Consider the following 72,089-nt stretch of genomic DNA (forward strand, 5'->3'; position numbering starts at 1 on the left):
CAGGGGTGCTGGTACCCATCCCCTGTAGATACTGAGGGCAACTGTATATGTATGTATATATATGTATACACATACATGCATACTTATATATATGTGTGTGTGTTCATTACTTGCAGTCAGTAACATATTTAGATAGCGCTATAGAAAAGTAGGCAAAAAAATTGTGTAGACACTTTGTAAAAGAAAATAAATTTAAGAAAATAATCTAAACATCATTCAACAAGGAATATTTAAAATCTCACAAGAATGGCTAACATTAAAAAGACAAACAGTAAATATCAAGTGCTGAGGATGGTGGGAAAAAATAGAACTCATGGTATTGATAAATTGTTACCACTACTTTAGAAAACTGTTTGGCAGTATCTATTAAAGCTAAACATGCGTATTATCCATTACCTAGTAGTCTCACTCTGGTGATTATTCCAACAGAAATGCCTTCACATAATTCACCAACAGACAAAGTAACATTATTTTGTAATAGCTAAAACTGTCAAATGTCCATCATTCTTAAAATGGATAAATGTAGTGTGTGTATAGCAGGTGAAGCCAACAGTTCTCTGATACCAAAACTAAACAAATCAGTACGAAAAAGGGAAATAATAGACCATTATCTCTCATGAAATTAAGTGTAAAAATCCCCAACAAAATATTAGCAAATTGCATCCAGCAATGCATACAAATAATTGCAAACATGGTCAAGTTGGGTTTATTCCAGGTATGTAATATTGGTTCAGTATCTAAAAATGAATCGATTATCAGTTTTTTGAGGAGCCTCCATACAGTTTTCTATAGTGGCTGTACCAATTTAGAGTCCCACCAACAATTTACTAGGGTTCCCTTTTCTCCACATCCTCAACAACATTTGGTATTTGTAAACTTTTTGATGACAGCCATCTTGACAGGTGTGAGGTGATATCCTGGTTTTGATTTGCATTTCTCTGACAATAATGTTGAGTATTCTTCTTTGAAAAACTATCTATTCAGATCTTCTGCCCATTTTTTAATTGGATTGTTTGGGTTTTTTTGATATTGAGTTGTATGAGCTGTTTATATATTTTGAATATTAACTCCTTATTTGTCATATCATTTGAAAATATTTTATCCCATTCAGCAGGTTGTCTTTTCATTTTGACTTTTTTTTTTTTTTTTTTTTTGCTGTGTGAGAGCTTTTAAGTTAAATTAGGTCCCATTTATCTATTTTTGCTTTTGTTTCTTTTGCCTTAGGAGACATGTCAAAAAAATACTGCTATGATTTGTGAAAGAGTGTTCTGCCTATGTTCTCTTCTAGAAGTTTTATGGTTTCAGGTCTTGCATTTAGGTCTTTATCCATTTTGAGCTTATTTTTGTATATGGTGTGAGGTAATATTTTAATCTCATTATTTTACATGTACCTGTCTAGTTTTCCCAGCACCACTTATTGAAGAGATTGTCTTTTCCCCATTGTATATTCTTGCCTCCTTTGTCATACATTAATTGACCATGAACACATGGGTTTATTTCTGGGCTATCTCTTCTGTTCCATTGATTTATAGGTCTTTTTTGTGCCAGTATCATACTGTTTTTTTTTTTTTTTTTTGTCGTATGTGGGCCTCTCACTGTTGTGGCCTCTCCCGCTGCGGAGCACAGGCTCCGGACGCGCAGGCTCAGCGGCCATGGCCCACGGGCCCAGCCGCTCCGCGGCATGTGGGATCCCCCCTGACCGGGGCACGAACCCGCGTCCCCTGCATCGGCAGGCGGACTCCCAACAACTGCGCCACCAGGGAAGCCCTATCATACTGTTTTGATTACTGTAACTTTGTAATATAGTCTGAAGTCAGGGAACATGATGCCTCTAATCGTTTTTTTCAAGATTGCTTCGACAATTGCTTTTGTGGTATCATATCAATATTAGGATTATTTGTTCTAGTTCTGTGAAAATGTTATGGATATTTTGATAGGGGTTGCATTAAATGTGTATATTGCTTTGGGTACTATAGACATTTTAACAATATTAATTCTTGTTACAATATTCATTAATTCTTACAGTCCAAGAACACATGATATCTCTCCATTTCTTTGTATCATTTTCAAATTCCTTCATCAATGTTTTACAGTTTTCAAGGTATAGGTCTTTCATTTCCCTGGTTAAGTTATTCCTAGGTATTTTATTCCTTGTTGAAATTGTTTCCTTGATTTCAATTTCTGATACTTCATTACTAGTATATAGAAAAGCAACAGATTTCTCTATACTAATCTTGTATCCTGAAACTTTACTGAATTCATTCATTAGTTCTAATTGTTTTTTTGATGCAGACTTTTGAATTTTCTATATATAGTATCAAGTTATCTGCAGAGTGATAGGTTTATTTTTTCCCTTCCAATTTGGATGCCTTTTGTTTCTTTTTCTTGTCTGATTTCTGTGGCTAGAACTTCCAATACTATGTTAAATAGAAGTAGCAAGAGTGGCCTTCCTTGTCTTTTTCCTGATTTTAGAGGAAAGGCTTTCAGGTTTTCATCATTGAGTATATTGTTAGCTGTGGGTTTGTCATAAAAGGCCTTTATCATGTTGAGATATGTTCCCTCTGTACCAACTTTGGTAAGGGTTTTTGTCATGAATGAATATTGAATTTTGTCAAAAGCCTTTTCTGTGTTTATTGAGATGATCATGTGATTTTTAAAAATTTCTCCTCTTGTTAATGTGGTGTATCTCATTGATTGATTTGCAAATATTGAACCATCCTTGCATCCCTGGAATAAATCAAACTAGATCATTGTGTATTATTATTTTTATATATTGTTGAATTTGGTTTGTTAATATTGTGTTGAGGATATTTGCATCTATATTAATTAGAAATATCAACCCATAATTTTTTTGTAGTGGCTTTGTCTGGTTATGGTGTCAGAGTAATGGTGGCCTCATAAAATGAACTTGGGAATGTTCCCTCCTCCTCAATTTTTTGGAAAAGTTTGAGAAGAATATATATTAATTCTTTGTATGTTTGCTAGAATTCTCCTGTGAAGCCACCCAGTCCTGGACTTTTGTTCGATAGGATAATTTTTATTACAGATTCAATCTTAGTACTAGCGATGGTCTATTCAGATTGTCTATTTCTGCCTGATTGAGTTTTGGAAGGTTGTATGTTTATAGAAATTTATCCATTTCTTCTATGTTGTTCAATTTATTGGCATGTAACTGTTCATAGTGTTCTCATGATTTTTTTCGATCTCTGTGGTATCAGTTGTATATATACAATGGATTATTATTCACCAATAGAAAGGAATGAAATTCTGTAATTTGAAATAATGTGGATGGACCTAGAGAGTATTATGCTTAGTGAAATATGTCAGGCAAAGCAAATACTCTATGTTATCACTTATATGTGGAACCTAAAAAAATAAAACAAGTGAATGCATATAGCAAAACAGAAACATACACAGATATAGAGAACAAACTGGTGGTTGCCAGGGGATTAACAGACAGAAACTACCATGTACAAACTAAATAAGCAACAAGGATACGTTGTACAGCACAGGGAAATATATCCATTATTTTGTAATAAATTTAAATGAGGTACTATGAAGTATACCTGAAACTAGTATAGTAAATTAACTATACTTCAATCTAAAATATATGAATCAATGTAATCTACCCTATCAGTTGACTAAGGAAGAAACATCATGTGTCCATATTCATTGATATGGAAAACACAACACTCATTCTTGATAGTAATAAAGGAGAACTAACCCCAACTTGTTCAGAAGACCTGGGGGGAAAACCCCTAAAAATACTATCATACTTAATGTTGAGAGACTAGGCAATTTTTCTTTAGGATTCATAAAAAATGCCTGTTTTCCTTTTTTTATTTTATATTTTTTATATTTTTATTTTTCCCTTTTTTTAAAACATCTTTATTGGAGTATAATTACTCTACAATGGTGTGTTAGTTTCTGCTTTATAACAAAGTGCATCAGTTATACATATACCTATGTTCCCGTATCTCTTCCCTCTTGCATCTTCCTCCCTCCCACCCTCCCTATCCCACACCTCTAGGTGGTCACAAACCACCGAGCTGATCTCCCTGTGCTATGAGGCTGCTTCCTACTAGCTATCTATTTTACGTTTGGTAGTGTATATATGTCCATGCCATTCACATTGTCACAGCTTACCCTTGCCCCTCCCCATACCCTCAAGTCCGTACTCTAGTAGGTCTGTGTCTTTATTCCCATCTTGCCCCTAGTTTCTTCATGACCTTTTTATTTCTTTTTCTTCTTAGATACCATATATATATGTGTTAGCATATGGTATTTGTTTTTCTCTTTCTGACTTTTTTCACTCTATATGACAGACTCTAGATCCATCCACCTCACTACAAATAACTCAATTTCGTTTCTTTTTATGGCTGAGTAACATTCCTTGTATATATGTGCCACATCTTCTTTATCCATTCATCTGTTGATGGACACCTAGGTTGCTTCCATGTCCTGGCTATTGTAAATAGAGCTGCAAAGAACATTTTGGTACATAGCTCTTTTTGAATTATGGTTTTCTCAGGGTATATGCCCAGTAGTGGGATTGCTGGGTCATATGGTAGTTCTATTTGTAGTTTTTTAAGGAACCTCCATACTGTTCTCCATAGTGGCTGTATCAATTTACATTCCCACCAACAGTGCAAGAGTGTTCCCTTTTCTCCACACCCTCTCCAGCATTTATTGTTTGTAGATTTTTTGATGATGGCCATTCTGCCTGGTGTGAGGTGATATCTCTCTGTAGTTTTGATTTGCATTTCTCTAATGATTAATGATGTTGAGCATTCTTTCATGTGTTTGTTGGCAATCTGTATATCTTCTTTGGAGAAATGTCTATTTAGGTCTTCTGCCCATTTTTTGATTGGGTTTTTTCTTTTTTGATATTGAGCTACATGAACTGCTTGTAAATTTTGGAGATTAATCCTTTGTCAGTTGCTTCATTTGTAAATATTTTCTCCCATTCTGAGGGTTGTCTTTTGGTCTTGTTTATGGTTTCCTTTGCTGTGCAAAAGCTTTGAAGTTTCATTAGGTCCCATTTGTTTATTTTTGTTTTTATTTCCATTTCTCTATGAGGTGGGTGAAAAAGTATCTTACTGTGACTTATGTCATAGAGTGTTCTGCCTATGTTTTGCTCTAAGAGTTTGATAGTGTCTGGCCTTACATTTAGGTCTTTAATCCATTTTGAGTTTATTTTTGTGTATGGTATTAGGGAGTGTTCTAATTTCGTACTTTTACCTGTACCTGTCCAGTTTTCCCAGCACCACTTATTGAAGAGGCTTTCTTTTCTCTGCTGTATATTCTTGCCTCCTTTATCAAAGGTAAGGTGACCATGTGTGTGTGCATTTATCTCTGTGCTTTCTATCCTGTTCCATTGATCTATGTTTCTGTTTTTGTGCCAGTACCATACTGTCTTGTTTACTGTAGCTTTGTAGTATAGTCTGAAGTGAGGGTGCCTTATTCCTCCAGCTCCGTTTTTCTTTCTCAAGATTGCTTTGGCTATATTTTGGAAGAGTTTGAGAAGGATAGGTGTTAGCTCTTATCTAAATGTTTGATAGAATTCACCTGTGAAGCCACCTGGTCATGGGCTTTTTATTTGTTGGAAGATTTTTAATCACAGTTTCAATTTCAGTGCTTGTGATTGGTCTGTTCATATTTTCTATTCCTTCCTGCTTCAGTCTCAGAAGGTTGTGAATTTGTCCATTTCTTCCAGGTTGTCCATTTTATTGGCATATAGTTGCTTGTAGGAATCTCTCATGATCATTTGTATTTCTGCAGTGTCAGTTGTTAGTTCTTTTTCATTTCTAGTTCTACTGTTTTGAGTCATCTCCCTTTTTTTCTTGATGAGTCTGGCTAATGGTTTATCTTTTTTCTTTTTATCTTCTCAAAGAACCAGCTTTTAGCTTTATTGATCTTTGCTATTGTTTCCTTCATTTCTTTTTCATTTATTTCTGATCTGATCTTTATGATTTCTTTCCTTCTGCTAACTTTGGGGTTTTTTTGTTCTTCTTTCTCTAATTGCTTTACGTGTATGGTTAGGTTGTTTATTTGAGATGTTTCCTGTTTCTTAAGGTAGGACTGTATTGCTATAAACTTCCCTTTTAGAACTGCTTTTGCTGCATCCTGTAGGTTTTGGGTCATCGTGTTTTCACTGTCATTTGTTTCTAGGTATTTTTTGATTTCGTCTTTGATTCCTTCAGTGATCTCTTGGTTATTAAGTAGTGTATTGTTTAGCCTCCATGTGTTTGTATTTTTTACAGATTTTTTTCCTGTAATTGATATCTAGTCTCATAGTGTTGTGGTCAGAAAAGATACTTGATATGATTTCAGTTTTCTTAAATTTACCAAGGCTTGATTTGTGACACAAGACATGATCTATCCTGGAGAATGTTCCATGAGCACTTGAGAAGAATGTGTATTCTGCTATTTTTGGATGGAATGTCCTATGAATATCAATTAAGTCTATCTTGTTTAATGTATAATTTAAAGCTCGTGTTTCCTTTTTTATTTTCATTTTGGATGATCTGTCCATTCGTGATGGTGGGGTGTTAGAGTCCTGTACTATGATTGTGGTACTGTCGATTTCCCCTTTTATGGATGTTACTATTTGCCTTATGTATTGAGGTGTTCCTATGTTAGGTGCATAAATATTTACAATTGCTATATCTTCTTCTTGGATCGATCCCTTGATCATTATGTAGTGTCCTTCTTTGTCTCTTGTAATAGTCTTTGTTTTAAAGTCTATTTTGTCTGATATGAGAATTGCTACTCCAGCTTTCTTTTGATTTCCATTTGCATGGAATATCGTTTTCCATCCCATCACTTTCAGTCTGTATGTGTCCTTAGGTCTGAAGTGGGTCACTTGTAGACCGCATATATATGGGTCCTGTTTTTGTATCCATTCAGCCCGTCTATGTCTTTGGTTGGAGCCTTTAAGCCATTTACATTTAAGGTAATTATCGATATGTATGTTCCTATTACCATTTTCTTAACTGTTTTGGATTTGTTACTGTAGGTCTTTTCCTCCTCTTGTGTTTCCTGCCTAGAAACTTCCTTTAGCCATTGTTGTAAAGCTGGTTTGGTGGTGCTGAATTCTCTTAGCTTTTGCTTGTCTGTAAAGGTTTTAATTTCTCCATTAAATCTGAATGAGACTGTTGCTGGGTAGAGTAATCTTGGTTGTAAATTTTTCTCCTTCATCACTTTAAATATGTCCTGCCACTCCCTTCTGACTTTCAGAGTTTCTGCTGAGAGATCAGCTGTTAACCTTATGGGGATTCCCTTGTGTGTTATTTGTTGTTTTTCCCTTGCTGCTTTTAGTATTTTTTCTTTGTATTTAACTTTTGATAGTTTGATTAGTATGTGTCTTGGTGTGCTTCTCCTTGGATTTATCCTGTGTGGGACCCTCTGTGCTTCCTGGACTTGATTAACTATTTCCTTTCCCATATTGGGGAAGTTTTCAACTATAATCTCTTCAAATATTTTCTCAGTCCCTTTCTTTTTCTCTTCTTCTTCTGGAACCCCTGTAATTCAAATGTTGGTGCATTTAATGTTGTTCCAGAGGTCTCTGAGACTGTCCTCAGCTCTTTTCATTCTTTTTTCTTTATTCAGCTCTGCAGTATTTATTTCCACTCTTTTATCTTCCAGGTCACTTATCCGTTCTTCTGCCTCAGTTATTCTGCTATTGATGCCTTGTAGAGAATTTTTACTTTCATTTATTGTGTTGTTCATCATTGTTTGTTTTCTCTTTAGTTCTTCTAGTTCCTTGTTAAACGTTTCTTGTATTTTGTCCATTCTATTTCCAAGATTTTGGCTCATCTTTACTGTCATTACTCTGAATTCTTTTTCAGGTAGACTGCCTGTTTCTTCTTCAGTTGTTAGGTCTGGTGGGTTTTTGCCTTGCTGCTTCATCTGCTGTGTGTTTTCTCTGTCTTCTCATTTTGCTTAGCTTACTGTGTTTGGGGTCTCCTTTTTGCAGGCTGCAGGTTCGTAATTCCCGTTGTTTTGTGTGTCTGTTCCCAGTGGCTACCGTTGGTTCAGTGGTTTGTGTATGCTTCCTGGTTGAGGGGACAAGTGCCTGTGTTCTGGTATATGAGGCTGGATCTTGTCTTTCTGGTGGCAAGGTCCACGTCTGGTGGTGTGTTTTGGGGTGTCTATTGCCTTATTAAGATTTTAGGCAGCTTCTCTTCTAACGCGTGGGGTTGTGTTCCTGTTTTACTCATTGTTGGAATTGGGTGTCCAGCACTGTAGCTTGCTTCTCATTGAGTGGTGCTGGGTCTTGGCATTGAGAATGGAATTGTCTGGGAGGTTTTCACCATTTGATATTACGTGGAGCTGGAGGTGTCTTGTAGACCAGTGTCCTGAACTTGGCTCTCCAACCTCAGAGGCACAGCCCTTACACCTGGCTGGAGCACCAATAGCCTGTCACCCACACGGCTCAGATTAACAGTGAGAAAAAAAAGAGAGAAAGAAAGAAGATAAAATAAAGTTACTAAAATAAAAAATAATTATTAATTTTTTAAAAAAATAATTTAAAAAAAGAACAAAGAAAAAAGAGAGCAACCAAACCGAAAAAACAAATCCACCAATGATAACAAGTGCTAACAACTATACTAAAAAAACAAAAAAACCCAAAAAACGGATAGACAGAACTCTAGGACAAATGGTAAAAGCAAAGCTATACAGACAAAATCAGACAGAGAAGCATACACATACACACTCACGCAAAGAGAAAAAGGGAAAATATATATATATATTGTTGCTCCCAAAGTCCACCTCCTCAATTTGTGATTATTTATTTTCTATTCAGTTATTCCACAGATTCAGGGTACATCAAGTTGATTGTGGAGATTTAATCCACTGCTCTGGCGGCAGCTGGGAGAGATTTCTCTTTCTCTTCTTTGTTCGCATAACTCCTGGGTTTCAGCTTTGGATTTGGACACACCTCTGCCTGTAGGTCGCCTGAGGGTGTCTGTTCTTTGCTCAGACAGAACAGGGTTAAAGGAGCAGCTGATTAGGAGGCTCTGGCTCACTGAGGCCAGGGAGAGGGAGGGGTATGGATGCCGGGTGAGTCTGTGGCGGCAGAGGTGGTGTGACGTTGCACCAGCCTGAGGCACGCCATGTGTTCTCCCAGGGAAGTTGTCCCTGGATCACGGGATGCTGGCAGTGGCGGGCTGCACAGGCTCCCAGGAGGAGAGGTGTCAATAGTGACCTGTGCTCGCACACAGGCTTCTTGGTGGCTGCAGCAGCAGCCTTAGCATCTCATGCCCGTCTCTGGGGTCCGCGCTGATAGCCGCGGCTCACACCCCTCTCTGGAACTCCTTTATGTGGTGCTCTTTATCCCCTCACCTCATGCAGCAGGAAACAAAGAGCCAAGAAAAAGTCTCTTGCCTCTTCGGTAGCTCCAGACTTGTTCCTGGACTCCCTCTGGGGTAGCTGTGGTGCACTAACCCCCTTCAGGTTGTGTTCACACAGCCAACCCCAGTCCTCTCCCTGGGATCTGACCTCTGAAGCCCAAGCCTCATCTCCCAGCCCCCGCCCACCCTGGTGGGTGAGCAGATAAGCCTCTTGGGCTGGTGAGTGCTGGTCAGCACCGATCCTCTGTGCGGGAATCTCCCCGCTTTGCCATCTGCACCCCATTGCTGCACTCTCCTCTGTGGCTCCGAATCTCCCCCCTCTGCCCCCCGCAGTCTCGGCCTGTGAAGGGGCCTCCTGGTGTGTGGAAACCTTTCCTCCTTCACAGCTCCCTCCCACTGGTGCAGGTCCTGTCCCTATTCTTTTGTCTCTGTTTTTTTTTTTTTTTCTTTTGCCCTACCCAGTTACGTGGGGAGTTTCTTGCATTTTGGGAAGTCTGAGGTCTTCTGCCAGCATTCAGTAGGTGTTCTGTAGGAGTTGTTCCACTTGTAGAGGTATTTCTGATATATTTGTGGGGGGGAAGGTGATCACGTCTTACTCTTCCGCCATCTTGTAGCTCCTCTCCAGTCCATTGACATTTTAAGGGATTATTTATAGGTATGTATTGGGTTGGCCAAAAACTGCCTTCAGTTTTTAAGTAAAAATAAAAGACACAGTTTTCATTTTCACCAAGAACTTTATTGAACAACGTATTCACCCTTTTGTTCCACTGTCTTCTGCTGTTTTTCAGGCAACTTCATAATTCCATCTTCCTACAACTTTTTATCTTTTTGAGTAAAGAACTGTTCCAGGTGCCTTTTGCAGTCTTCCAGGGAGTTGAAATTTTTTCCATTAAGATAATTTTGTAAAGATCTAAATAAATGGAAATCTGAAGATGCAATGTCTGGCAAATATGGTGGATGAATCAGAACTTCCTAGCCAAGCTCTAATGGTTTTTGCCTGGTCATCAGAGAAACATGTGGTCTTGCATTATCCTGATAGAAGATTATGCATTTTCTCTTGACTAAGTCTGGACACTTTTTATAGAGTGCTGCTTTCAGTTGCTCTAATTCAGAGAACAGTACTTGTTGGAATTAATTGTTTGGTTTTACAGAAGGAGCTCATAATAGATGACTCTCTTCCAATCCCACCATATACACAACATCACCTTCTTTGGATGAAGAGTGGCCTTTGGTGTGATTGATGGTGGTTCATTTCACTGGCCCCACTATGCCTTCCATTCCACATTATTGTATCCGTTTTTCATTGCCCATCACAATTTGTCTTAAAAAACGGAATGTTTTCCTTATTTTTAAGTAGAGAATCACATGTGGAAATATGGTCAAGAAGGATTTTTTTTTTTTTTGCTTAACTTATTTGGAACCCAAACATCAAAGTGATTAACATAACCAAGCTGGTGCAAATGATTTTCAACACTTGATTTGGATATTTTCAGTATGTTGGCTATCTTCTGTGTGATAAAACATTGATTGTTTTAAATTAATGTCTCAATTTGGTCACTATCAACTTAAACTGGTCTACCCAACCATGGAGCATTGTCCAGCAAGAAATCTCCAGCACGAAGCTTCGCAGACCATTTTGGACACATTCGATCAGTCACAACACTTTCTCCATACACTGCATAAATGTGCTTTTTTTTTTTTCTTTTCAGTTGCGTTTTTACCTTTCTTGAAGTAATAAAGCATAATATGCTGAAAATGTTCCTTTTTTTCTTCCATCTTCACTATTAAAATGGCTACACAAAAATTCACCAATTTTGATGTATTTTTTTTAATGCACACTGATATGACAGCTGTCACATACAGTGTAACAAAATTGTTTTGAATGAAGTTAAAGACAACTAAGTGCTACGACAGCCATCTTATGGGAAAAAAAACAAATGAATCTTTTGGCCAACCCAATACTTATTGCCATTTTCTTACCTTTTTTGCTGGTTGCTTTTGTAGTTCCTTTCTGGCGTTTTCTTCTTTCAGTTTTTTCCCTTGTGATTTGATAATTTTCTTTAGTGGTGTGCTTGTATTCCTTTCTCTTTAGTTTTTGTGTATCTGTAGGTTTTTTATTTGTGCTTACCATGGGGTTCATGCATGTTGACCTATAACTTTGTCAGCTGTTTTAAACAGGTAGTCATTTAGGTTCAACACATTTTTTAAATCTTCATTTTTTACTCCTCTCCTTAACATTTTGTGTTTTTGATGTCATATTTTAGACTTTTATGGTGTCCCTTTAATGATTATTGTTATAGTTGATTTTACAATTTTTTTCTTTTAATCTTTTTGCTAGCCAATTTAAGTGGTTGATCCTCAGCCTTTACTATATTTTTGCTTTTACTGGTGGGACTTTTCTTTCCTATAGCTACTTACTTAAGAAAGCCCCAGTAATGGCTTTCCCCTGTCCTGCTCAGATTCTTCTCTGGCTCTGAGCTGCTTTTGTCCCAAAGATGAGCTCTTCCATTGGCTGTGGAAGCCCTCATTCTAGTGTGCAGCTTGGTTGTAAAGGAATTGCAGCTGGAGTGGGTTCTTAGGCTGGGGCATGTACCAGGGCAGTTGTGGGAAACTGGCCAATATCTTCTGCAGTTTCAATCTGAACTTTCTGCCCCATTTCAGGAGTTAGCAAGTGTGTATGTGCTCCTCATGAGCAGAGTCCAGGCTTCCCACAGCTCTCATGTTAGTTCCACTGTCCCTCAAACCAGCTAAGGGGACTCCTCTTCCTGATGTCAGATCCCAGGGCTGGACGCCAAATCTGTAGCTCAAAAGGCTCACTCCCAAGGGACGGTCTCCACCATATAATCTTCTTCTTCATCTGAGTCCCCTCCCAGAGGCAGAGGTCCTGCCCTGATTGCTTCTTCACTTCCCTACCTGATTTTGTGTGGATCTTTCTTACAACCCTGGTTGTACAGGGGTCTTGTACAGTCTGTACAGTTTCTGCCAGTCTTCAATTAGTTTTCAGTGAGTATTTTTCAACATGTAGGTGTATTTTTGATGTGTTCATGGGAGAAATTGTGTTCTGTATTCTCCTTCTCTGCCATCTTGATCTCCATTTTGACAAATTTTATTTTATTTTTTGTTAAATTCTATTTGTTATAGCATGTTACAGGGCTAGCACAGATTTTAGGATGTAGAAGAAGACTCTGCACTTTTTAGAAGGAGCTGAAAAATTGAATAAAATGTATGATACATAAATGAGATGTATTATTGTGGCCACCTTTGCAAATAATCTACCACAGTTGAAGAATTTCAACTGATGGATTAAGTGGTATTATGTATTTTATCCTCTGATTCCTAAAAACCAAAAATGTTTTCTTTATAATGCTAGAATTTAAAATTTACAAGGATTTCAAGTGCTTTATGAAAAATAATTGTCTGGGCTAACTCTAAGTACAAGGTAGCTTCTTGTCCTATCGAAAAGCTAGTTATATTTGTTAACTTTAAAAAATAATGAAAAGTATTCTGTAACACTTAAAAATGTTTGTTATTCAGCTGGTTGAAATAATCTCTGAAAAATATTTTTTATTACAAAGTACAACCAGAAAATATAAGAGATACTATCCCCACAGTTTTCTATTGTAACTTTTGTGTGGTCCAAATGTAGAGTGTATTATTACATGTATAAATGTTTACAGGGAACAAACTATCTTAGTCATTTACATTTTGTAAAATGATTTACTGTTTTGATAGGTTCCTTTAGCTTTGTATTAGCATTTGCAAGAACTCGTCCAATAAAATTATGGATAAAATAAAGTTAATCTTTTTATTCTTTTATTGAAGTATCATTACTTCATATGGTCAACTATAAAATATTGATATGCCTCTTCTTGTTTGTTTTCTAAATATTCTCTTTGTTCTAGATTGTGACATTATTGTCTCTGCTAAAAATATCAATAGTATAGATTTATTTCAAAATTTCTCTAGAAAAAACTAAACTAACATTGAAAAAATTTTAAACTAATAACTAAAATCTGGTGAATCTCACACATATGTTAAGAATGTTTATGTAAAAATAAAATAGACCAACAGTCATAAATAATATTTGTATTTTCATAAATAGTATTTTCCATGCAACTTTCTCTGGATTGAATTGTCTTCCTCCTAAATTCATATGTTGAACCCCAACCCAAAATATGACTGTGTTTGGAGACAGGGCTTTTAAAAAGTAATTAAGGTAAACTGAAACCATAAAACAGTAGTCTTAATCCTATAGAATTAGTGGCCTTAGAAGAACAGGAAGAGAGAGCAATGTCTGTCTCCACTCTCACACCAAGGAAAGGCCATGTGAGCACACAGTGAGAAGGCAGCCATCTATAAGCCAGGAAAAGAGTACACCCCAGAATCTGAACCTATTGGCACCCTGCCCTCAGACTTCCAGCCTCCAAGAATGTAAGAGAATAACTTACACTGGGCTTACTTAAACTTTCTGTAGTTTGTCACACAGTATATGGCATGTTTTTTTATGACAGCCCAAGCTGACAAACATAGTGCTTTTAGTTTTTGTTCTGTCTGGATTTTAATTAAATGAGTCCAAATTTTGAAGCTATATTACCCTATCTGACTCTTCAAACATTATTTCACAAAATTCTCCTGGAGAAATGGTTTTGTGATTAAATAAATTGGGACAGGCTGCATAATATAGTCCCCTCTTGGAGACTCACAGTATATGTTCATTTACTACAGACTGCTATAATTCTACTGTTTAATGTCATGTAACTCAAATAAATATAGAATTTCTTGAGATTAAGGTTTTAATTTAAATTTCATTTCAGAATGAAGCAAGAAGAAAAATATCCTCACTCAAAACCTTGAAAAGTAGTATGTGCTTTCAGTGAAAATTTATTGAAGACATGAGGGAAAGGGTTACAGACTCATTACACTGTAAGACTTTCTAAAATCTCCTTTAGCAATATAAATCTCCAAATTCTATACCACATGGAGTTATCATCCTTATCTCATTTCCCCCTCTAAAATTCCTTGAAAAGTCATTATTTCCAAACCGGTTCTGATTTTATTCTCTTCTTCCTTACTTATATCTCATTGTGGTGAGATTGCTTATTTATTATATAGAGCATTCTAAACCTTTTCTGACTTCCACATACATCTCATTCCTTTATCTGCCTACATTAATAAATACAAGAAAAATAATTGCTTATAGGATTATATTTTGATGTTTTGTTGCTTCACATTTGTTTACTCAATATTTCATGAACTTTGTTATAATTCATCTATCAGTAACATAAGGAATGAGTAGTTTATAGGATACAAACTTGGAATATGTGTTATAAGCATAGTTTTGTGTTTACAGGGTTTGAAATTTCAGTTATTACTCTCACAGATGAGGTGAAGCCAAAAGGGAGAACCACCAGAAATCAGTAGGCTGAAAAATCCCATGGTTCATGCAGAGCTAGAAGTAGCTTATTCTCCCCAACCATAGATAAGAGTTCCCATATCTTCTAGGTTGTTTTATTGGTGTAAAATTTTTCATAGTAATTTCTTGTGATCCTTTGTATTTCTGTGGTGTCAGTTGTAACTTCTCTTCTTCATTTCTGATTTTATTGATTTGGGTCCTTTTTTTTTTTCCTGATGACTCTGGCTAAAGGTTTATCAGTTGTACTTATCTTTTCAAAGAACTGGCTTTTAGTTTTATTGATCTTTTAAATCATTTTTTAGTCTGTATTTCATTTCTTTTTTTCTATGGTACAGTTGGCCATGAGTCCAGGGGTCACAGGATTGGTGCTGAACCACACTGGTGGGCAGGTAAGCACCTGGGCCCTGGTGCTAATAGGCTAGAAGGAGCACTGCAAAATGATGCTCGCTAACACTAATGTCTTCATGGTAGAATGAGCTTCTACAAATGAGTGCTGCCATCATCTGTGTCCCCAAGGGGAGTCCCAACTGCCTCCTGCCTCTCTGGCAAGATTAGCAAGTGGGTCTGACCCAGGCTCCGTTCACATGACTCCCTGTGTGTTGTATCTTGGAGCATGGACCCTTGAATAGTGGAGTCTCTTTTTCCTGCAGCCTTCTGGCTCTCCCATATGCAAGCTCCACTCGCCTTTAAAGCCAGACTTTCTGGGGACTTGTCCTCCTAGTGCTAGACATGCAGGCTGGGGTGCCCAATGTGGAGAGAACCTCTTCAGTTGTGATTATCCTTCTATTTGTGTGTTGCCTACCCAGGCGTGTGGTTCTTGACTATACTGCATCTCTGCCCCTCCTACCCATTTCATTGTGGTTGCTCCTTTAAATCTTTGGTTAAGAAATATCTTTTCTGCTAGTCTTCAGATCATTCTCACTGATAGTTGCTCTGTAAATATTTGTAATTTTGGTGTGCTTATGGAAGGAGGAGAGCTCAGGATCCTCCTACTCTGCCATCTTGTTCACCCTAAGTCTTTTAAATGATATTCACACTTTTTCTTTTCCCCTAGAATATAAGCTCCATGAAAGATGGAACTGTTTTTTGGTTTGATGATGTGTCTCAGTCATGTAGTCTGGCACATATTAGATGCTCAATATGTTTGTTTCTTTCCAATCTGTATTTCTTAAAATAAATAGTATATACACATTTTTATTCTAAGTAAAATATCAATTTCAGTAACGTGACATCTTATAAATTTAATGTCATAAGAAAATAGAGGCTTGAGATTCAAGATAACTTCTGTATATATTTTTAATATGTTTTTAGGTTATACTGTCTATTTCTATTTAAACTTTAAGACATTACACCTGTTTTAGTAAATATTTTTGATAGGAAAAGATAATATAATATCTTGGAAAAGAATATCATGAAAAGGAAGTTTTAGTTCTCTTAGAAATTTTGACATGAAAAGTAACCTCTACCCTTGCCCAGAAAGGGAGAAAATCTATTTTAATAATATTTTGTTTGTAATATAGGTGGCAAAATGGTATTTATTATCAATACATGCTTAATAATTGTCAATTAGTTCAAATATAGAGAAATTGAAATTAAGAAATCAACTATCTGGAACATTTATTTAAATTGGATTTCTAAAAAGGACATACCAGAAGAATGAATGAATATCTAAACTTTTTGCAAACCAGGGTAGTTTTAATTTAGAAGACATGATTTTAATACATAAAAAAATGATGTATTAAGTGTAATCAAATGCATCTTAATGTTACCAAAGGCATATAAGCATCAGCCTTTTGAATATGTTTTCATACTTCTGAAGCTTTTAGGAATACTTCATGACAAGGCAAACTTTATTACATCTGTATGATGGGACTTAAGTTTTAATTTGCATTTTAGTCTTCTCTCTTGATAAATTGCTTTTAGCAAATGTAAAGTTAATAAACACTGATTTCTGAGCTTTTTATTAATTCCTCTGTGTAGCAGATTATTTATAAATTTAAAGTAGCTTAAATTACTTTTTTTTTTTTTGGCAGTACGTGGGCCTCTCACTATTGTGGCCTCTCCCGTTGCGGAGCACAGGCTCCAGGTGCTCAGGCTCAGCGGGCCTAGCTGCTCCGCGGCATGTGGGATGTTCCCGGACCGGGTCACGAACCCGTGTCCCCTGCATCGGCAGGCGGACTCTCAACCACTGCGCCACCAGGGAAGCCCTTAAATTACTTTTAGATAACCTATTAATGAGCTGTGAGAGTTGAAAGCCTTACAAATATTTTACAAGATCAGTTATCATTTTAGTAGGAAAATATGGTCTAATAATTATTAGACTTAGCAAGGTCATATTCAGTTATCCTTATGTATGCTTACATTGATCTCATAGGTTATCATTTGTGATTCTATTATTTTGTTAGAAGAGGATAATTAAAATTATAAATTAACAACAAAAAAAGGAAACAATATTTTATGGTCTAATTTAAAAGGTACCCAACTCATGTTTGTTTTTGGTGTTTTCTTTATAATTTAACATAATAAATAAATTTTTATTGTTAAATTATTTTAATTGTAGGTATATCTAGTAATGTGGAGTTTAGAGGTGAGAGACCAATATATCTGCAGTGTTGAATGTCCAGTTAAAAGTTTCAAGTCCCTAATTACACACACCATTCTAATGGCAAACCTGACCAAAACTGAGCTCCTGAATGAGAAAAAATAAATCCTCAGTGCTACACAAAATTAGGTAATACGTTTTGCATATGACTTGAAGATTTTCCCTATATAACAATATATCTGATTGCATTGCCTTTAAAAGAGCACCCTCAATTTATTCTGAATGTAACATAAATAATGTATTTTTTATTTTAATGTGGATATATTTTCTTTTTTAATGAAAACTTTTATTTTTGAGACAAATGTAGTTTCATCTGCAGTTGTAAGAAATAATGCAGAGTTACCATGTTACCCTTTACCCAGTTTCCCCCAATGGTAACATCTTGAAAAACTATAGCACAATGTCACAATCAGGAGATTGACACCGATACAGTCAAGATACAGAACATTTCCATTACCATAAGAATCCCTCATATTGCCCTTTTATAGACACATCCACTTCTATTCTTTCCCAACCTCTGGAAACTGTTAATCTGTTCTCTATTTCTATAATTAGGTCATCTCAAAAAAATGTTATATAAATGTAATCTTTAGACAATGGCTATTTTTCAGCCAGAATATTTCCCCAGTGATTCTTTCAAGTTGTTGTATGTATTGGTAGTACATTCCTTTATATTGCTGAATAATGTTGTATAGTATGGATATATTACTGTTTGTTTAACAATTCTCCTGTTTAGGAAAACCTACATTTTTTTTTCCAGTTTTGGGCTATTACAAATAAGGCTACTATAAACATTTGTATATAGGTTTTTGTGTGAACATAATTTTTGTTTGTTTTTTGTGACCTTGCTGTACTTGCTTATTAGCTCTAGGGTTTTTGTTTGTTTGTTTTTGTTTCTGCTTGTTTAATCATAGATACCTTGGGATTTTCTAAGTAGTCACGTCATCTTCAAATAAGGATAGTTTTATATCTTCATTTCTGATTTTATGCCTTTTCTTATTGCACCAGGTAGAACTTTCACTTTTATGTTGATTAAGAATGTTGAGAGTGCTCCTCATCTTAGGGGAAAAGTAATGCAGTCCAAAAATAGGTGTCGTGTTATCTGTAGGTTATATGTAGGTTGGGGAAGTTCTCTGGGCTTTTTTTTTTTTTTTTTTTTTTCAGGAGTTTCTATAGTGAATAAGTAATGAACTTTGTCAAAGCTTTTTTTGCATTGACTGATATAATCATGTGACATTTTTTCCCCCTTAGCCTGTTATTATGGTGGATTCATTGCCTGGTTTTTAAATATTGAACCAGCTTTGCCGCCTTAGAATAAACTTCACTTGGTCATGACGTAGAACTCTTTTCTATATAATTATGAATCCATTTGTTAATATTTAGTTCAAAGTTTTTGTATCTATATTCATTGGAGATATTGGTTTATAATTTTCTTTTTTTTGTACTGTATTTGTTTGATATCAGAGTAAAAGTATTTATTTGATATCAGGGTAAAACTAGCTTCATAAAGTTAATTGGGAAATGTTCCCCCTTCTTTTGTTTTCTGGAAGAGTTTGTACAGTTTGAGTGTTGATTCTTCTTTAAATGTTTGGTTGAATTTCCCAGTGAAACTAGCTGTGTTACCAAACCAAACTTGGGTCCACTTGCCCACACACAGTAAAACTAATCTACTGACACTAGGTTGTGGTGAAGGAAAGTGCAGCATTTATTGCAGGGCACCAAGCAAGTAGTCTAGGTAGATGGTGCTTAAAAGGCCCAAACTCCCCAAAGGCTTTCAGGGAAAAGTTTGTGAAGACAGGGAGAGGGAGGGGGAGTATGGGGTAGGTAGTCAGCTCGTGGACATACTTCTGATTGGCTGGTGGTGAGCTAATCAGGAGTCAACATCCTCGACCTTCTGGTTTCAACTTGTCTGGGGTCTACATGCTTGCAGGCAGAATACAGTTAACTTCTTCCACTTGGTGGGGGTTCCAGTATCTGCAAAGCAACTCAAAGTACATAGCTCAGGATATTACCTGTAGCCCTTGAGGAGAAACTAAAGGTCCTTGACTTTTTTTTTTTTAATTAATTAATTTATTTACTTTTGGCTGTGAGAGGGCTTTCTCTAGTTGCGGCAAGCAGGGGCCACCCTTCATCGCGGTGTGCAGACCTCTCACTTTCATGGCCTCTCTTGCTGTGGAGCACAGACTCCAGATGCACAGGCTCAGTAGTCGTGGCTCACGGGCCCAGTTGCTCCACAGAATGTGGGATCTTCCCAGACCAGGGCTCGAGCCCATGTCCCCTGCATTGGCAGGCAGATTCTCAACCACTGCACCACCAGGGAAGCCCAGTCCTTGACTTTTTTAAATAACTAAAGAATTATTATTTTGTCCTGCTTGACTATTTTCCTTTCTTTCTTCATTTTTTCACTTCTCTGATTAAATTTATTCTTTGTAACTTGGCAAAGGCCTAAGAGACTAATGTTCTTCTATAGGCAAGAGGCAGGTGGAGGCCATGGGCATGGGGGCTCTGTTGTGGGAAGGCCTCAGAGGGTCTGGCTTGGTTACAGCAGGTCAGATAGGGGTAGTCATATTACCTATTTCATGTTGTGTGACTTGTGGTAATTTGCATTTTTTGAGGAATTAGTCCACTGTGTCTAAGTTGTCAAATTTATGTATGTAGAACAGTTCATGGTAGTCTGTCATTATCCTTTTCACATCTATAAGGTCTGTAGTGTTAGCCCATTTTCATTCCAGATATTGATCATTTGTATCTACTCTCTTTTCTAATTTGTCAGTCTTGATAGAAGTTTGTGAATTTTATTGATCTTTTCTAGAAACTGCTCTTTGTTTCATTGATTTTTTTCTATTGTTTTACTTGTTTCATTTTCATTGAGTTCTGCTCTTATCTCTATTGTTTCTACTGCCTGCTTTGGTTTCAATTTGTTCTTTTGCTAGTTTCTTGTGGAAGTTTGGATTATTGATTTGAGATTTTCCCTCCTTTCTAAAATATGCATTGTGTTAGAAATTTCCCCCTCAGTCCTGCTTTAGCTGTGTCCAACAAGTTTTCATGTTTTATTTTCATTTAATTCAGTTCAGTGTATTTTTCTAATTTCCCTTGAAACTTCCTTTTTGACCATGGATTACTTCAAAGCACATGGTTTCACTTTCCAAGTGTTTGGAGAATTTTCTATTATCTTTCTGCCATTGATTTCCATCATGGTTGGAGAATAGCTGCATATGATTTCAATACTTTTAAATTTGTTTTAGGTTTGCTTTATGACCCAGGATATGGTCTTCATCTGTATATGTTCCATGAACTCTCAAAAAGAAGTTGTATTCTGCTGTTGTTTGGTATATTGGCTGGAAATAAATTATCTTAATTTTTCTTCATCTGAGAACGTTCTGATTCTTCCTCTGTACCCAAAAGATATTTTCAGTGGGTATAGGAGTATGGGTTGACCACTCTTTTCTTTTAGCAATTGAAAAATATGGTGCCACCTCTTTTTGTTCCCCATGGTTTCTTATGAGGAAACTGTTTTCATTCTAATTATTTTCCCCTATAGTTATAGTGCTATTTCTCTGGCTACTTCAAGATTTTTGTCTTTCGTTTTCTGAAGTTTAATTATGTTGTATCTTGCCATGTATTTAGGGGGCGATTTTTATGTTTGGGGCTTGCTTATCTTATCAAATCTGTAGGTTTGTGTCTTTTGACAGATTTGAATGATAAATTCAGTGCTACAATTCAGTGGTAATTTCTTCATGCACTTTTCTGGTCCTTCTCTTTTCCCTTCTCCTTCCAGGACTCTGATGGCATGAATATTAGATCTTTTGTTATATTTCCATAAATGCCCTAGGCCCTATTCATGGTTTTCCAGCCTATTTTTCTCTCTCTTCTTCAGATTTAGTAATTTTCATTGTTCTATGTTTAAGTTCACTGATACTTTTCTGTATCCTCTTCAGTCTGCTGGGTTTCCCATCTATTGAGCTTTTTATTTGTTACTGTATTTTTCAGTTATAAAATTTTCATTTAATTCTTAGTCTCACCAAAGAAACAAAGTATCAGCAAATAAATAGAAGATATAACTATTTTTTTTCATTTGTGTCAATTGTGTGTGTCACTGCTGAAACATTTTTTTGAGGGCACTTTAAAATCTTTGTCTAATAATTCTAACATCTCTGTCATTTGGGCATTGTCATTTGTTATTCATTTTTTTATCCAATTTGAGATCTTTCTGGTTCTTGGTATGACAAGTAGTTTTCTGTTGAAATGTGGATATTTTGAGTATTATATTAAAAGTGTCTGGACTTTATTTAAACCTTCTCTTTTAGTTGGCTTCCTGTGATGCCACTCTGATAGCAGCACTGCCTCATTATTGCCAAGTAAGGATAAAAATTCAGTTTCCTCACTCAGCCTTCATTGACACTTGGTGGGGAAAGCTCCTAGTTACTGTTGGGTGAGTGTGAGAGTGTCAGCTTCTTATGTGGCCTCCACTCATACCTCTCTGGTTGAGAGAAATAAAAATGTGTCATTATTGCTCCCTGAATGGCTTCACCTGATGCCATGGGGAAAATATGATAGCTGTGTTCACACTTGGTGGAGGTTAAAGTCCTGACTCTCCACTGGATCTCCTCTTAATCCACTCTAGGGCAAGGGGTAGGAGCCCTCATTATTGCTGAGTGGGAATAGAAATACAGGCTTTCTTTGTAGTCTCCACTGACTTCTCAGGCAGAAGAGGGCATCATTACTCCACAGCAGAGATGAAAGTCTACCTCCCTATTTCAGCCTTCTCTGATGCCACTCCAGTGGAAGTTGGGGTGACTTGTCCCAGCCCTGGAAGGGTGGAAATCTAGGCTCTCTGCTCAGCATTTTCTGGTAGGGATGCATGTGGGGCCACTTGTTTTTCTGTGCTGTTCTATGGAGTAGAACAGTTAATGTTGAAGTTTTCTGTATTGTTATGTGTCCCCTTTCCTAGTTTCCAGCTAAAGAGTCCAGCCTTTTCTTATGGCTTTTGATTAGTCTACATTTTTTGGCGTTTCCAAGTTGATGGTTTCTTCAGCTCTAAGCCTGGGTTATATGAGGCAAAAAGAAAACCCAGTGAATTCACCTCAGTGATGTTCCCAGGAATTTGAAGTTTCTAGCCAATCTGCCACCTTCTCTACCTTTTAGAACTTCCTTGTATTTGTTTTATATATGATGAGTAATGTGTTAGTCATATTTAGGAGGAACAATAGAGAAACATCTTCCTAGAAACAAAAGTGATGAACGTTTTGTAATATTAAATATATGTATATATTTTCCCACAAATAATGCTTTCCTAAAAATATTCTATTAAAGCCTATGACCATTGTAAGGCTTACTGCCAAATTAAAGAGCAGATAGCTAATGGCTATAAGAATGGATCCATTGGTTGATTTACTGTGTAAATTGTAAGATTAAAAATAAAACAGTATTGATTTTTTTGCACAGATAGAAGTTATTTATTTCCCATTCTAAATTATAATTTCTCTATTTTTATAGTATGTGTGCTTTGGAGACTTGGATCTTGATGCTTAATTATAAACCTTTGGTATAAAGAACTTAACGTGGGTTCTTCCCTTATAAGATATAAAAAAAGTTCTTAATACCAAGGGAAGTAGAAGAACCTTTGGAGGAATGAGACAGAAGTGAGGTTAGAGGTCTTTTAGATATGTTCTTGTTTTATCTCCTACCACAATTCATGTTGAAAGGAAAACTTAAAACATAGGGGAATAGTGCCCTGTTCCTTTTTCAGGACTCCGATAGAGACTGTGCCACAGGAAGTCTCATACAAATAACAGTAGCCACTGCAAAGTAGGTATAGAGAGAGCTAGAAGTAGCTCCGTTGTGCTGTACTGAGGTTCTGAAATTCCTTTTTCCTCCCAACTGGAAAGGTAAATGAGTTGACAGGCACTGAGGTTGCAGTGGGGCAGCAGCAGGCAAGGGGTTAGAGATGAGATAATGCTGTGGCAGAGGTCAGGGACTGAGAGCTAATCCACAAACCAGATGGAGAATGTGAATGAGACTCAGAGGCTCTGCAGAGAGAGCTAGAGTTGAGGTGGAGCTTAGTTAGTGGAGAGAAGAGGTACACTTGACTCCTACTGTGTGGAGGGATTACAATGTGGATTCTACTAGCTTTGTACTTGAGTGAAATCTAGAAGCACATCATCCAGTCTATGTGAAAAATTTCATCTCCATGAAGGACGGTGAGAAAGCAGAGGAAAGAAAAGAAATTTCTCAGCTTGGGCATAATATCCCATGGTGTTTCCTTACATTCCAACTCCAATTTGGAGGGAAAAAAAATTACAGGGACAAACAATTGTAACAAGAAAATTAGTACTTAAGTAGAATTTTTACCTTGCAATTGAATATTTATCCAAACAAGGCTAAAATAAACCAACTTAAATGAGAAGAGACTGTTATAACTTTTAATGGCAAGTTTTTTTGTTTTCATTTTCATTTTTTGTTTTTGTATCCTGTGGGTTAGGGCCTTGAGATGGATTAACTACAAAAATAAAGAACATAGTAGTTGAACAGTAGTTGTACAACACCAGTGTACATTTTTGCACACCAGTATTCCTCTCCCCATCCTCATATCCAATGGAAGATGCACTCAGTTAACATAAATGCTTTACCTGGACTGGATGTAAGAAAATATGTGCTAAGCTTCTTATACTGCATCTTAGTATACAACCACTATTTAGATTGTCTTGTAAAATACTGTACAGATACGCAATACAGCCCAACAAGTTGTCTATTGTGGCATTCTTAGATCTACTGGATAGAGACCTCTCTTCCCCTTAAGGCAGATCAAACCATCTTTGAACCAGTTATAACTTTTAGAAAGTACATCCTGATACAGAGCCTAAAATTATCTCCTTGTAACCTCTATAAATGATCTAGAGTTATCTTTCAGGCTCAACTGAATAAATCTACTCCTGTCAAACTTCCTTTAAATGCTTAAAAGTCATCATTTTACACTCCTAGTAATTTATTATAAAGCCTGTTTTGGCTTTTCTTAGTACTCTCATCATAGTACCCTGAATGAGTTCCATTCTGTATGTTCCACCTGAATTATGGCAGTCAGAACTACATGCAGTGTTCCTAGTAGAATCTGGCCAACTCAAAATGCAGCAGAATTGTCTATTTCTAAACAATGCTGAATCACTTGAATTGCAATCTCAATGTGATCGAATTTTAAAAATATTTTTATTAGTTTCTTTTTCATAATAGTAGTAACATTTTATAGACTATTCAGTTTTTGTGCACATCTTTATAGGCTTTTCTTGAAAAGATAATTATCATTCATTGGCATCATGACAAGGAGATGCCAGTCTCAATTAGCCAAGCCTGCCATGGTGAAACTTGAATTTGGGGCTGAGTCTGCAGCAGGCAGAAGCAAATTTAAAAAAGAAAAAAAGACAGATGAGTCTGAGTCCTCAAAGGGATTGAAAGATTGATGTCAATCACTATACACTTTTGAACAGGATTTAGGGAGCAGGGGATATACACTGACTATGTTAGGAAATAGGATAATTAACACCATACATCAGCTTGAGCTTGGGTCTCCAAAGGGTTTGGAAATAACAAGGCAATCCCTGAGGGCCAGCTTCTCATATAAAAGGATTCTAAGCACTAGAAGTGACTTGTAAACCTGTATTATAAATGTCACCATTTCCACTGAAATATGGAATCTGGTTCATAAGTGTAATCATCTGCCTAAATACATATAATGAGGAAGTGGCAACTCTGACATTTAAGTCTGCATCTTTTTGACACAAAGCTTGATTATCTTTTACAATATTCTGGCTTACTCTATGTTTCAGTTAGCTAATCTTTCAAAAAATATTAAGTAACAAACCACCCAGAATTTAGTGGCTTAAAATAGTAGTATTTTATTCTCATCATCTGTGGGTCCTCTGAGATTCAGGTGATATAGGTTGAGCCCAGCTGAACAACTACGCTTGAAGCTGCAACAGCTGGTGAAGATCTGTTTCTCATCCACCTTGAACCAGTGGGCTAGCTGGAGCACACTACTCTCATAGCATGACAGAGATAAAAGGGTCTTACCTAGGTCCCTTAAGGCGTAGGACTGGAACTGACACACTCTTACTTACACTCCATCCATTGGCCAAAGGAGATCACTTGGATAAGCCACAAACAAAGGAATGGAGAAGTATTATCCACCCATAATGAGGCTTCAACAAAGGTAAGGATGATGAAGGACTACCCTTTATCTGCCTTACTACATTTAGACCAGAATTTAATTTTAAAAGAGAACTATAGTTTATGTACCTGATTTCCTTCTGACTACTCTTTAAGATGCTAATATTTCCGCCTCATATGAAATACATTTACACCCAGAAACTTAAGCAACTCTAACTAGGCAGATGAAAAAAATAGAAATGGGAAACACAAGAACTCCATACACTTTTATTTATTAAGCTTTTTTCCTTCTTCACCTCTGAATTCATTCTACTTGTTTCAAATTTTTATTTATCTTCTTCAAGGCAGTGGTTATTGCACCATTTTCTATATTTAATAAAATATTTTTAATAAGCTTGTCAGAAACACAGGGTTAAATAATAATGTCTAAATTGTCTAATCCATGTTTTTCCTCTAAGATACCATTACATTTTTGAGAAACTTTATTTTATCCAAAATGTTGGATGTCTTCTGAATGAAAAAATAAAAATCCTATTTCCCCAAATTTTGATAACAAGCCTTTGAATACACAGGTTTTTAAAAATCAGAGTGTCTGTTTTTCTGACTTCTTTTCTACAAAGAAACTCAATTGCTGATAATTTTTCTTTTTCTTTTCTTTTTTTTATTTTTCTTTTTCTTGAAAATAGGTTGAGGTTCCTTTTCTTATCCTTTTCATTGACAGAAAAATAATTTTGTGTGTATTTTCTGAGTCCAGTAAATCCTTTTAATCATGAGATATTTTGTTGACACCTGTGTGTGTGCTTTTCATTATATCCATATGTCGTAAGCCACTATCTACAGTGATTCTGCCATCCTTTTGCTTTTGGATTAATACTATCAATATGCTTAAAAAACTTAAAATGATCCTTATTTTTATTTTGACTTTTGTTCCATATATTATTAATATTTTTTATTGACTTAATATGTTAACAAAATCTAGGTTTTATTACTCTTACTATTTTCACATTATGCAGAGGAAAGTGATATGTTTATACCTTAGCCTTTCTGTATTAATTGTGGAAAAAATATATTGTATTTTTTGGAACTACGTTTGAAATATTCATGCTTGCAGCACTAACCAAGATCTTTGCAGTGCAAAAACTGCAGCTTTGGCATGACCGAGGTATTATTTACTTAGTACATTTAACACTGAGTCCGTAGTCTTCTCATTTTCTCTCTTCTAGGTTGTTATATGCCCAGCAAGGTGCTTTGCTCAAAGTATTTGGTGTGTAATAAATACAAGGAAAATTGTATTAAACTAAAGACCTTTTTGTAATTCTCATATGCCTAGAAAGTAAAGGGTGTTTAGACCTCTTTGACTCATTGCTTTCATCCTAATAGTTCAATATCTCCCACCTGTGTAAGAAAATGCCATGAAACAACAATTTGAGGTTTATGCAGAAATGTTCTGCAATGATACTAATACCTGTGATGATTAAAAAAAAAGATCTTTAACATGTAATTTCAAAATTCTTCATAAAAATTCTAATTTATAAATAGGTTCACTCACACTATAAGTGAAATGAGTATGCTTTGTACTTTTCACGCATTATTATTATCTACACTTTCCCAAATGTATACTAAGTCTTCATGTCCATAGTTTCTTGTGTCTACATAATGTCCTATGAAATTGATATCCACAATGAGTATACTGTGTTTGGTAGTTTCCAGTTATTATGTTTTTTTAAATTTATTTTGTTATTATGCCACAATGCTTCTAGAAAAACACAAGCTTATTTATCTTTTCTTAAAATATACCATAAAAGAAAATTACCAGAAACTAGCTAGTGAGTGCATTGTTATTTAGATACATGTGGTTTAATTTTATTTTTGTAACCCTTAGGTCAATAAAATCACCTATAATATATTTGAAAACTGTCAAGTAAAAGTAAGGATCATTTTAAGCCTTAGGCAAATTTATTGGCCACCTACATTTGGACATAAAGAGAATACGATTTCAAGGTTGTTATTTTGTTGATTTTTTTAAAATAAGTTTGCTCCGAGGTTTGATATTTACCTCTGAGATTTAGATCTGAGGTACACTCAATCACTGGTTAATCCAGATATTGAGATAAAAGAAGGAAAATTGTAATCCAAAGAAATTCTTAAATTGATTATCCCAATTTACATATTGCTATTTGCCAGCAATTATTTTGGGTACATAGCTGGAGAATGTGTACTATAAGACGCTTTTCCCAAAATTCAGCACTATACATATAAACTGCCAGTTTTTCTACCTTCTCACTTTCCTATGCCAGGCTGACACATCCCCTAATTTCTATTGACCAGGGCAGGCTTACTGTTCTCTCAGCTTGACTGAACTTCAGACAGGCTTTTTCCTGACTATAGGCCGCTGACTTCCCTTTTCTTAGAGCATTAACTTTAAAAAAACTTGGAATTCTAAATTCTTTCTCTGCCTCTTTGAGATGTAAATCTTCCCCCAGACTTTTGCCAGTTTTATGTACCAGAACTGTCTTTCTCAAAGACTGTGAGCCACCACTTTGAAATGTAATTATCAAGAAAGATTGTGTCTCTCTCCTAGTCTGTGTGGGAGGATAGAAGCCTAATTTCTATTAACCAATGAGCACCATTTAGCAGACACAGATCCTAGTTCACCCCAGTTCTTAAAATCTCACCTGCCTTTTGTTTCAGTGGAGTTGAATTTAATTTCTCTCTCCTATTGCAATAGTCTGGAATAAAATCTTGGCTGTTTAACGCCATCTAGGACAATTTTTCTTTGACACACATGTATATATATACCTATAGGTTATATAGGATATATATACCTACAGGATTATCTTCACCTGTATTCATGTCTTTTTCCTATTAACTTATAGATAGTCTTATCAAGAGGCAGAGTTTATTTCTCTGTCCCTTGAATTTATGCTGATCTTTTGGTTTTTTTTTTTTTTTAATATATGGAATGTGGCAGAAGTGATAATGTGCCAGTGTGAGCCTAGGCATCAAGAAGCCTGGCACACTTTGCCGACAGTCAACCTGCTTCTGACTATAGGCACATGAGAAGTCTAACTGAGACCAGCCCTAACTGCTGACTTGAAGAATTGGGTACAAATAAATTGTTGTGCTTTTGAGGCTAGGAACAGTATAATTGTAAAGCAATACTATAGTGAAATATAATATATACATACACACGTGATTCTGAAAATTTTTAACTTTCAGACTTGGCAACTCCCTCTCTCCTATTAGGTGACCCATGTATAAATTAAGATATGTAGATTTCCATTTCTTTACATCAGCAGAAATATGCTATGACATCTCAGTATTTGCACATCTTTTTGTCCTATGTTAGACTATCTACTTCAAGAAATAAAATATATTCCCTCTTCTTCTAGGCTCAAATTGCCAAAATATATCAAATCTAATTAACTAAAAGTGAACAAATCTACTCTTTTTAAAGTGATCAATTTAATTATGCTATTTTGCTTTCTTAGTTCACTGGAGTCACCAATTAAAATAACAGGTTCAAGCAGATGGCCTTTGAGCTAAGAGGTCAATTTACTGTATCAAGGAGAAAAATGAACAGAATTAAAGCAATTTACTAAAACATAACTTCAAAGAACTGATACTTTAAATTAAAGTGTGATCCGAAACATTATTCACATCTATTTGTTTTAGTATATAGCATTAGTTATCAATTAAAATCCAAGTTCTACCTCTTACAGAATTCTGTCACTTTGGGGCACACTTATTTCTAAAAGAATCATCTCTCTTTCTAGAAAGAAGTGTTTTTACAATTAATGAAATTTGTCTTCATTTTCAAGATTTCTGGGCAAATTTGTTAGACTGTTTGTATCCGGTGTAACATTTGACCCAGTTTTAATTTGCAGAACATAATTGGAGCCTAGGGATATCATTATTCATACCACTTTTCTAATTATAACAAATGAGAGGTAACCTTTGAATAAAGAATGACATTCAAAGAAAACTGGATTCTTCCTTCTCTTAAATGTGGATAAAAACAGCACCAGTCCTTGCTACCTTTTCTGTTGCTGATATTTCACCCATAAATATGCATGTGGTCTCATTATTTGTAATCACCTTGGGAAAGTATTTACTTACACATGTTGACAGTTTGGTAAAATAGACACTTCATAAATTTACAAGTTTTTAAAATTTTTAATGCTTTCATCTTTTAATTAAATGTAAAGAGTGAAAATAGGGTCTAAATTTTTGGCATGTGTTATCATTGCTAATGTGAATTGCTGTCCTATAATTTGGTAAATTCTTAAACTCAAGTATACTTCTTAAGCTAGTCACTGAAAACCAGTCAAAGGTTGTTTTCATGAACTTATTGCTGTATGAGTTTACTAAAATTGCAAGTTTTACTTCTAGCTTTATAGAATTTTGAAATGTTATATTCAACAACTTTTTAAATGCCAACATTAAAGAAAGTATAAATAAATGGTATAAATAAATGCAGCAGGATGCTTAGCTTTGATCTCATGGTTAAGTTATTGAAATTCTTTGGATATTGAATTACTGTAATATAGGTTAACTATATTTTTTCTAACTCCAAACTCTTATAACTAATGAAAACTCTTTTGAGATAATGACAGTTATAATGCTCTATTTTTTAAATAACTCTCTTTGTTTGTGAAAGCATTTAAGATAACTAACAACTACACTTATTAATTGCTTAGAGGTTTATTAAAAATAACAGCTACCATTTTTCAACATTTCTTTAAGTTATATATTACAAAAATATGCTATTTTATTTAATCATCAAAAAATCAGTTTTGGGTTCAGTAAATCTGAGTAATTTGTTCTTTCTCATTCAGCTAATATTTGGGAGAGCAGAAATTACAATCTATGACTATCTTATATCAAGTCTATATTGTACTACTTTTATCAAGATACAGTTGATATAAACTTAAACTTGAATACATTTTAAATCTCTATATTTTTTCTCTTCTCCCCTCCCATGTTTTATGTTTTTGATGTCACATTTTACATCTTTTTTTCTTGTATGTCTGTTCACTAATTATTGTATAGCTATTCTTACTACATTTGTCATTTAACCTTCATACTTGATTTATAAGTGATTCCCTACCTTTACAACATTAGATAATTCTAAAATTTACTATATATTTAGCTTTACCAGTGAGATGTGTCTCTATATGTTTTCTTGTTACTAATTAGTACCCTTTCTTTTCAGCTTGAAAAAGTCCATTTAACATTTCTGTGAAGGCAAGTCTAGTGGTGATGAACTCCTTTAGTTTTTGCTTCTCTGGAAGAGTCCTTACCTCTCCTTCAATTCTGTATGTCAACTTTGTCAGGTAGAATATTCTTAGCTGGACTCTGCTGATAGTTTTATGGAGGTTCCTTATATGTAACAAGTTGTTTTTCTCTTCTTCCTTTTAAGATTCTCTCCTTATCTTTGTCTTTTGACACTTATAGTATGACTTGTCATTGCTCTTTTTGGGTTCATCTTATTTGGAGCTTTTTGAGCTTTGGATGTAGATGTTTTTTCCTTCTCCAAGTTAGGAAAGTTTTGGGCCATTATTTCTTCAAATAAGTTTTTTGTCCCTTTCTCTCTCTTCTTCTGAGACCCTGATAATGCAAAACTTGATCCATTTGATGTTGCCCCAAAAGTCCCTTAAGCTATCTTCACTTTTTTCATTCTCTCTTTTTTTTCTCTCTCTTTTTGCTGCTCTGATTAGGTGAGTTTCACTGCTATTTCTTCAAGTTCACTGATCTTTTCTTCTGTTATATCTAGTATGCAGTTGAACCCATTTGGTGTATTTTTCAGTTCAGTTAATGTATCCTTCAGCTCTACAACTTCAGAAAACCAGGGCATTTGTCAATAGTATAAGTACCTTTTAGAAATGACCAGTGAACTAGAGAGTGGCAGAAGGAGAACACTAGCTATCCTCCATTCCTTGAGAGTATCTACTTAGGCCCCTAGATGTGTGCCAGATCAGAAGTTTGGACCTCAGGCTGAAGCTCTTGGACAAGCAAATAGGTCTGTTTCCCAGAAAGATTGGGGGTGTATTCCAGTCTGCTGTCTGTGTAGTGCCCAAGGATGGTAGCCTGCCACAAGCTGTCTCTCCAATTGTTACAGTCCAATGGGACCCAGAAACATAAACCTCCCTGGTCACCAGTACTAGGCAATCAATGGGCGTCATTTGGGCCATAGTTACCAAAGCAGGGCACCAGATGTGAACACTAGGGCACCAGATATGCATAAGAGCCCTCTTCCAGAAGATAAGGGGCTCTGGAGCACAGCAGAGGGAGAGTGTGAAGATAGTACCATGCTTCCAAGTTCTCTCAAAAGGCTTACCGTAGGCCCTTAGATATGTGTTTAATTACAAGCCTGCCCTTCAGACTGAAGCTGTGAAGACAAACTGATAGAACTCTCACTGAAAAACTGGGGTCATTAGGCTATTGCCTCTTGTTGTGCCCTGAGGGTGGTAGCTGGTTAAGAATTACTTTGCCATTGGTTCCAATCCTGTTGAAAACTTGAGCATAAAACCTATCAGCCACCAGAACTAGGCTATATAGAGTTGTCTCCTGGGCAGCAACTACAAAAATCAGAGTGCCGGTGAAGGGTACAAACTTTTCTCTGGGACATACTGGTGAGCTAGGTGAGGTAGATGAAGAACACAAAGATGGTTCCTGCCAGCCTCTGACACTGGACTGTATCCCAGCAGGCTCCTAGATGTGTGTTAAATTAGATGCCTTTAGGTCAATGCTTTAAAATAAGCAAATAAACCTCTTTCATTTAAAGTCTGGGTGCTTTTCAATTACGTGCCTCTTCATTGTGCCCTGGGGAAGGTGACTCTGAACACACAAGCCCTTTAAGAGCTGTTTTTTCAGTTCATCATAGCCTTGCGGGTCTCATGGATGCAAGCTTCACTGGTTTTCAAAGCTAGATGTTTTGGGGGCTCATAACTCAGGTGCAGGCTTTAGAAGTTGTGGCACCCAATATGGGAGTCAAACCCTTTGCTCCTCAAGGAGAAGATTCAGGTTTTGAGTTCCCTTCTGATTGTGGATCGCTGTGCTGTGCTGGGTTTTGTGGTGATATTCTGCTTCGACTACCCAGTTTGAGGTGGGTTTTTTTCTCATTTGCCCAGTGTGTAGGAGTGGCTCAGCTAGTTTTTAGGTTAAATTGTTCCATATGTAGCTGTAGATTTTGTGTGTCTATGGGAGGAGGTAAGTTCAGGATCTTCATATGTCACCCACTTGGACCAGAACCTAAATTGTACTGTTAATGATTATGATATATTATACTTTTGAATATACATTTATTTTTCTAAATTAATCTCTGTTTAAAGTGATTGGAAGTATGTTAAATTCGTGTTAATATTTGAAGAATTTATATTTTATAGTATTGTCTTTCCATCCAAAACTGTGATATCTTTACTATTTCGTTCTTTTTTATGTTCATCAATAAAATTTAACAGAATTATGGAAACTGATAATATCGACCCTGAAGGGAGAGTGCAATTTCTGCTCCTCTTGGAATTAAACTGTGTAACTTAGCAGGCAGATCTGTGTCTCAATTACCTCATCTGCTGAAACATGGAATATAAGAATGACTAATTCCATATAGATTGTTTTGAGAATTAAAGAGATAGTACGTATAATATACTTAAAATGCTATCTGTAATATAAGACTTCAATGGGGTAGTAATCATTGCTTGCATGTTATTCTGTCTTGATATAAGGGCAATATATTTCCGTTAAGCTTTCCTAAATTTATTTGAGTTTTGGTGCTATTACATATAGAATATTTTTTCCCATTTGGATTTGTTTGTTTGTTTGTTTATTTAATTTTTTTTTTTGCGGTACGCGGGCCTCTCCCTGTTGTGGCCTCTCGGGTTGCGGAGCACAGGCTCCAGACGCGCAGCCTCAGCAGCCATGGCTCACGGGCCCAGCCGCTCCACAGCATGTGGGACCTTCCCGGACCGGGGCACGAACCCACATCCCCTGCATCAGCAGACGGACTCTCAACCACTGTGCCACCAGGGAAGCCCTGGATTTATTTTTGCTTATTCCCAGACTAAAGAAGAATTATTGAATTTGAATGTTTATGTTGATTCTAACTACTAATTTGTTACATGTTCTTTTAAGACTAGAACTTATTACTAGAATCTCTTAAGTTATGTAGCTAAAAAATAAATGCAAATAGCAAAATATGTAGTTGAATTTTTTTATTAATGAAAATACAGGAATATTTTATATTTTATTTTCTAAAATCTCTAAAAGAATATTGAACAATAATGTCAATGGAGATATCTAATCATTTCCTTTTTATTTAGCTAAACTTATTTTAGTGGTTTGAGTTAAAGGATAATGTTTTATTTTTTAGTTTTCTTTTTAATTAAATTTCAGTACTTTGATTGTATTACATTTTAAGTAGCACTCATTTTTATTTGAAATAGTTTTGTATATTTCTACCATTTATAGATATGATTAAAATGTTTCCTTTAATATGTCAGTAAAATATATAATTTCTGGTAATTTGACACTGAATTACCATGGCTTTTATGGAAAATTGTTTATTTAAAAATTTTAAATTCAAAAGTAAGGTTTTTTTTCCTATTCTCTTTTGGATATAAATTTAGGCTATCTTACTAAATCAAATCTAGGACATGTACTTATATTTCTATGGTACAAAATAATTTAAATATCATTGAAATTATTAATGACAGTGGATAATATTCACCTGTGAACACATTTATTCTTGGGCTCCTCAATGTTAGATTTTGCTTTTTCTCTTTTCTAGTCTTTCTTCTGGTGATTGTCTAGTTAAGTGTTTTCATTTCTCTTGAGTTATTTTTATATAATTCGTATTTCTCTAGTAAATAATTTCTTAAATTTTTCTTCCCCATATATAATAGTTTTTCTATAATTACTTTATCATAACTATTTTTGTTTTCTCATTCCTAACTTTGAAAATTACTAACTTATTTTTGTTATTTGGTTTGCAAAGTATTTATTATATTACCATTCCCTTCAAATTATCAACTTAAGAAGCCTTCCTTTTTAAGGTTGAATTATATTTCATTTTATGTATGTCATATTTTTCTTGATTCATTCATCTATTTTAGACGTTTAGGTGGTTTCTACAACTTGATTATCATGAATAATTTTAATAAGCGTAAGAGTGCTAACACTTCTGGAAGTGGAATTTACAGATCGTATTGTAGTTCTATTTTTAATTTTTTGAGGAAAGTCCATACCTTCCTGTGCAAGGAATCTAATTTTCTACACTCTAACTAGCACTCGGTTCATTTAAAATTTTTTTTTTATTTTTAAATTTTTATATAATGGCCACCTGACAGGTATAAGGGTGGTTTTGATTTGTATTTTCCTGATGATTAATATTTTCCTGGTGATTAGTGATGTTAACTAACAATTTTCACATACATTTTGGGCATTTGTATGTCTTATTTGGAGAAATATCTATTCAAATCCTTAGCTCACTTATTAATTGTTTGGTTTCTTTTTTTAGGTTTTTTGCTATTGTACAAGTTCCTTATACATTTTGAAGATTAACTTCTAAGCAGATATATGGTTTAAAAATATTTCAGCCATTCTGTAGGATAGGTTTTTACTTTGTTGATTGTTTCATTTGCTTTTTAGTTGTACAAAAGCTTTTTAGTTTGATGTTGTCCCACTTGTCTGTTTTTGCTTTTGTTGCGTATGCTTTGGGTGTCATATAAACAAAATCCTTTTCAAGACTAAAGTCGTGAGCTTTCCTACTGTGCTTCCTTCTAGTAGTTTTACAGTTTAAGGTTCTTAGTTTAAGTCTTTAATCCATTTTGATTTGATTTAATGATATGGTATAAGATAAGGGCTCAATTTCATTCTTCTGTATGTGAATATTCAGTTTTCTCAACACTATTTGCTGTAGAGGCTATCCTTTATCTACTGTGGATTGTTGGCACCCATACTGAAGATCTGTTGACTGTCTATGTGAGGAATTATTTCTGGGATCTTTTTTTTTTTCTGTAACATCAATCTGTCTGTCTGTTTTTATGCCACTACCATACTGTTCTGACTACTGTAGTGTTGTAGCATATTTTTTTAAACTGCTGAACATTAACTTTATTTTTTTATTTTTATTTTATATTGGAGTGTAGTTGGTTTACAATGTTGTGTTAGTTTCAGATGTACAGCAAAATGATTCAGTTGTACATATACATATATCTATTCTTTTACAAATTCTTTCCCCATTTAGGTTACTACAGAATATTGAGTAGAGTTCTCTGTGCTATACAGTAGGTCGTTGTTGGTTATCTATTTTAAATATAGTAATGTTGTGGGGGAGGATGAATTGGGAGATTGGGATTGACATATATACAGTTATTAATACTATGTATAAAACAGATAAGTAATGAGAACCTTCTGTATAGCACAGGGAACTGTACTCAGTGCTCTGTGGTGACCTAAATGAGAAGGATATCCAAAAAAGAGTGGGTATATGTATATGTATAGCTGATTCACTTTGCTGTACAGTATAAAATAACACAATATGGTAAAGCAACAATACTCCAATCAAAATTAAAAAAAATAGTAGTGTTGTAAAATATTTTGAAATCAGGAAGTGTGATGCCTCCAGCTCTGTTCTTTTTTCCAAAGGTTAATTTGGCTATTTGTACCTTTTGTGATTTCATATAAATCTTAGAATTCTTTTTCTATTTCTTTAAAAATATGCCTTCAGAATTTTATAGGAATTGCACTGAATCTGTCGATTGGTTTGGATAATATGGAAATTTAATATATTAATTCTTCCGGTCCATGAACACAAGAGGTTTTTCCATTTGTTTGGGTCTTACATAATTTCTTTTATCATTGTTTTATTGTGTACCGTGTATAAGTATTTTACCTCACTAGTTTATTCCTAAGAATTTTATTCTTTTTAGAGTTATTGTAAATGGGATGTTTTTCTCAGTTTCCTTTTAAGATAGTTTATTGCTAGTATATAGAAAGGTAACTTTTTAAATGTTTATTTAATATCCTGAAACCTTACTGAATTTGTTTACTAGTTCCAACAATTTTTTTTTTCATAGAGTCTTTCTATGTATACAACCATGGTATCTGCAAACAGGGACAATTTCACTTTTTTCACTGTGATTTGGATGCCTCTTATTGCCTTTTCTTGTCTAATTGGTCTGGCTAGGACTTCCAGTACCATGTTGAATAGATATGACAAAAGCGGATACCTTTGCCCTGCTCCTGATTTTAGAGGAAAAGCTTTCAGTTTTTTAACTTTGAGTATGATGTTAGTTCTGGGCTTTTAATATATGTCTTTTATTATATTGAGGTTTTCCTTCTATACCTAGTTCATGGAGAGTTTTTATCATGAAAGGGTGTTGAATTTTGTCAAATGTTTCTACTGTAGTTATTGAGATGGATCATGTAGTTTTTATTCTTTATTCTGTTAATGTGGTATATCACATTTATTAATTGTTTTTTAATGTTGAATAATTCCTAAATCCAGGGATAAATTCCATTTGGTCAACATGTGTGACACTTTCAAGTTGGACTTGGTTTTCTAATAACTTTTTGTTGAATTTTCCATCTATATCCATCAGGGATATTGGCCTATAGTATTCCTGTGGTGTCTTTGGCTTTGGTATCAAGATAATGCTGGCATCATATAATGAGTTTGGAAGTTTCTCTCCACTTAAATTTTTTAGAAGAGTTTGAGGATTGGCCTTAAAGTTTCTTTAAGTGTTTGGTAGAATTTGCCCACGAAGCCCTCTGATACTGGGCTTCCTTTGGGAGGTTTTTTATTATTGATTTAATCTCTATACTATTTATATGTCTGTTCAGACTTTGATTTAACCCTGAATCAATCTTGGTAGGTTATGTGTTTCTAGGAAGTTAACTGTTTCTTCTGTTATCCCGTTTATTGGCATATAATTATTCATAGTGGTGTCTTATGATCATTTTTATTTCTATAGCTTCAGTTTTAATGTTTCCGCTCTGACTTATGATTTTATTTGTTTACATTACCTCTTTTTCCTTAATCTGGCTAAGATTTGTCAATTTTGTTTAGCTTTCAAGAAAATAACTCTCAGTTTCTTTTACTTTTTTTCTATTTTTCTTTTTTCTTTTGTTTTTTCTCTAATTTAAAAATATTTCTTTTTTCTGCTAACTATGGGCTTAGTTAGTTTTTCTTGAGGTGTAAAGTTAGGTTGTTTATTTGAGATCTTTCTTCTTTTATAGTGAAGGCGTTTATTGCATGAAATGTCCCTCTTAATACCACTTTTGCTGCATACTATAAGTTTGGGTATGTTGTGTTTTTGTTTTCATTTGTGTCAAGTTATTTCATAATTTTTAAAATTTCTTCTTTGACCATTTGTTGTTCAAATCGTCTGATTGTGGTCAGAAAAGATCTTTGGTATAATTTCAGTCTTCTCATATTTACCAAGACTTGTTTTATGATGTAAAATGTGATTTATTCTGAAGAAAGTTCCATGTGTGATTGAGAATAATGTATATTGTACTGCTCTTCAGTGGAATGTTCAGTATATGTCTGTTAAATATATTTTGTCTATAGTGATATTCAAGTCATTATTTATTGATTTTCTTTCTGCATGTTCTATTATAAAAATTGACATATCAAAATCTCCTCTGATTGTTATATTGCTATCTGTTTCTCCCTTCAGTTCTGTCAATGTTTGTTTTGTATACTTAGGTGCTCAGATTTGAGTGCATATATATTTATGATATATCTTCCTGGTGGATTGACCTTTTTATCATTGTAAAAGGCCCTTCATTGTCTCTTGTGACAGTTTTTGAGTTATTCTATTTTGTCTAATATAAATAGAGCCACTCCTGCTCTCTTTTGGTTTCCATTTGCATGGAATGCCTTTTCCTTCCCTTAATTTTTAGCCTTTTTGTGTTCTTAAATCTAAACTATGTATTTTCTTAATCCATTCAGTCATTATGCCTTTTTTTTTTTTTTTTTTTTTTTTTTTTGTGGTACGCGGGCCTCTCACTGTTGTGGCCTCTCCCGTTGTGGAGCACAGGCTCCAGACGTGCAGGCTTAGCGGCCATGGCTCACGGGCCCAGCCGCTCTGCGGCATGTGGGATCTTTCCGGACCGGGGCACGAACCCGTGTCCCCTGCATCGGCAGACGGACTCTCAACCACTGCGCCACTAGGGAAGCCCCATTATGCCTTTTGATAGAGGAGTTTAATAAAATTACATTTGAAGTCTTATCGATAGGAAAGAATTCAATATTGTCCTTCTGTTATTTTTCTGTTAGTCTTATAATTCTTTGTTTCTTTTTTCCTGCTTACTGTTTTTCTTACTCTTTTGTAGATTTTATTTTTATTGATAGGCTTTGAATTTTTTCTTTTATTTTATTCTGTAACTTCTATAGGTATTTGCATGTGTAGGTATGCTTACCTTGGGCCTTAGATAAAATATTTTATAACAGTCTATTTCAGGCTGATAACAAGAAGTTCAGTCATACACGACACCTCTACATTTTAACTTCTCCTTCCTAATCCTTATATTATTGTTGTCACAATGTGCACCTACTCACATTTTGTATATTTTTCCTACAGCTTCATTGAGATATAACTGGCATATAACATTGTGCATGTTTAAGGTACACAACCTGTTGCTTTGTTATACTTATATGTTGCAACATGACTACCATGATCATAACACTAGCTAAAACCATTATTTCACATGATTACCATTTCTTTTTTCTGATGAGGACATTTAAGGTCTATTCTCTTAGCAACTTTAAGGTATATATAATACACTATTGTTGACTATAATAACTATGCTGTATATTAGATCTCCAGAATTTATTTATCATGTAATTGAAAGTTTGTACACTTAGACAAATATCTCCCTATCCCCCCACCGTATCTCCTGGTAAATACCATTCTACTCTGTTTCTATAAGATAAGCTTTTTGAGATTCTAGTGATACCATAGAGTATTTGTCTTTTACTGTCTGACTTATTTCACTTAGCATAATGTCCTCAAGTTCCGTTCATGATGTTACAAATGTTATGTTTTCCTTCTTTCTTATCGCTGAGTGAAATTCTGTTAGACATATACACTATATCTTCTTGATCCATTCTTCCATTGACGGACAGTTCAGTTGTTTCCATATCTTGGCTATTGTGAATAATGCTGCAATAAACATGGAGGTGCAAATATCATTTTGAGTTAGTGTTCTTATTTTCTTCAGATAAATACCAACAAGTGAAATTGCATCAAATGGCAGTTCTATTTTTATTTTTTGAGGAACCTCCATACTATTTTCTATAGCAGTTGCATCAATTTACATTCCTACCACCAGGGCACAAGGGTTCCCTTTTCTCAACATCTTTACCAACTCTCATTATCCTTTGTCTTATTTATGTTCTAATAGATTTAAGGTGATATCTCACTGTGGTTTTGATTTGCATTTCCCTGATGATTAGAAATGTCAAGTACATTTTCATGTACCAGTTGGACATTTGTATGTCTTCTTTGCAATAATATTTATTGGGGTCCTCTTCCCATTTTAATTAGATTATTATTTTTTTTATTATTCTTAATTTTTTTCTATTGTGTTTTCAGAGTTCCTTTTATATTTTGGATATAAGCCCCTTTCTGATATATGCTTTGCAAATATTTCTCCTATTCCATAGCTTACCTTTTCATTTTGTTCATTGTTTCTTTTGCTGTGCAGAAGCTTTTCAGTTTGTTATAGTCCCCTTTATCTATTTTCACTTCTGTTGCTTATGCTTTTAATGTCATACCCCCCAAATCATCACCCAAACCAAATTCAAATGGCTCTCCCCCTATGTGTTCTACTAAGTTTTACGGTTTCATGTCTTATATTTAATTCTTTAATCCATTTTGACTTCATTTTTCTGAGGAGAGATGTAAGATAGGGGTCCAGTTTCATTATTTTGCTTCTGATTATTCACTTTGTCCATTTATTGAATAGACTATGCTATTCCCACTGAGTATTCTTGGCTTGCTTGTGAAATAGTAGTTGACTATATATGTGAGGGTGAACATATGTGAATCTTGTGAACTCTAAATTCTGGTCCATTGGTCTATATATCTATAGACCAGTATCATACTGTTTTGATTATGGTACAATAAATTTGCAGTATAGTTTTAAATCAAGAAGTGTGATGCATCCAGGTTTTTTCTTCTTTTTCAGAACTGTTTTGGCTAGAGTTTTTGGTAGTTCTGTACAAATTTTAGCATTGTGTTTTCTATCTGTGAAACATACCACTGGAATTTGGTAAGAAAAGCACTGAATCTTTTAGATGGCTTTGGGATTTATGGACATTTAAACAAATTAATACTTCCAATCCATGAATGAACACAAGATATCTTTCCATTTGTTTGTGTGTCCTTCAGTTTCTTTGATCAGATTCTTGTAATTTTTACTGTACAGAACTTTCACCTCTTTTGTTTAATTTATTCCTAAGTATTTGATTGTTTTTGATGCTATTGTAGATAAGCATTTTTAATTGCTATTTCAAATATTTTGTTGTTAGTGTACAGAAACAGGACTGTTTTTTTTGTTTTGTTTTGTTTTGTGGTACACGGGCCTCTCACTGTTGTGATCTCTCCCGTTGCAGAGCACAGGCTCTGGATGTGCAGGCTCAGCGGCCATGGCTCATGGGCCTAGCCACTCCGCGGCATGTGGGATCTTCCCGGACCGGGGCACGAACCCGCGTCCCCTGCATCGGCAGGCGGACTCTCAACCGCTGCGCCACCAGGGAAGCCCACGACTGATTTTTATTTATTGATTTTTTTAGCTTGCAGCTTTACTGAATTTGTTAATTGGTTCTAACAGTTGTTTAGTACAGTCCTTGGGATTTTCTAAACATAAGATCATATCACCTGCAAACAAAGAGAGTTTTACTTCTTCCTTTCTGGTTTGGCTGTCTATTTCTTTTTCTTGCCTTATTAATCTGTCTAGAACTTCTAGAACTATGTTGAATATGAGTAATGAAAATGGGCACCCTTTTCTTCTTCCTGATCTTAGAAGAAAAGTTTTTAACCATTCACAGTAGAGCATGATGTTAGCTGATGTTAGCTGTGGACATGACATATATGTCCTTTATTATGGTAAGGTATGCTTCTTTTATCCCCAGTTTCTTAAGCATTTTTGTAATAAGTAATGTTTAATATTGTCAAATATGGGGCAAGATAAGATAAAGGATAGGGTAACATATGAGATGAAATGAAAGTAGTTCAGAATTAACATTTTTTTAGTTAAAAATATGTTTGAAGTGCAGAGAGGTTTGGCTGGTAATAAAAAACATTCCAGAAAAACTTGGACAAAAATGTTTCAGACACAGCTAAAAATATAAATGCTGTAAATATCATATTAAGTTTGGCTTCAGTTTGATTTTTTTTAACTTCTTTCTCAGAAAGAGTCAGATTTCAGAAAAGCTTCCCAATAATTGGTATAAGAAACAATGTGTTTTAGAGCACATTCTACTGAGTTGGAAGGATTTGACTCACAATCCTTATCTCTAGTGTTCAGTAAGATGTGAAGTATTTCTTAGAAATTGTTCTATTTGTCTGTGTACAAAACATGAGATTGCAAGCAAAATTGTGAAATGTCAGTGTTTGCCGTAACATATCTAATCACTTATCTAATAATTGTGACCCATCTCATTTTTTCTTATGTTTGGATATATCTCATGCCCCTTAGACAGAGCTGGCCAAGTTTCAGATCTACATTTCCCACCAGTGTCATGACCACAGAGTGGCATTTGGTGAAGGAATTCTCAGGGACATCTAAAATGGGTTTCCTGGATTTGGGGGATATGTGAACAGAGAGACTGGATCCTACTACCTTCTCAATAAATTTGAAACATTTGCCATAATCACAAAAATAATATAAAAGGGCTACATTTTCTGCTATCATGAAAATATTTTACAGAAGAAATGGAGAAATGCATGGAATGAGCTAGTTGTACCTCATTGTGTTCAGTCTTTCTAAACTTCCCCATGGGAATTTCTTTCAGTAAGTCCCTATTGCTTAAATTGTCCTTTATGAAAAAGTTCACATGCTGTTGTACTATATATGTTTTCCCAGGGGAAGTCAGATGCCTGTCCATGTGCTGTAAATAAAGTGGGGAGTGTGTCTCAGGTCACTCAGTTTCTCTTCAGGCCTTGGGAAGAAATTCAACTCTACCAGTATTGAAGGCACTTTGACATGTTACTTCCAGAACTTTAATTTGTGTGCAAGTAAATCATGTGATATTTGAAGATGTCATTAAAAGTGAATGATTTCATATTATGATTACTATTCCTATCAGGGAAGCCTTCTAAAAGATACCAGATGTGAATTAAACTCTCCAAGGGAAATCGGTGTTTTTTCTTGGTCTGTCACATAATAAAATGTCAAAGGAAAGATGATAAGGAAGCAAATTGCTTAAGATGGTATATTTGGCATGATGGTACTTTGACGTTTTATCTGCACAAACAGATTAGATAAAATTGGAGCTTAAAATTCTGATTTAATTTGGCGTGTCTTCCCTATCTAGAGGCAGACCGATGTGGATTCTAATATTCAATGGCCTATAAAAAAGATGACACCAAACTTCTCTTTTCTACTTTATCTCCAAAGTCTGACCAATAATGTTCCTTTAGATGCTTTCTGCCTTTCAAAACAAAATCCCTCAGCCTGGCTTTATGCTATGTTTATGGCTAATTTTTTTTTTTAAGTAAAAGACTTTAGATAAAATGCTACTACCAATTATTTCACCTGATACTCAGTATATCACGAGTAACAGTAAATATTTGTCCTCTGAATATGCTATCATCCCACCTGGGAACAACAAAAATATCTTCAATATTTAAAGTTAAATCAGAATGAATATAATATATGAATTGTACAGATCATGTTAGGTTATCTAACTAAATTTATATTGACTTTTTAAAGGAAAATAATTATTAAAAATATAAGGGGTTTGATTGATTTTTTATGAATTAGAATCTGTCTTCCTGTCAAATATATATGACATATATATTGTGTACATGCTTACATGTACCTTAAAGCAGAAAAACATGACTTCAAATATTGATAATTGCTTCTGGGAGTCCATTAGAATAAAAGATTTTACTAAGTATATACAAATCTATTGACACATATAAAGACTTGTAAGAGAAAAAGTAATCTTTATTCTTCTATGACAGAAGATCTTTATTATACTCAACTTTCCCCAAATTATAATATCTCATTGTAACAGAGAGAAGTTAAATAGACTCAGTATAAATAAGTTGTTTATGAGTAGCAATGTGTTGAGTAGAAATTATTCCTGTTGACTTTCTTAAATATGTTTTGAAAGAAACATTTGTTCCTTTAGATGCCATTTGAAATCTTTTGTTTTCTTCTTCCCAAATTCAATATGGGATTTTGGATATTATAAAACCAATAGGGGAAAAACATTCTTTTCCCTATTTATATATAGGGTTTGACATTTTTTCCCCACAAAAATAATTGTTTTCAGCTCATCTATGTCTTCATCAGAAAAAAAATGTTACAAACATTTTTCTTTGAGAATTTCTAATAATGATCCAAATAAATTAATTGTAACAGCAAAAGAAAGAAAATTATTTACATTTATATGCCTGTGGAATAAATTTTATTGAGTGATATATCTTTCTTGAAACACCAACCAAAATATACAGTGTGTCTTTTCTTTTACTCTAGCGTGATTTGAAGGTTTTCTGTTAATCATATTCTACTTTGGCCTTGGCTAAATAAAGATACTCTTATCTTTAAAATATACTCTATATTTGCTCTCCATTCATATAACACATACATGTACATATATTTCTATTTGTTTTTCATTAGAATGAATAGAAATTGATATTGAGCATGACGGTAGTTTGTTTTCATGAGCAAAGAAGAAGAAAAGACTGAGATGGAGTGAGGAGAAGCTATCTGAAAAATTCCTTAGGTCCAGACTGAGTCACTGAACTTATTCTGATGTATGATGGTTGGAACAAGTCCTTTATTTGTGTGCTAAATTTTTAAGTGCGAAATTATTGTATTAAATATATTAAGCATTTTATGGGTTTTAGAAAAAACAGAAAATATAATAACGTAAATGTGCAAACAGTGGAGAAAGATGAATGGATCATGCAATGTTTTGAGGTTCCAACAACTATGTGATTCCTTAGGGTAAGGAATAAGAGAAAAGAAAAGCTTTGTAATTGCCTGTACTTTCATCCAGACATATATTATTTGAGTATTCTTATCATGGCTATTTCTTGGGATAACGACTGACTGTTTATTACCATAAAAGAAGGTAGATTCGTTGTAGTAGAAGCAGATTCCCTTCTTTGAATGACTATTTTAGTTTCCTCCAGCTGCCATAAAAAAGTCCCACAGACTGGGTGCCTTAAACAACAGGAATTTATTTCCTCACAGTTCTGGAGGCCCTAAGTCCAAAATCAAGCTGTTGGGAGATTAGTTCTTCCTGATGCCTCTCTCCTGGCTGTCTTCTCCTGGTGTCTTGTCTTCTCCTTATACATGTATATCTCTATGTCCTAATTTCCTCTTCTTATAGGGACACCAGTCACATTGGAATAAGCCCCACTCTAATGATCTCATTTTAACTTAATTGAAGCCATATTCTGAGGTACTGGGGGTTAGGAGTTGAACATATGAATTTGGAGTGGGGGAGGTGGTTGGGGATGGGGCAGCTCAGCCTATAACAATGATCCTGTGCCTTTTTCATGGGGATGGCTTCTTTACTCAAGCTGTGTGTTTCTGACCAGGATCACAAAACTTCATGAGCTTCACTGACCTTGACACATTTCCATCAATTGTGATGCCTTATCCCTATGATTTAGGGTTGAATTAAGCCACTCTGCGTCATTCCTCTGTTGTTTCCAGCTGGCACTAGGGGGAGTTACTTGGATTTCCTTTCCCCCAGTGATGATAACCCTCTAAAAATGCAAATACAGTGGTCTCTGTTCTCTGCCAGTTTGGGGAAAAAAACATCTTCAATAAGGGAAAATAGAAACAACATGCAGGAAAATAAAAACCTCATGCGGATGCAAGCAGGGATGAGAGGCAGAGAAAGAGATTGCTGATAGCTTTCCAATTCCTGAAAGAGCTCCACCCTTGCTTTCTTGTGTGTTTTGGTTCTGAACTGTGTTTGTTTGCTTGTTTGTTTTGGTTAAGTTACCACATAATATGTGATATCCATTTATCAATGTAAGCATTCAAATTGTGTATACCTGTAGGTCTTAACCTTTTCTTTATTTTTAGTATATTGGAAGGATATAGTGTCCTTAATAGTGATCTCTCACATTCTCATACGGAGAGACCAGTTATGGCAACCGACACTTCTACAGCTTGGGAGACATGGTTTCCAAATGCTCCTGAATCTTTTAATTTTGCCTCCACAGAGGAGCTGGGTTCAGTATAAAACACATTTTTTCAAAGTGGATATATTTGGGACAAAAATTATTATGTATCTACCACAGTCATAACACATAAAATATTTAGTTAATTTGGAAACAAATAGGTTGAAGTAATACAGTAACTTACATTATCAGAAAATAAAACCATTCTGTAAAATATGAAATTTCCCCCTCAAATATTATATATACATAATATATAATATATATTATAATATTATATATTCAGTTAATATATATCTAATGTCAACTTGGAGATTGTTCTTTTTATACTGTGATTTATTTACTTAGTGCAGTAAGGAACAGGGAGATTGGATTTATTAAATGTGCCTAAATCCTGGACCTACCATAAATACCACATTATCCCTTTAATTGAATATATGGTACTAAGAAATGCCACATATACGTAGTTCTTAATTACTTCTTTTCAAAGATGTGGGCCAAGGCTTTTACACGCAGAACACTGACTTTCAAGTATGAGGGTCACAGATAAACTGTTATCCACATACCAGAGCTCAGATAATATTTTTCTCAATTTTTTTCATTGGTTTCTTAAAGTTTCTTTTCAAACCTAGATGTGTGTAAGAATCTCCTAGACATGTTTTTAAAATATGCATTTCATTTTAGTAGGTCTAGAGCAGGGTATGAAATTGAGCATTTCAATAAACAGCCCCAAGTGATACAATGCTGTTCATTCATGGGCCACATTTGTGTTGTGGGGACTTAAAGAATTGATGTCCTGCATAATCATCCTCCCAAAAGATATCCTGGTCTAATTAACTTTCATGGCAGAAAGTTTCTCAAAAACCTTCATATGATAATGATCACATTTCTGGAAAGTAAATTATCTCCTATGAAAATATGTATTTTTCTTTTCTACAAATTATGTGCTGCACATATTGACAAAGACTCTCCTTAGCCAAACTCTGTACAGGCTCTTCTAAGCCCTCTAGAACTTGACTTCAGTGTCAGTCCTTGCTGGCCCAGGCCCAGCAGTTAGAGCAAGAATATAGCTAAGTAGGGGCTTCCCTGGTGGCGCAGTGGTTGAGAGTCCACCTGCTGATGCAGGGGACACGGGTTCGTGCCCCGGTCCAGGAAGATCCCACATTCCGTGGAGCGGCTGGGCCCGTGAGCCATGGCCGCTGAGCCTGCGCGTCCGGAGCCTGTGCTCCACAGTGGGAGAGGCCACAACAGTGAGAGGCCCACGTACCGCAAAAAAAAAAAAAAAAAAAAGTATATAGCTAAGTCATTTTAGCAAGAATCCTCGCTCTAGATATCCTGATCACCCCGGATATCTGATCAAATTCCTCCTTCCACACCATCCCCCAGTTGATACGTAATCACCATCGCCTGCCTTCAGCAAGAATCCTATTAGTTCTGTTTAGCCAGAATCCCCTTTTACTCATGATATTTTTCTTATTAATTTTCTATCCACTGACCCCACTCTGCTCCTTGGCTATAAATTCCAACCTCTCCTTTTTGTCTTCGGATTTAAGCTCATCCTCGCTTCCCTATGTCAAATCCCCATTGCAGTAGAACCTTGAAAAAGTTTTCCTAAGTTTTTCCTTATGTCTTTACTAAGTATAGAATAAGTTTTTCTTTAATAACAATACTCATCTCATTTAAATATTAACTTTAGTAGAGGAAAACCAATTATAAATTTATCAAGATCCATCTATTATGTTATATTATTTTTCAACTATTAGGATGGTGTTGGTTACTGCAGGAAGGATGAGATTAAACATTTTGAAAGCTCATCTACTCTCAAAATGTTCCTTAGGTATGGTTGAAAATTTGACAACAAAGGTGATTCCCAGCTCAAAAACAGAAGTAAAAGACTGAATTATGCTCAATTTTACACAAAGATTCACCTGTCCTGCCAGAAGGTACTGGTAAAGAAAAAATTACCTTTTACACTTGCTAAAGATGATAAAATCAACTTTATTTAGGACCATCATGATATATAGGGTCCATGAAATTGGATTTCGTGGTCGGAGAGATTGGGCTCAACTCAAAATACAGCATGTGCAGTGGAAATTTGTAGCCAAAGTAGCTATAATTTTTAAAATAATGTTTTAAACTTTAAAAACCTTGGCTGAAATTGCTGGTATGGCTGATATGAAAACTTAAGTGAGTAAGAATTAAAAAATATGTTTATCTAAGTGATTTTTAGGCTAAAGAGAAAATTGTAAGTAAGAATGTAATCTATTAAGAAATAATCCAGTAGCATTATTGCAATTCAAAATCTGTGGATTATGGGCAAAGCTGACTTTGACCAAAGAAACAAGTATAGATTGAATCATTTCTAAGGAAAAAAATAACTGAAAATAAATTGCCTGTGCATAAATATTGAAAAGTTAAGGTATAAACAATAATAAAGCTGAATAGGAAGAAATCTTACAAGCTAGAAATTAATAAAATAATTCAATATGCTTGAAATAATATGTGATCAGCATTTGAAAACTGTTACTAGTTTGAAATTTTTTTGGCTGCAAGTAACAAAGATGACCTAACAGTGACTTAAACAATTGGTAATTGATTTTTCACACAGAACTGAAAATTTGAAAATAGATTGTTGTAGATTTTGTTAAACTTTTAAAATATGCTATCAAGGACACAACCTCTTGCTAGCTCATGTCAAAGTGGTGTTCAAGCAGGAACAAAGAGGAAGGAGGCCTTTCTCAGTCTCCTCCTCCTCTTCATCCTCCTCCTCCTCCTGCTTCTACTCCTATTTCTTCTTCTCTTCCTTCTTTGACACAAGCACCTCTTACCCAGACAGGTCCCCTTTTGTCTCTCTACCTGTATCTCTAGTTGCATAGGAAACAAAAACTGGCCAATAAATGTTTCATCTTAAGATCAACGTCTTATGCGGTTTTGTTGTTGTTGTTGTTGTTGTTTTTCATACATAAGAAGAAGGTCATAGGGAAGTATCCTAGTGTTAGTAAGATGCTCCATGGTGTCAGAATACCAGCTACTTTCATCTTGGTGCTAGACCAGATATTAGTAAATCATGTAACGATATAAAGTGATGGATGTTGACTAAGCCTATTGTGGTAATCATTTCACAAGTTACACATATATCAAATCGTTATGTTGTACACTTTGGACTAATACAGTGTTGTAGTCAGTTATATTTCAAGAAACTGGAAAAATAAAAAGAAATGAAGAATAGAAAAAAGGGGAGATTTACTCATAAAATTCAAGTGTAGAAACAAATCGTAGTAGAACATATACTTAGTTCCTACAATCCTTTTTTTTTCTTCAATGGGTCACAAGACAATAGTTTGTTCTTCCTTCTACAATACATGTTCAGTAATGTCCTTGCCTTCAGTCACCATTCAATGAATTAATATGGCTTCCTCACTCGGTTTACCTAAGCCCTCATTCTGAGGGGTATGAGTTCTTAATGATCCTTCTTGTATTGCATTTCTGTAACTTTCCTTTAAACTTTGCCACTGCATATGGCAGAGGGACCTCTGGATTCAAATATATAGGTACAGATGTAGATAGATACAGAAATATATAGATGGATATCATGAGTTCTTGATAGAGGCATATTAACATTTTGAGCTGGGTAATAATTTGTTGCCCTGTGCACTGTGGGATGTTTAGCAGCATTCTTGGCCTTTACCAGTGAGGTGTAACAACCTCCCCTCCCACCCCCTCATTTGAGACATCTGTGAATATCTCCAGAGATTTCCAAATGTCCTCTGGGGACAAATCTCCCAAACTGAAAAATATAGATATATGGATATAGATATAGATATATAGATTCTTCATTGAAGCTATGATTTTCTAAATACCTATTACACTTTTAATCAAATATTTCATACCCATGCAATTTCCAGTTACTATACCCGTTTCTCAGAAGTATATTAAAATTTGCCACTCAGTTGCTCCCTCTTTTTTGGTCTATTTTTGCTTTAAATTTTAGAGATTTTGTTAGACATATATACATATGATCCCTCTGTCTTTAGGAATTTTTTTCATTTATTTGAGTGAATGATACTCTTTTTATCTCTTATAATGTTCCCTTTTTCTTATATATGTGTGTGTGTGTGTGTGTTCATATATATATAATAAAATATACATTTTAAAATGTTTATGGTTTCTATGCCAACTCTTTTTTGTTGTTTATGTAGTATACCTGAACATTTATGACAAAGGTTACAAATATATAGGTAGAGAGGGAAAGAGAAAACAAATGGATAGAAATCTGCATTTCCATATGTAAATTCATTTATTCACTTTTTTGGCTTTCTCAGGATGATATCTGTTTGCCTTACATCACTCAACAGAAACAAAGACAACGCCTTTTGGCCCAGAAGCAAAAACAAAGGAAATTCCTTTGGGGGATGAATTTAAGAAAGTGAGCAAATAAGTTGTAAGTACTTCATACTTTTCTTTTTCAACATAATATCTTCTACATATTAATTTGAGAATATAATTGAAAATGATGAGCTTATATTACAGTAATATTATCTCAGAATAGAGTTGGAAACAGAATATGTCAACACAGAAAAAATTTAAAAGCTCGTAAAAAAAATCCTTTCCCCCATACAACAATAGAGCTAGATGATTGTTGACAGCATTTCAAGGTGAACTATGGATTGGTGCCAAGGGGACCATAAATACTTGATGTGAGTCCTTGATTTACTTGTCAAGAGCATAAAACTTTACATAGGTAAGTTGGTGTTCAGCTATCTGTTGTTATATAACGAAACTATCCCTGGACTTAATGGCTTAAACAACCATTTTATTTATCTTTGATGTTGTGAGTCAGAAATTTAGAGAGGACTTGTCTGGGAGCTTGTTTTCTGATCCACATGGTATCTGCTAGAGCGGCTAGGAGTGGAGGATTTGACTACAAGTTGGCTTCTTCCCCTTTTTCCAGGATCAGACACAACTAGGTAGAAATATTAAAAGTTTAAATAAACTTGACTTTGTGAACAGTGACGACCAGTCATAAATAAATACCTGCACATATAACTATACACATTTGAAATAATAATAAATTATTAATATATTTTATCTCAGGAATATAATAAAGGTTATCACAAAAATCTTAATTTTATTTATTGAAGTATAGTTGATTTACAATGTTATGTTAGTTTCATGTGTACAGCAAAGTGATTCAGTTATACATACATACATATCTATTTTTTTCAGATTCTTTTCTGTTATAGGTTATTACAAAATACTGAGTATAGCTCCTTATGTTATATAGTAGGACCTTGTTGATTATCTATTTTATATCTAGTAGTGTGTATATGTTAATCCCAAACTCCTCATTTATCCCTCCCCCCTTTTCCCCTTTGGTAACCATAAGGTTTTTTCTACATCTGTGAGTTTCTTTCTGGTTTGTAAATAAGTTCATTTTGTTTTGTTTTTTTAAGATTCCACATATAAGCAATATCATGTGATATTTGTCTTTCTCTGTCTGGCTTAATTCACTTAGTATGATAATCTCTAGGTCCATCCATGTTGCTGCAAGTGGCATTATTTTATTCTTTTGTTATGGGTGACTAATATTCCATTGTATACATGTATCACATCTTCTTTATTCATGTGTAGATGGACATTTAACTTGCTTCCATAACAATCTTTAGATATTTATTTGAATAGTTCACAATAGAAGAGTAAGGAGGGGAAAATTCATATTATCATCTTGATAGATGCTTAAGAAAAATTTGATAACATTTCTGAATTTTTAAAAATATTAGCAATTTAAGAATAGATATTTCCTTGATATAGGATATCCAACTGAAAACCGCATCAAATGATATAAAGCAAAATTTATATATAAACTTTAGAATTATCAACAAGGATGCCCAACATCACTACTGTGATTTATCACTGATAGAAGCTTTAACAAGTTCCTCCAAATTCCTCCGTGCATTCTCAGCTTCAGTCATATGAACTACAGGATTTTGACTGTTCAAGCTTTTCCAAAACTCCATGTGTTTATTTGGAATTACCTTTTTTGCTTTTTCTGACTGGTGACTTCCAAATCCTCTTTGATCATCTTAGCCCAAGTTCATCTCTTCTGTAAAATTTCCTTGACTCCCTCAGAGTTCGTAAACTCATTCTCTTTGAACTTTTTTTGTATTGCTTTTGAAATTGAATTGTCAGTATGTTTTAGTGTCAGTTTGTTGTTCCCACCAGAATAAGTGCTCTTTGAAGTAAAAAACAAAACATTAATCATTGTACATCTGGAAAGTAACACAATGATTGGTGAATTGTAGGACTTAAATGTAGGCTTTTAAAACTATAAATAAATCCATAAATTTTACATTTTCCTTTTAAGGGAACCTGATGATTTTCTACTCAAAATCTTGATATATTCCTCTATAGAATACTTGTTCTTTATATACATCAATTATGATTCTAATAGTTTAGATGTAATATAAGGTTATACATAGTCTCCTTGAGGTAATGGGACAATTGTCATTCTTCTGGAAGTCAGTAATTATTTCTATTAAATCATCTATTATCTCATATATAGTAGCCTCCCTTATCCATAGGGGATACAAGCCCTACAGTGGATGCCTGAAACCACAGACAGTCCAAACCCTACATATGCTATGTTTTTTCCTATATAAATGGTCACATAGTGTATACAGCATGAATACAGGCTGGACAAAAGGATGCTTCACATCCTGTGTGGGACACAGCTGGAAAGTGCAAGATTTCACTGTGCTACTCAGAATGTTATGCAATTTAAAACTTATGAATTGTTTATTTCTTGAAATTTCATTTAATATTTTTGAACCACAGTTGACAGGTAACTTAAACAAAACCATAGATAAGGGAGAACTACTGTATCAGTTAATATATGTTAGCATAGCAAGATGGTGTTGAATAAACCCATTTAAAAAGACAATAAAATGCTCTTCAAGAGCAGTACATCTAGAAAATACTGTGTATTTAGAAAGGTATTTGGCACAGGATTGCTTGCAAAATTGGTTTGACAGATATCTTAGATAAAATAGGTAGATAGAACTGCATAATGTATAAATAGAATAATGGTTTATACAATGTACTATACCTTGTATACATAGTATATTTGTACTCTACATTTTGTGTAATGCTATGTACTGTATATACTCTGTGCATAGTTTATACAATGCACATATGCTGTGATGTACATATATATATATATACACCTATATATACACACATATATATATACACACATTTATTATTCCACTTGAACAGAATTAATTTATTTCAAGTCCTAGTATGATTTTACATTAGGCTTTTCTTGGTTTCTTCAAATTATGATACACAGTAGTTAACAATGTCATTTAAATAGTTTAGGAAGGTCTCAAGGTCAATAATCCCGTATGTTGAAAGAGAGGAAGCAAATAGATAAAATTGAAAATATGGCTATGTAGGCTTTGAGATGAAACTGTAAATTAAGGGTGAGAACATGAAAAGAATTAATGAGGATGGCTTGAACCGATGCTCAATTTTGGCCCATGTGAGATTAATTGATCTCATTGCTGCCCCCTGGGGTAAGCCACTGCCTCACATTGTGACATCTTTTTGAAACACCTCTGTAATTGCAGGCTACTCCAAACAAACTTAAAATGATATGCTAGTCTTTTGATCATGATGCAAGACTTTAAATACTTATATAGCATCAGTGCCTTGGACATTAATGCATTAATCTTGAAGCCTCAAAGCCAAAGCCAACCTTCATAAACTTAAAATTTGCCTCAAATTTTCACCAAAGTTTACATCAGTTAAATAGTCTTCTCATTGTATATACACAACCCTTATATCAATAACTGTCATTTTTTTCTTTCTTCTCACTTTCTGAACAAAAATATCTTCTTTGCATCATTCATGTGGAATGTGTGGATAGGGACAATGCTTTTAGAAATAAAGTAGAAAAAGTTATGACTATTTTAGTCCCCTGTAACTCAGAACTTTGCCCAGATCATCCTTGAAAATCTGACAGATTAGATTCTACCTTTTTCTTTACTGTGAACACTATAGAAAGAAAAGCCAATTAGAAGCCATGGAATAAAAAGCCATTTTAGCAGTTTATGTCTGCTTAGAAAGCAGAAGCATAAAGTTTGATATCAACAAAATACAGTATAGCTATCCCTTGCAACATGATCTAGCTTCAATCTTTTTTTTTTAACATCTTTATTGGAGTAAAATTGCTTTACAGTGGTGTGTTAGTTTCTGCTTTACAACAAAGTGAATCAGTTATACATATACATATGTTCCCATATCTCTCCCTCTTGCGTCTCCCTCCCTCCCACACTCCCCATCCCACCCTTCTAGGCGGTCACAAAGCACCAAGCTGATCTCCCTGTTCTATGCGGCTGCTTCCCACTAGCTCTCTATTTTACATTTGGTAGTGTATATATGTCCATGCCACTCTCTCACTTTGTCACAGCTTACCCTTCCCCCTCCCCATATCTTGAAGTCCATTCTCTAGCAGGTCTGCGTCTTTATTCCCGTCTTACCCCTAGGTTCTTCATGACCTTTTTTTTTTTCCCCTTAGATTCCATATATAGGTGTTAGCATACGGTATTTGTTTTTCTCTTTCTGACTTACTTCACTCTGTATGACAGACTCTAGGTCCATCCACCTCACTACAAATAACTCAATTTCATTTCTTTTTATGGCTGAGTAATATTCCATTGTATATATGTGCCACATCTTCTTTATCCATTCATCTGTTGATGGACACTTAGGTTGCTTCCATGTCCTGGCTACTGTAAATAGAGCTGCTATGAACATTTTGGTACATGTCTCTTTTTGAATTATGGTTTTCTCAGGGTATAGGCCTAATTAGTGGGATTGCTGGGTCGTATGGTAGTTCTATTTGGAGTTTTTTAAGGAACCTCCATAATGTTCTCCATAGTGGCTGTATCAATTTACATTCCCACCAACAGTGCAAGAGTGTTCCCTTTTCTCCACACCCTCTCCACCATTTATTGTTTCTAGAAAAGCTTTTGCACAGCAAAGGAAACCATAAACAAGACCAAAAGACAACCCTCAGAATGGGAGAAAATATTTGCAAATGAAGCAACTGACAAAGGATTAATCTCCAAAATTTACAAGCAGCTCATGCAGCTCAATAACAAAAAAACAAACAACTCAATTCAAAAATGGGCAGAAGACCTAAATAGACATTTCTCCAAAGATACACAGACTGCCAACAAACACATGAAAGGATGCTCAACATCACTAATCATTAGAGAAATGCAAATCAAAACTACAATGAGATATCATCTCACACTGGTCAGAATGGCTATCATCATTTATTTCCATTTCTCTAGGAGGTGGGTCAAAAAGGATCTTGCTGTGATTTATGTCATAGAGTGTTCTGCCTATGTTTTACTCTAAGAGTTTGATAGTGTCTGGCTTTACATTTAGGTCTTTAATCCATTTTGAGTTTATTTTTGTGTATGGTGTTAGGTAGTGTTCTAATCTCATACTTTTACATGTACCTGTCCAGTTTTCCCAGCACCACTTATTGAAGAGGCTGTTTTTTCTCCACTGTATATTCTTGCCTCCTTTATCAAAGATAAGGTGACCATATGTGTGTGGGTTTATCTCTGGGCTTTCTATCCTGTTCCATTGATCTGTATTTCTGTTTTGTGCCAGTACCATGCTGTCTTGATTACTGTAGCTTTGTAGTATAGTCTGAAGTCAGGGAGCCTGATTCCCCAGCTCCATTTTTTGTTCTCAAAATTCCAGCTTGAATCTTGAATGAAACAAACACTAAAAGAGGTTGAACAAAATTCCAAGAGTGCAGGCATATAATTTTCAGTGAAATAAGCCATATAGCTCTACTATATTTTATTTTCTACTCTAAAAATTGAAAAGAAAATGTTCTATATGCACATTCATATTTTATTAAGATATAATATGCACCTTTTTTGAGGGAAGGTATTGAAGATCTTTTGGATGGTGTATGTGTGTGTATATATATACATATATAATATATACACATATATATGGCTCTTTTCCCAGACAAATATACTTTATGTCATAATCTTATATAAACATTTGCCTGAACTTTTTGCATAATCTTCAGTAAGTTATTTGTAAGAGTTAAGTAATCAAGACCTGTTGACCTGTTTTGAGGGTTCATGTACCTTGCTTGGTTTAGGAACATTGCTATATGAGATTATCTGAGTCTTTTCAGATTAAATGGCCTAGGACAACACAGATAAAGTGAGAATGAATATAGAAATGGTTTCTTGCTAGAATATGGTGCTGGAAGTCCCCCCATTCTTTAATGTATATGCATACATTTACCTCCAGATATATATGTGAATTTAGTATGTATCCAAAACAGGTCAGAGAATAAGACTTATTGATTTGAATAGAATCTTGTGATGTAAAATATATAGAAATTGCCTTTCAAACTTCAGCTTAGGGCTTCCCTCGTGGCAGGGGACACGGGTTCATGCCCCCGTCCGGGAAGATCCCACATGCCATGGAGCGGCTAGGCCCGTGAGCCACGGCCGCTGAGCCTGTGCATCTGGAGCCTGTGCTCCACAATGGGAGAGGCCACAACAGTGAGAGGCCCACATACCGCAAAGAAACCAAACAAACAAACAAAAACATCTCAGCTTAGTACATGCAAGTAAATAGCCCTCTATTGCTATCACTAATTCACAAAGGTGACAGTTATATTGTGCTAAAAATAATACTGTGAAGGTGATGCTTACTCTTATGAGTCTGTAAGTACTACTTCACCTGCACAAAACAATCTATGTGTAAGAAGAATCAGTAGACGGAAAGAAAAACATAACTTTTCCAAACAGGCAAGAACCTGTAACTTAATTGAGTAGCTGTTTTCTTTTAAGTAGTTTTCTTTTTTTCTTTCCTTCTTTTTCCTTTTCTATATTTTTAAGCCCAAGACTTGTAATGGATGAGGACTATTCCATATCATGTAAGATGCAGGGTAGCTGAGGTGGTTTACTGAAGAATTACATGACTGGCAAAGATTAAAAATTTTTGAGGCTATGGAATAGCTTCTTCTGTTTTCAGTTGAGTAAAAATAGGAGGTTCTTATATACTACCAAATGTAAAATAGCTAGCTAGTGGGAAGCAGCCACATAGCACAGGGAGATCAGCTCGGTGCTTTGTGACCACCTAGAGGGATGGGATAGGGAGGGTGGGAGGGAGATGCAAGAGGGAGGAGATATGGGGATATATGTATACATATAGCTGATTCACTTTGTTATAAAGCAGAAACTAACCCCATTGTAAAGCATTTATACTCCAAAAAAAGATGTTAAAAAATAAAAAGAAAGAATTATGTTAGTAACCAAAAAAAAGAAAAAAAAGGTTCTGTTTAATTACTCTCGAATAATTTTAAGATGCCTCAAGTGCAGCCTCTGTTTTACCTAGAAGACAACTTAAGACTCCTTGGGGAGTAAAGTTGAGAAATAAAAATGCTTCTGTGCTGGAAAAGGAGAAAATAGGATAGAATAGAATAAAATAGAATAGAATATTAAGAAATGGTTGGCCTGACCTAGATAAAACTCACAACTTACGTGAGTAACCAGGAAACTAGAAAAAAAAAACTGGAAAAAAGCTATGCAGAAGTCTACTCTTTTACCCTAAATAAGAAAATGACAATGATTAATATTGAAAAGTTGGCTCATCAAACTGAATGTTATCTTTTTCATAAATTTGCATAAAAATGAAGAAAATCAGACCCACTTAACATTAAGGAATGTGATATTTTATCTTTCAAAGAACCTTCAAAAATTATACCGTGGAACATAACAATTTTCTATGTAAAATTAAAAGCTTTGTGAATTTCTGGTCAGCCCAGCTTCAAGAGAGCTGGAAAGAGCATTGCTCTTAACCTGACAAGAAAAAGCCAGATCATCTGCAAAATCATAATTTTCCTTGAACCCTTCAAAGAAGTTATGTTGCAGAGTGAACAACTAATCTGAAATTAAAAGAACAACAACTTCATAGAGAAACAGAACACAAGCACTGGCTTACCTTTGGGAGAGCAAAAGAGGAAGAAGACATGGCAGCAATGTATGTGAGGGAAAATAAATCAGCTATCATTTTTACCAGATTGCTAAAGACTGAATGTGGACTAACAAAAGTATAGAACACCTCTGTGGAGCATAGAAAAGAGGGGTACCCAATAATAGGCTATAGACCTTACTAGTTATTCAGGAGAAAGATTGGTGGCAGTGCTAAACACTGGAGAAAGCTTTCCCAGGTGGGCAAGCCTGGAAGAGGGGACCAACTCCCATTGGAGGAGATGCTGAAACCCTGCTTGGATCCTTCACCTCTGGGCAAAAGCCTTAAGACACCTTGTCTTCCCAGGGCCTAGGTAAAGACCTAAAGCAACAGGGAAAAGGAAAAGGAGATCTCCCTCCTTGAGATGGTTCCTTTACAGTTTTATTGTGATGATGAGCATTCATTTGCCACAGACATTTACACAGCGTTCCTGCTCCATCCCTGGCTTTAGGCCATCCTGATTGACCTGTACATCAGAGGGTGCCTCTCTCCACATTTGATCCTCTCTCCAGTGGTCTTACTTTTTACTTAGTGCTTGCCAGCCATGTAGGAAAAGATCATGAAGGTAGGGAGTATAGCTAATCTTAATTGCCTGGGTCTCAGAGGTAAGGCTTTCTCAGGCATCTGCCCTTCCTCTATCAGGGTGCCTCTAATGGTCTGGGACCAGGATGAAGGCAGTGAGGGAGTTAGGCTTCCTGTGAGAAGAGTGTTCTAGACAGCAGGAGCTGTCAGTACAAAGACATAGAGACTTGTCTGTTATAGTCAAGGTACATCAAGGAGACGAGTGTGGCTAGAATGTAATAAGAGATGTGGCTCGTAAAAGAGGTAAATCAGAGGGATAACTGTGCAGTCATATCATGTAAGACCGTGGATGTCACTACTGGCTCTGATAGATAAGAGAAGTATTGGAGAATTTCAAACAAGGAAGTGACTTGATTTGACTTTTGTCTTAAAAGGATTATTCATGCTGTTGAGAAAAAGTAAAATCAGCAGGATTTGTTAAGAAGCTAGTATTATAATCCAGGAAAAGCTGGGGGCTGCTCAGAGTAGAATGGTGGCAGAAGAGACAATGGATATAGTTTGAAAGAGAGCCAGCATGATATTCTAATGGATATCAAATGTGCAGTGTGAATGTTATGTATTCATAGAATTTTCAAATAAGATATATCTTCAATGAAAAGAACAAATCAATAAGACTGTATAGAATTATTTTTAAATGAAAGGAAGAATAAAGTAGCACTGAAAAAGAGCCAGAAGTCAGTTTAAAAAATGCGTGGAATCTAGTAAGGAAATTAAAGCAAAGTGCATCTGTTTTATCTAAACATATTAATCTCTTATTAACGTATTCTCCAACTTGATTCAAAAAATGTCAAATTATATGATATTTGTAATGCACACACCAAAAAAGGAAGATTTGTGAAAAGATATATTAGGAAATTCCAAAGTTTAATAGATCTGGTCCTATGCTTATTAACAAAGAATAATACACGGCAAAATTATAAAATGTGACAGTAAAACACAAACAAGTTTAATTACATGAGTAATTAAAATAGTAGTAATTAAAATCCAAAGCTACTAAATCATGAAACTTTCAGCTAATAATATTATACAGATGTAATTTGCTGTATAGAGTTAGAGAAAAGAGAATTTATGAAAATATTATGATTGATGCTAATATTTGGCAAATCATTACACAAAATACAAAGAATTATGGATAATATATTTTAAAATAATAGTTACACATTAAATTTTGTATTCTACGGGGCATATGTGTCTTTCAGGTATGTATAAAATGCTTACAGAAATGGTTATAAGCATTATACATATCTAATGAACAGAATATTGAATTGAATAAGTCAATACTGCAATTATAGAATATTTTTAAAATATTAAAATGATTATGACACAACTGTATGGTTTTAAATACTATGTTTATGAAACAGAATATAAATTCAATAAAATTAAAGAATTATAAAATTATAATTATAGAATTAGGGCAATATGCCTTACACTGAGTGGTAAATATAATGGAGAAAAAAGGTAGAATTTTAAAATATTATATGCCTGAATCCTTCAAAAATAACACCCCAGTAAAATAATAAAATATTTAGAAAATAGGGTAAGAGAAAAAAATAGAATAAGAATATTTGGTTTCTTAATTTAAGGCAAGGTTTAATTCTTCCTATAAGATTTTCTCATTTATATTTGAGTAGCAATTTTTAAAAATTTTATTTTATTGTTGGAAGAGCACATAGCTTGAAATCTGCCATCTTAACAAATGTGTAAGTGTACAATATAGTGTTATTGACTATAGGTACAGTGTTGTACACCAGATCACTAGAACTTACTTATCTTGCTTAACCACAACTTTATACCCATTGGTTAGCAACTCCTCATTTCCCTCTTCCCCCAGCCCCTGACAACCACCATGCCCCACTTTAATTCCATGAATGTGTTTTAGATGCCTCACATAAGTGTAATCATGTAGTATTTATCTTTCTGTGACTGGTTTATTTCACTTAGCATAATGTTCTCAAAATTAATCCATGTTGTAGCAAATTGTGGAATTTCCTTCTTTTTTAAGGTTGAATAGTATTCCATTTTATGTGTTTATCACCTTTTTATTCAGGTATAATTGGCATATAATTTTATGTTAGTTTCAGTTATCCAGCATAATGATTAAAATTTTTTACATATTGCAAAATGATCATCCTAAGTCTACTTAACATTTGTCACCATACTTTGTTACCAAAATTTTTTGTGTGATTATAAAATTTACTATCTTAGCAACTTTCAAATATGTGATACAGTATTGACAACAGTCACCTTGCTGTACATTACATCCCCATGATTTATTTTATAACTGATAATTTGTGCCTTCTGATCCTGTTTACAAATTTTGTCTACACCCCAACCCTAGTCTCTGGCAACCACCAATATGTTCTCTGTAATTAATAGCTCCTTCTCGCTCTTGTTTTTGTTTTAGATTTCACATATAAGTGAAGTCATACAGTATTAGTCTTTCTCTGTCTGACTTATTTCACTTAACATAATGTCCTCAAGGACCACATTGCCACAAATGGTAGATTTCTTTCTTTTTCATGGCTGAATAATATTCCATTGTGTGTGTGTGTGTGTGTGTGTGTGTGTGTGTGTGTCACATGTTCTTTATCCACTCAGCCACTGATAGACAATAAGGTTGTCTCCATACCTTTGCTATTGTAAATAATGCTGCAATGAACATTGGGGTGCATGTGTCTTTTTCAGTTATAGCTTTCTCTGGGTAGATGCCCAGGAGTGGGATTGCTGGGCCATATGGTAATTCTATTTTTGTTTTTTTGAACCACCATATGGTTCTCCGTAGTAGCTGTATCAATTTACATTCCCACGAACAGTGCAAGAGGGTTCCCTTTTATCCACATGCTCTCCAGAATTTGCTGTTTGTAGATTTTTGATGATGCCCATTCCAACAGGTGTGAGGTGATACCTCATTGTAGTTTTGATTTCCATTTCTCTAATAATTAGTGATGTTGAGCATCTTTTCATGTGCCTCTTGGCCATCTGTATGTCTTCTATGGAAAAATGTTTATTTAGGTCTTCTGCCCATTTATTGAGTGGGTTGTTTGCTTTTTTGATATTGAGATGCATGAGCTGTTTATATATTTTGGAGTTTAATCCTTTGTCCTTTGATTCATTTGCAAATATTTTCTCCCATTCTGAGGGTTTTTTTTTTCATCTTGTTTATGGCTTCCTTTGCTGTGCAAAAGGTTTTAAGTGGCATTTGGTCCCATTTGTTTATTTTTGCTTTTATTTCCATTACTCTAGGAGGTGGGCCAAAAAAGATCTTGCTGTGATTTACATCAAAGAGTGTTCTTCCTGTTTTCCTTTAAGAGTTTCATAGTGTCTGGTCTTACATTTAGGTCTTTAATCCATTTTGAGTTTATTTTTAGTATGGTGTTAGACAGTGATCTAATTTCATTCTTTTACATGTAGCTGTCCAGTTTTTCCAGTATCACTTACTGAAGAGACTGTCTTTTCTCCATTGTACATCCTTGCCTCTTTTATCATAGATTAGGTGACCATATGTGTGTGGGTTTATCTCTGGGCTTTCAATCCTGTTCCATTGTCCTATATTTCTGTTTTTGTGTGAGTACCATATTGTCTTGATTACTGGATCTTTGTAGAATAGTCTGATTTCAGGGAGTCTTATTTCTCCAGTTTTGTTTTTTTTTTTTGTTTTTTTCCCCTCAAGATTGCTTTGGCTATTTGGGGTCTTTTGTGTTTCCATACAAATTTTAAGATTTTTTTTTCCTAGTTCTGTGGAAAATACCACTGGTAATTTGATAGGGATTGTATTGCATCTGTAGATTGCTTTGGGTAATATAGTCATTTTCACAATATTGATTCTTCCAAGTCAAGAACATGGTATATCTCTCCATCTCTTTGTGTCATCTTTGATTTCTATCATCAGTGTCTTAGAGTTTTCTGAGTACAGGTCTTTTGCCTCCTTAGGTAGGTTTATTCCTAGGCATTTTACTCTTTATGTTGCAATGGTGAATGTGATTGTTCCCTTAATTTCTCTTTCTGATCTTTCCTTGTTAGTATATAGGAATGCAAGAGATTTCTGTGCATTAACTTTGTACCTGCAATTTTACCAAATTCATTGATGAGCTCTAGTAGTTATCTGGGGGCATCTTTAGAGTTTTCTATGTAGAGTATCATGTCATCCACAAAGTGACAGTTTTACTTCTTCTCTTCAAGTTTGTATTCATTTTGCTTTTATTTTTTCTCTGATTGCTGTGGCTAGGATTCCAAAACTATGTTGAATAGTAATGGCAAGAGTGGACATCCTTGTCTTTTTCCTGATCTTAGAGGAAATGCTTTCAGATTTTCACCATTGAGAATGATATTTGCTCTGGATTTGTGTCATATGGCCTTTATTACATTGAGGTAGGTTCCCTCTATTCCCACTTTCTGGAGAGTTTTTATCATAAATCGGTGTTAAATTTTGTCAAAAGCTTTTTCTTCATTTATTGAGATGATCATATGGTTATTACTCTTCGATTTGTTAGTATGGTGTATCACATTGATTGATTTGCATATAATGAAGAATCCTTGCATCCCTGGGATAAATCCCACTTCATCATGGTGTATGATCCTGTTAATGTGTTGTTGGATTCTGTTTGCTAGTATTTTGTTGAGGATTTTTACATTTATATTAATCAGTGATATTGGTCTGTACCTTTCTTTTTTGTAATATTTTTGGCTGGTTTTGGTATCAGGGTGATGGGGGCCTTGTAGAATGAGTTTGGAAGTGTTCCTTCCTCTTCAGTTTTTTGGAAGAGTTTGAGAAGGATGGGTGTTAGCTTGTGTCTAAATGTTTGATAGAATTCACCTGTGAAGCCATCTGGTCTTGGACTTTTGTTTTTTGGAAGATTTTTAATCACAGTTTCAATTTCATTACTTGTGATTGGTCTGTTCATGTTTTCAATTTCTACCTGGTTCAGTCTTGGAAGGTTATACCTTTCTAACAATTTGTCCATTTCTTCCAGGTTGTCCATTTTATTCACACAGAGTTGCTTGTAGTAGTCTCTTAATGATGCTTTGTATTTCTTTGGTGTTGGTTGTAACTTCTCCTTTTTCATTTCTAATTTTACTGATTTGAGTCCTCTCCCTCTCTTCCTAGATGAGCCTAGTTAGAGGTTTATCAATTTTGTTTTTCTTCTCAAAGAACCAGCTTTTAGTTTTATTGATCTTTGCTACTGTTTTCTTTATTTGTATTTCATTTATTTCTTCTCTGATCTTTATGATTTCTTTTATCTTTATTTCTTTTTATCAGGTAAATAACTTGATTCCGATTAAGTTTTTCTGAGGTTTAATCTTTTTCTTTCATTTGAAGCATTTTCCTCTGTTTCTTTATTTTCCTTGACTCTTTGTGTTGGTTTCTATGTCTTAGACAAAACAGCCACTTCTCCCAGACTTGGAGGAGTAGCCTTATGTAGGAGATGAGACTCATTATTCAATTGTGCCCTAGAACATGGTTGTCTCACAAACCTTTGTGCTCATCTATACAGCCTACTTTATTTTTAGTGGCTCCCAGTAGTTGAGGATGTGCCAAGACCTTTCAGTGCCCCAAAGGGGAGGATCTCATTCAGCACCTAGATTCAAGCTGATTGAAAGCCAGAGCCTCAGGCAACATCTTTTATGCTATGCAAATATATATCCACTGGGACCAAAAGCATAGGATCCCTCTGGCCACAAGACCCAGGAGATCAAGAAGAGTCTTCTAGGTGGAAGCCTCTTAAACCAGGGCACAAAAATCAAGGTGCCAGACAAGGGTATAAGCCCCTTTCTGGGATATACTGGTGAACTGGAGTGAGGCAGAAGGAGAATGCAAAATTGTGTCCACTGGCCTCTGTTCCCTGAGAGGAGCTCCAAAGGCCCCTAGGTATTATTGCCTCTTTCTATGCCCTGGGGTAAGTAGTTGTTTAAAAACTGTTAGAGCATTCATTACAGTCTTATGGGATCCTCTAGCATAAGCTCTGCTGGCCACCAGAGCCAAGCAATCTAGAGATATTACCTGGATAGCAGTCACAAAAATCAGAGCAGGCACCAGCAGAGGGTACAAGCACATTTCCAGGAAATACCTGTAAGCTTGACCACAGCAGATGGAGAGCATGAAGTTGATACCCGTTGGGTAGGGTGAAGTAGGAGAGCACAGAAATGGCTCCCTCCAGCCTCCATCCTCAGTGGGACTCTAGTTATGTGTCAAATTATATGCCCACCCCTCTGTTCATCACTTTAAGATAAGCACATAAGCCTTTTTAACATAAAATCTGTGTGACTCTTAATCATTTGCTTCTTTCCTTGGCCTTGGTGCAGGTGAGGATGAGTGTGCTATCTCTAAGAGCTGTTTCCTCAATTCTCTATAACCTTGTGGGTCTTGGGGACAGAGGCCCCATTTATTTTCAAAGCTAGAAATTTTGGGGACTTATCTCTCAGGTAGAGACTCTTAAAAGCTGTGGTACCCAATGTGGGGTTCAAACTCTACGTTCCTAAGGGAGAAGCTTCAGGTTGAGTTCCCTCCAGATTGTGTGTCACTGTGCTCTTTTGCCTAATGCATAGAAGTAGCTCAAATAGTTTTTAGGCCTTTTCAAAGGTAATTGTTCCATATGTAGCAGAATATTTGGTGTGTTTGTGGAAGGAGGTAAGTTCAAGATCTTCCTATGTCACCATTTTGAACTGGAATCTATATCACACTTTATTTTTTCCTTCATCTGTCAGTAGACATTTAGGTGTTTTCATGTCTTGGCTATGGTGAATAGTGCTGCAGTGAACATGAGAGTCCTAATATTTCTTCAAAATCCTGATTCAACTCTTTTAGATAAATACTGAGAAGTGAGATTGCTGGATTATATATGGTAGTTCTATTTTTAATTTTTTTGTAGAACCTCCACACTGCTTTCCATAGAGGCTGCACTCCTTTGTGTTCCCACCAACGGTGCACAAGTGGTCCAGTTTCTCCATATCCTTGCCAACACTTGTCTTTTGTTTTTTAATAATAGCCACCCTGACAGATGTGAGGTGATATCCCATTGTGGTTTTGATTTGCATTTCCCTGATGATTAGTGATGTTGAACTTGTCGGTTCTTTGTATGTCTTCTTTAAGGAAATGACTATCAAGTCCTTAGCCCATTTTTCAACTGTGTTACAAGTTTTGTTGCTATTGAGTTGTAGGAGTTCCTTATATGTTTTAAAGATTAACATTTTATTAGATAAATGGTTTGCAAATATTTCCTCTCATTCCACAGGCTCTCTTATCACTCTGTTGATTGTTTCATTTGCTGTGCAGAAGAGAATTAAAATTATTATAATTAGAATTGAAAGGTATATTCTAATAAGAAGAGATGGGAATTAAATATTTGATATTATGTTAGTAGTTTTTAAATTGCAAATGGGTGATTTGAAAGACAATATAAGCTGTGTATAATAATATTAAAAGTGTATGAACAGATTCATTACATTGTAATAATACCTTGAGTTTTCTAAAAGCAGAGTATTTTTCTTAAATCACAGCCCCTTCCAACTTTGAGGCAATAGAAAATTCTCATATTATATATACTCTTTGAACTTTGGAAATAACATTGAAAGCTACAAAATTTATTTTAAGAAGTTGGCAACACTCAAATAACCAAACTAACCACAATTTAGATCTCTGCTTACAACAAAAAATTTAAAAAATACTTTTCAAAGTACCCAAACTTAATATTTCTATATATATAATTAATTTATCAAATATACTTCTGAACACTTTAATTTCAAGCTGAAGAGTAACTTTCTTAAGACAAAGGCATGAAACCATGAAGAAATGATTGAAATATGTGCTATACATTAAAATCAAACAGTTGTTTATTAAAAGAAAAAACAGAACTAAGAGGAAAATGAAACAAAACAAATATGACCAATGGTTAATGTCCAAAATATTTGGAGAATCCCTAGTAACTCAGATCTTATTAAAAAAAAGAAATATAAATGTAACCCATCACATCAGGCTAAAACACAAAAATCATATATTAGTATAATAGATACAGCATACAGCAAAAGTATTTGAACAAAATCCAACCCTTTCATGATAAAAATTCTCAGCAGTAACTGTGAATAAAGGGGAACATTCTCAACTTGATAAAGAATATCTACAAAAAATTACTTATACATCATACTTTAAGGTGAGAAACTTGAAATTTTCCCACTGAGATCAGGAACAAGGCAAGATATTCCTTCTCATCACTCCTTTTCAACATTGTACTGGAAGTATTAGCTAATGCTGTGAGACTCAAAAAGGAAATACATGATATACAGATATGGAAGGAAGAACTAAAATTATCTCAGTTCACAGATGACGTGATCATCTCTGTAGAAAATCCAAAATAATTGACCAGAAAAACCTCCTGCAACTAGTATGTGATTGATTATAGGAAGGGGAGAGGGATAAACAGGCAGAGCACAGAGGATTTTTAGGTCAGTGTAAATACTGTGTGATATAATAATGATGGATATATTTCACCATACCTTTGTCCAAAAACAGACTATACAACACCAAGGGTGAAACTGAAGGTAAACTATAGACTTTGGGAGATTATGATGTGTCAGTGTAGGTCAATCCATTTTAACAAATGTACATACCACAGTGTGGGGGATGTTGATAATGTAGGAGGCTATGTATGTGTGAGGGCAGGGAGTATATGGAAATCTGTGTACTTTCCCTTTAATTTTGCTGTGAGTCTAAAACGGCTCTAAAATAATGAAATCTTTTGTTAAAAAAAGTATAATTTAGGATATAAAATAAATATCCAACAACACATCATCACATATATGTTATTAAAAAATGTAGTTCAGTATTATCCTGTTGTGACTCTCCGTGAAACTGAAAATGATATTAATATACTGTTGACCCTTGAACAACATGGACATTGCTTAAAGGTCAAGTGTAACTATATATGTACATATACACACATGCGCAAACATATTTATATATGTAGTTTTTCCAAATATTGTTGAGGTTATACAGTGTAAACTTTCATACTCTTGGAAGACATAAAAATTTTTACACTTCATTTGGATGGCAATTTGAGACTACGAGTCAATATCTTTGACACATTCCTACCAATAGACAGAGAATTTCTACTGTTTGGGAATCTCTTACAACACTAATATGGCATAAAAAACAAATTATACTTGAGGATATTCATGGGGCATTGTTTACAAAAGGAAGTTTTAAAACAACCTGTATGTTCAACAATAATAACATGATAAAAACAACGAATACTAAACTTTCTTTGGGTTATTTGTATGGAAATATATTAATATAAATGTTTCAGACATTAACAAAAATAATAACATGATAAGACATGTATAACATCTCTATGTTTGAATATTTTATTCCAATTTAGAAGCTTATTTAAAAACATAGAAGAGGGAGGAGGTATATGTATACATATATCTGATTCACTTTGTTGTGCAGCAGAAATTAACATAACATTGTAAAGCTACTATACCCCAATTAAAAAAAAAACATGATGTAGGGAAATGAAGTATTGTTTAATGAACAGAACAGAAATTTTATATAGATTATATTAGTTTGCTATTGCTGGTTATAAACTACCATGAACTTAGCAACTTAAAATAACACATATTTATTATCTCATTTTGGGCCCAGCTAAACTGGGTTCTCTTCCCTGAATCTTAGAAGACTGCCTTCACTGTGTTGGCTGGAGGACATTCCTCTCTGGAGCTCAGGATCTTCTTTCAAACTCAAGGGTTGTTTTCAGATTCTTGCAGTTGTAGGACTATGGTCCTTTATACTTGCTAGTGGCCAGTCAGGGTCTACTCTGAGTAACTAGCAGTTCCTTGTTGCATGGACCACTCACAGCCCTCTCACAAAGTGGCAGCTTACTTCAAAGCCAGCAGGAGAATTTCCTGCTGAACTTGGCAAAGATGGAGTCTTTTTAAATTTTTAAAAAATACTCATGGTTTTGGTTTATTTCAGTGAAAGGCTAGTGTGTTTTTTTTTTTCTATTTTTTTGGCCACGCCGTCATGTGGGGTCTTAGAGTGGCATGTGTGATCCTAGTTCCCCGACCATGGATCAAACTCATGCCCCCTGCTTTGGAAGCACGGAGTCTTAACAACAGTACTACCAGGGAAGTCCCAAAGATGGAGTCTTATATAACATAGCAATGACAGTGACTATCCTATCACCTTTGCCATATTCTATTGGCTAAATGTACATGGCAAGGGAGATGTTATACAAGGCATGCCTCCTTGGGGTCGTCTTAGAATTCTGCCTACCATATATATTATGCTCTTGAACTTTGTAAATATGTTTTTTTGCCTCTGTATATGTATACAATTTTGAATATAGATTAAAAGTACTGAGCATGAGTATGGATTGAGTTCATCAAATATTTTGTGTTTTTATGATCATTCCTAACTCTGATTTATGACCATTACTCCCATGACCAATAATAATGTATCTGTTAAACTCATCATCATGGTAAATACACTAATATACTGTAATTTCTTCTTTACCAAAGGACATATTTTTTTATAATGTCATTTACCTTTTATTTGCTGTGTACAGAACTAAATTTAAATGCTATAGTCATAGGCCAAATGCAAAAAAGAATTGCATGTACATCAACAATACTGTCTGAGGAAGTAAATAACACAAATAGAAATTTTATTTTTCCAGCTGGAAGAATCTGTGTCAAATGGTCAAATAGAAAGTGTCTTCTTCTTAAACTAAGGTTTGTAACCTCCAGGGTGAGACTACCTCCTAGGGCAGTGGAAAATCTTTTACTGTGAGCTGTGCAGTGACTGATACTTGACACTTCTTCCCCAGATGAAGGAAGCAATAGTCATATTCTAAGGTACAGAAAATTGCCTGGAAGTGTATGTCCTGTTTTATAATCTGCTCACATGAAAAAGATGATGATGAAGATGATCATTACCACTTTTTCTAATATTTTGACCAGGTGAGGTGAGGAATAAAATATATATATATATATATAACATTTATTAAATGTTGGGAGCATATTATTTATTTTATTATAACAAATGTCAGCTATGTGGAAGTTGCCAAGATGGCTGATCTTCTCTTTCATATGTATTTAAAAATTTTTGAGTCTCCATTCCATCCCACAGGAAGAGGAAAATCCAACGTGTCTCTCCCTTTAGTAACACCAGGACTCTCTGAGGTCTTCCCCTTTTCTGAGAATTGTTTACTGAGATTCCTTGTTTCCACTAAACACTGCGCACTGCCCTTTTCTCTGTTCTCTCCATATTTGTTTTCTCTCAGTTCTCTAACCTCTTGTGTGTAGTGACCCTTGTGTAGAGGGCAACCCCTCCTCTAGGCAATGCTTCACAGAGTACAACTTACGTTAAATGGATCCTGAAAACTGTGGACAATGATGGGGTGAGGCACTAGGCACAGCTCAGAAGTCAATGCAACTGTTAACAATGTATAAGCCAGTCTTATTTTTGAAAGTCTCTCTTTCAGCCTGATACTAGGTATTTGCCATATACCAAGTTATTTTCCTTAGTTCCTGGTTTCCCACCGTTTGCTGAATAAATTCTCTCTCTTAAATCTCTTCACTATTATCTCTTCTCTTCTCTTATCTCCTCTCCTCTCCTCTCCTGTCCTCTCCTCTTCTCCCAATATGTACAAATATTGAAACATTATGTTAAACACCTGAAATTAATATAATCTTACGTCAATTATACCCCAATGAAAAAATACCAGATGGAAAATACAGAAGAGTGTATTGGCTATCAAATGTTGTTAGATGAACAATTAAAACTTTTCTGAGTGTTAAAAAAAAAAAAAGAAAAAAGAAAGTGTCTTCTTATTTAAAAAATAAGCCCACAAACAATAATGACCTCTGTAGCTAATATAAGTTCGAATACATTCAGGAGACCTATTTTATATATATATATATATGTATATATATATATATATATATACACACATATATACATATATGTATTTATGTATATATACGTATGTACACAGAAATAGCTTCGTCTCATTTTTTAAATAGAGGACAGAAACTTAAATATTTCACAGTAACAGAAATATAAATTAGAGCTCTTAATGTATTTTAAGTGAGATTTTATAGTAAAAAATTCTTAAATATGTTTTACTTGAGTATACTAATATGCAATACAAATGAAATTGTGCATCAAATTATAATTTAGTGCTTTTAAATTTTGGTGTCCCTCATTATCACCAAAGAAAATTGTTCAAATTCTAGTTCTGGCTTCATTTTTTTTTTTTTTTTTTTGACTCCATCTTAAGGACATAGTGCATTGAAAGTGATTTCTGTTGTTGTTATGTTTTGTTTTTTCAAAAATGATTCTTTTTAACACCTTAAGTTGGAGGTACTTATTTAACATTGACCTGTAAATCCCCAGTAAGCTGATGAATATTTAAGTCTGGAGTTAACATTCAGGAGGTGCATAAATCCATTCCACTAGATGAGGGCATCTAAGAAGAGCAGTTTTAGTGGAATGGTGACAACTTATATCAAATTGGATTGCAGAGTCAATGAGACACTAGGAATTGGTGGAATTTGCTGGAAAGAGATGTGAAGGACAGAGATAGCCATATAGAATGAGAAATTAGTAATAGAATAGAGAGATAAATGACTAAGGAAAAGAAATTGAACAGATAAGAAAAAAATGGGATTCATGTCTAGAATGGAAGGAAAATATTGATAAATATTAATAAATATATTTGGTTTTGGAACAACATGGAAATTCCTCTCTCCTAGTTTTATTACCTCACTAAATCATAAAGTAAGTCATTATTCAATTTCTATTTACTTTTAAAAATATTAAAATTGCTAAGAATTCCCATTAATATTTTTCAGCATTTCATTAGTGTTGGAATCTAGCAATGTTTTCTTATGCTAATCATACCACACATAAGGCATCTTTTACAGACCATGCATTTTGAGAAAGATTTCTTTTTTCTAACTTGCATCCTGTGGACTGGGAAATTTAAAGTATTTTAAATACTTTACTATTTTACTTTTTACATACTTTAATGTATTTGCCCTGGAGAAGAAATAAAACTAAAAGGCATTTATTCCTAATCCCTAGGCCTAAAACATTTATTTGATTCCTATTTCTCCAAGAAGTGTTATTTAGGCAGTATATTTTACTTAAAATGTGCTTTGCTAAAATGTCACTGGTCACACACTTACATTTAGGGATAGAAGATGGCCACGGAGGTCATTTGTTAAGATCAAACTTTTCTCAGTTATAATATCACCTCTATTTCCCTTGACAGTTTGTTGCAATTCTCACATTTCTCAGTTCTTTATGTTAGCACTTTCAAAAGCATCACTAAATGGAAATAGTCAATGGATGGAACAACATTGTGGGTTATTTTCAGTTGTTTATATTTTAGCACATACTACTTCATTGAATTAACTCTTCCCTAAAATTCAAAGGAGGTAAAATAGAACCAGTCTAATCTTAGATTGAATTAAGACATCAGAAAAGGCCTTGCCAATGGGATACTGATTGGGGAATA

Source organism: Mesoplodon bidens (assembly GCF_964165515.1).
Source record: "Mesoplodon bidens genome assembly, chromosome: 4".
Lineage (NCBI taxonomy): Eukaryota > Metazoa > Chordata > Mammalia > Artiodactyla > Ziphiidae > Mesoplodon > Mesoplodon bidens.